Source organism: Indicator indicator, chromosome 23, assembly GCF_027791375.1.
Source record: "Indicator indicator isolate 239-I01 chromosome 23, UM_Iind_1.1, whole genome shotgun sequence".
Taxonomy (NCBI): Eukaryota; Metazoa; Chordata; class Aves; order Piciformes; family Indicatoridae; genus Indicator; species Indicator indicator.
The window spans coordinates 14,768,000-14,831,284 of record NC_072032.1 but is presented as its reverse complement, the minus strand read 5'-3'; the positions used below and the strand labels follow the sequence as shown (position 1 = coordinate 14,831,284).

At 44.1% G+C, this 63,285-nt stretch overlaps 2 protein-coding genes across 2 annotated transcripts in view; both read right to left on the bottom strand.

Annotated features, from left to right (window-relative positions):
- Positions 1 to 22,733: 22,733 nt before the first annotated feature.
- LGI2 (leucine rich repeat LGI family member 2) lies at positions 22,734 to 38,148 on the bottom strand. Its single transcript, XM_054391554.1, has 8 exons — positions 37,955 to 38,148; positions 37,776 to 37,847; positions 34,966 to 35,037; positions 31,702 to 31,773; positions 31,077 to 31,148; positions 29,823 to 29,992; positions 24,169 to 24,333; positions 22,734 to 23,551 (listed from the first exon to the last, which is right to left on the bottom strand). The coding sequence occupies exons 1-8, from the start codon at positions 38,146 to 38,148 to the stop codon at positions 22,734 to 22,736; spliced, it is 1,635 nt and encodes a 544-aa protein (XP_054247529.1).
- A 23,162-nt stretch (positions 38,149 to 61,310) lies between these two features.
- The window catches only part of SEPSECS (Sep (O-phosphoserine) tRNA:Sec (selenocysteine) tRNA synthase), a 23,310-nt gene continuing 21,335 nt past the window's right edge, over positions 61,311 to 63,285 (bottom strand). The window contains exon 11 of the mRNA XM_054391638.1: positions 61,311 to 61,560. Within this exon, the coding sequence (XP_054247613.1) occupies positions 61,311 to 61,560 (250 nt within the window). The remainder of the gene's footprint in view (positions 61,561 to 63,285) is intronic.

Sequence of the window (63,285 nt, the reverse complement as noted above, 5' to 3'; positions counted from 1 at the left end):
ACACATCCCATGACAAGGCATCCAGAACTGCTCAAGCCAACCTATTCCACCATCTCACCAACTTCACAGTGAAGAACTTCATCCCTAAATCCAGCCTAAATCTACCTTCTTCAAGTTTAAAATTGCTGCCCCTTGTCCTGTCACTACAGGCCTTGGTAAAAAGTCTTACCTAGTTCTTCTAAGCCTCCTTTCTATATTGAAAGGCTACAATAAGGTCTCCTTTGGAATAACCCCAACTTTGTCAGCCTTTCTTCATAGCAGAGATGCTCCAGCCCTCTGATCATTTTCACAGCCCTCCTCTGGACTCACTCAAGCAGGTCCATGGCTTTCTTACACTGGGGGCCCCCAGAGCTGAACACAGTACTCCTGGTGGGGTCTTTTGAGAGTGGAGGGACAGAATCCCCTCCCCTCAACCTTTTGGCCATGCTTCTTTTGATGTAGCCCAGGATACAGTTTTCTTTCTGGGCTACAAGCACACCTTGCCCATTCATGTCTAATTTATTTTTATCCACTATAGACATTATCTATATGTAAGGAAATGACTTGCATTGTATGTGTAAAGTAAGACACAGAACAAAAGGGTAGAAAACCATCTTCCCAAAACATGATACTTACACTGCCACTTTGAGCACAGATCTCTGTTGTCTGTCAGGTCTACCTTAAGGCACATCATGTGCAATCTTTGTTGTGCTCCTAACAGAGTGAGTGCTCCCAGGACCCATGTTTTCCAAAGAGTCTAAGTGTAACTGCATGGAGCATTCAAGCAGTTTTACCCACAATTACTCTTTGTTTTAAGTAACACAACAAACAGCACAAGACAACACAATAAAATATGTATGCCTCCTTCCTTACCACAATTTCCCCACTGTTAGGATTTGTTTGTGGTTTGGCATCTAAACACAGTGTCCTTCTGTTCTCTAAAATGGCTGAGAGATCCTCCTTTGACAACTTTACATCCCTTCAAGAAGGTGATGCCTCAGCCTTGCCCCTGACAACATTTCTGTTCCAGCTGCCTAATTAACAGCTTACATGGGGATAAACATAGGCCACATTCAAACCCAGCAGGAGCTCCCTTTGAATGTAAGATTATCAAGTTTAAGAAATCTCTTGTTATCTCCCTGTTAAAAAAAGTCCAGGAGAGCAGCTAGAATTAGTATGGAACTTTAGTTTGATAAATACAGAGTTCATACCTTTTAGCTGCAAATTATAAATCACACTTACACATTTTCTCCAAATGATAATCCATTTTCTCTTAAATTAGCTGTTCCTCATCTCTAAGCATTCTGCAGCTTTAGTGCTCTGGAGGGTACATTTTTCTTTCCTCTTTGTTCATATTTTTTCCATGCTTTACACTGTCATGTGTGTGATATATCAAAATCCTGCATGTCCTCGCAGGCTTCTCAGCAAAGCATTGCTGAAAACAGCATCTTGTTTGCACAGGCAAATAGCAAATAATGAAAATTAAATGAACAAGAACTGTAATTGAAACCCACTGATTAAAAGAATCCTTAATGATATTAGAAACTCCATCATTTTCACAGAATTGTTAATAGTTAACGCTATACAACTGCTAGTGTCAATGAACCAAACAATCTTTTCCCCTGTGCAGAATTTCTTTCCTCCATTTTCTTGGCCTTGTAGTACTCCAGCCTCAGAATGCTCTTGCAGAAAGAGTTCCACTTGTACAAAAGATAACCCTCTAATAGCCCTCAATTTTGAGGGATGTCACTCATTTTAATCCCAAAGCTGCTTGCACTCTCCACAAATATGAGGTTTTAATCTTTATAGATGATAATTATTCAAATGAGACGTAAATATTCATGGGATAGAGGTTATTAAAACAAAAGGAACTCTCAATATTTCCAGCTCTTACAATTTTATCAAAAGTCTGATGAGAGCTGGTGTTTTTCAGAAAGCCCAAGCTCTTGGATGAGAATAACCACTTTCTTTTGAAGTGTAAGAAAGATTCGAGGGAATAAATAACAAATAAGCTGAAATGTGCCTTGGGTATACTTGATAGGATCAGAAAGGAAATAAAAGAGCCCAAATATGTATTTTTAGCCTTTTGGCAGCTTTCCTGATTCTCTCTGCCTGCCTTACCAGTGGTTGCTGTAATGCTCCTATGCAACAGTCCCTGATGGGACCAGGTCACTCTACTGGCCTCTAGGCAAACACGTATGGAGATATGGTTCCTGTCTTAGTCAAACAAATCAAGCAGTTGATAGTAAAGAAGTACTACCACCCTAGTTTATAAATAGGGAACTTTCTTGCCCAAGAAAACAGAAGTTTCAGGCATAACCAGGGAACAAAACTGCAGGTTGCAGAAGTACCATCTACTGTTTTAATTGCAAAACTAAGGAAGTGTCTTGATTCTTCTCCTACCTGCTGCAGTAACAGGCTTTGCACTGTCACGTTGCCAGCATGAGAATATGGTGTGGTCATTGAATGAATGAGAGAAAAAAAAAATATCTCAGCTTTCCTCTTCAGCTACCATCCCATTGTCTTTGTCTCTGGATCTGTTATCTGCTTTACTTTCTTCCTCTATACATTCACTAGATAAACGTATCTGGTTTCATCTACCTTCTCTGAAATTCTGCTTTGTGATCAATCTTTCCCTTGGTATCTTGAGTTCATCTATCTTTTCACCAGATTACCCTCCACTTCTCTAAGCATTTTCTACATTTCATTAAGGCTCCAGACTTTGAAAAAAAAAAGCTTTTTTTTTTTTTTTTTTTTTTTTAACCTGGACAAATGACACATGCAGAATCGGATCCAAGCTACTCTAGCTCTTTGATGCAACTACTCAGGGTAAACATATGTAAGAGATTTAAGCAACAGTTTTCACTTGTAGGAGATGTAATCAACAGTTCTAAAACACAGCTTTCAGAAATCATTGTCTTTGTCAGGCATAAAGCAAGCAAACAACCCATATTTTTTATCTGTGGGTAAGCCGATGAATGGATTGCTTTAAATTTTGCTCCTTAGTTTTGTCAATGTTTGTCTCCTGCTCTAACACCGTCATTATGTCCATGTCCAACTCTAAAGAAATATATGATTAAAACCCCAGTGTAAATCCTTAAGAACTGGACAGGCTACATAATTGAAATGTAATGAAAACATGTAGTGTTTGTCTCCTGAAGGATGAGTCGATCTGACTCTCCACAGATGTTTCAGGGTTCCATTTAATCAGCATTTAAATACCTCTGAATGAGGATATAACCTATCATAGAGAAAACATCCATTCCAGTACTTTTGGTAATTTATATCAGTATTATTCTATTTCATGTCCTTGCTAATCTGATGATAAATACATACTCAAACCCTTGTGCATACATTTTGGAGGAAGCACCCTATGTTTGTTGGAGGTACTATTACTGTCAGCATTTATCTCTTCCCCTGTTTGCTTTCTTCCCTTTCCTTTTGCCATTTCTTTTCAGAAGCTGTCAATTTGTATTCCAGCTGCACCTTCTCAATTTTCTCAGGTTCATTGCTGGTTTCACTATCCTGTATCAGCTTTTCTACTTCACATGCATGATCTGTCAGCAGGACAGTATGATCTGTAGATCAGAAGCAGTTTAGCAGTTATTCATTTATGTTGAATCCTTTTGTGCCCAGTCAAGTCTGTGAAGGACACATCTTAGGTGAACAACAAAGTTCTTTAAAGCCATGGTGTTTCTTTTTTTCCTCTTCAACAGTTTTGGACCTTCAATGTCTCGTATTCCTTTGTGTATTAGATGCTGCCTGTAACACTAAAATTGGAGACAGTCTGTTTTCTTTTTGTAATTTTTAAGCTATTGTAAGACTCTTAGCTACTGCAACTGGATATTGAAGTTCAGGGTAGAGCAGCTCTTTCCCCTAGAGAGAGAGAGTGGAAAAAGAGAATTTGGGGGAGGAGATGAGAACAGATTGATCTCTGGGAAAGAGCTAGGTGGTGAGGTCTGGCCAAAGGAGGGAAGAACAATGCAAAGCCAGGAGTGTGGGTAGGATGCTCATGGAGAGAATCTAGGAGAAAGCTGTTAAGGCAGTGGGGCAGAGGAGAAACCGCAAGTTTGAAAACAAATTGGTTTTGAAGGGAAACACTTGTAAGCATCCCAGCAGTTACTCTAGCATCTGATGACCCCTCCCCATCAGAGAAGGAGAACTGGGAAAAGGAGAGAGAATCCATAGGCTGAAATGAAAACTGATTCAGTGAAGCAGCCAGATTAATACCAATGCAAAGTATACAACATTATATTCAGCCCAAGTGTAAGGTGGTCACAGCAAACAGGAAGGCAGTCCTCAGAGTCAGAGGAGTCCAAGCAAAAGGCTCCCCTCAACAAACATCCCCCTTTATCCTGAGTATGATGCTCATGGTGTGAGCTACACCTGTAGCCAGCTCAAGTCCTGGCTGACTCACATCTGCTAATTGCCTGGGATTCTGTTGCAGCAAACCTAGGACTAAGCAAGAGAACTATCCCAGCTCTGAGTTTTTTCTGAGTGATTGAAATCCAGAGTCAAGAGTGTTCTGTTGTGTAGATTTTTGAGGCGTATAGCTTCATATGCAAGTGGTTTGCACAACTTTGTGTTAAAGGCTGGTTACTTCAAGGCCTTGTGATATTGCATCATCTAACTCTTAGGCACACTTCTGTCTTAGAGAAATCTTCAGCCTCAGGCAATACAGAAGGCTTCATTGAAAAACAGTTGGCTGGGTGCTTCCTGTGACTGGAACGCTCAAAAAATTAATAGGGTGTTGGGCACAGGCATTTGAGCAGGTCACCAGCCCTTAGATATTGCCAGGAAACACCCAATAGAGAGAACTGTTCAGTTCAGACATTCTCTTCTGTGGATAGTCTTAGGTTGACACTAACCATGGCCTTCAGTGAAGTTCCCCAGGAACAACAGTTTGTGAACAAGGCTCTGGAAGATGCTGGGGACAGTTTGAATTCAACTTGGACAAGAAGGCTCTAAGTTCTTTACAAGCATCTGTAAAATTTGTTGGGTTGATCTAGGCTGTACTGGAAGTTTGGCACTGTTATCTCTGCTCGTGAGAGTAGATAACTGTAGGGATTACAACTATGTTATGTTCACCAGCAGAATTTGTGGCTCTTCTTCCCCTCACCCTAAGAATAAGAACAGCTCAGCAGGAACTAGAAGATAGTAACAAAGAAAAAAAGATACAAAATCTCAGAGCCTGTTTTAAGGCCTTGTCATTACAATTGAATATAGAGTTTGTGTAAATGAATTCTGTTTTCCCAGAGGCATCAAACTCCTCCTGTCAAGCCAGTCTCTCAAGAGAGACTGGAAAGTCTCTCACTGCCCTTCTTCTGCATTATTATTTCCCTTAAAATTTCTTGCTATTGATGTAACTAAAAATGCAATATAAGATCAGAGAAAATATTTTGTCAAGTTACTCAGACAGGCACAACTGATGGGTACTAAGGAAACGTGTACTGCATTTAATGTTCTTCTGAGTGCACTAGGAAAATATAAGAAGTAGTTATTTTACTAAGAAATCCAGGTGGAGAATTCAGACTACTTTCTGCTATAATGAAATTGAAGAGTGGCCCAGTACTGTCATCAGATCTGACATATGAGTGGCTTTGCAGACTTTTAAGTTCATTTTTTCAACTGCTGGGGTATATCAAATCCCCAAAAGCTGTCTGACCATTGCAGAGATATTTATTGGTGTGACCACAACAGGCTCTTTAGCACAAAGACTTTATGTATGTGGTAGGTACTCAGCAGATTGTAAGCAAAGAATGAGGTAGAGAACATAAAAGACAGACAGCCTGATGCTGTGCTTTCTACTCAGTTTAGAGGGAACAAAGAAAAAAAAGCACACTGATGAAGAGCACAAAAGTTACAGAATTGAGACAGAATATCACAGAAAAAATCATTTTCCATTTGAAAATGTCTGTCTAGAAAAAAACCCCAAATATATCATTGTTGTAGCTAAATTTGACTGCATGCCTAAGAATGGGCAGTGGCACCATACAGAGGCACTGAGATGAAATTCACATATTTTGTGTAAAAGTTATGCAGATATTTTGGGCTTCAACTTTTAAGAGATGCTTGGTGAGCGTTCTTTTATCTCCTTCAAAGCTTGCCCTATTAGTAAAAGCAGTTGGAACAAGGAGCTAAAGTGTGGCCTCTTGTTTCTGTGTTAAGAGCGGGATGGCAGCCAGTTTGTGTATGCAAAGAAAGAGACTGGTGGAATACTGCAAGTTTTTAGCACCTCTGTGTCGGTGTGAGCTGAAATTCCCCCCCCCCCCCCCCCCCCCCAATAACCAGGCTAGCCCAGTCTGGAAGCAAATGAAGGCTGTATTTACAAGCAGAGTCTAAAATCTACGATGAAATGCAATGAATATGTACAAATATACAAAATTCACAACATTTACAAATATATATACAATCAACAGAAAAGCACAACCGATCTCCCTTTGCTTCCCCCCCAAGGGGACCCTCCCAAAGGGGCCTCTCTCTCCCAGGAGCTTCCCCCCCAGACCCCCCTGGACAGAGAAGCAGAGTTAGTTAAGCAGAAAGTTGTTAACTTAGCTGCCAAGGTCAGTGTGTGTTATCTTCAGCCACAAGAGAAGAAGAAACAGCAGCCAGACAGCCCAGCAACTGCCCCCACTGCCGAACGCAGAATGTGCAGAATGCCTACTTTGTTTTGGGTAATAGTTCTTAAACATTTCTATCTATCCAATGGAAGTGTTTAGAACAATCGTTATTTTGCTTTCTTACACCCAATAGTGACTTATTTACATTCTTTCACTTTCTCTGTTCTGAACTTTGCAAGGAAAAATTAAAAAGACAGTTTCAAACTATCACAACCTCCCTCCGTGCTTGCTGTGTGCAGTCGTAGTTGTGTTCAGTTCTAGACTGTTTCTTATTCTATTCCTAAAATAAAGGGGGAAATCCACACAGCAAGAGCAAAGAAGTCAAAGACTTGTTAAGGCACTTTCATGGATATTTTGCTGATGGAGAGTGCACTTAACGCTCTTTAGCTCTCCAATTCTGCTCTGTTCATGGGTTTCACTAACAGCACAAGGTAATTTTTCTTAACTTTAGTGGTTGAGCAGATCCTGACACACCAGGAAAATGTATCTGTTTCCATTTGGTATTTAACAAGGTGCACAGATGGTGTTAAAAAGCAGGTAGAAGTGGTTAATCACCTGTGAATTTCAGGCATTTTTCTGCTGTCCATAGAGGACTTTAGAAGTGCATTTACTGCATGGGTTTCTCCACCACGATTTGCATTTTCATGGTTGTTTTCAATCAATCACCCCAGAGAGGTTTCATTCCAAAGCAGTGAAGACCTGCTCATGTCCACATTCCTAGCGCAACAAATTATTTGGGACCTGAATCATGTGGTATTCAGGATTTGCATTCAGGCATATCCCTACCTCATCGCACCCTGAATTGTTTCATTTTACTGACACCATCTGTTTCTTGTGCCTAAACCTATTTGTATTCCATTTCAAGAGCTGTCCCCTACGCTGGGCTTTCTGACCTTGTAAATCGATCTCTCCTGTACAGTCTGTAACAAATACTTTCCCCAAATCTGGATGAATTATGTCAACAATTTCATCTTTATCAATTCAGCAATGCATTGAAATGACCCTAATACATTTGTCATACATGATCTTCTTTTAACAGAACCATGCAGCTTTTCCTTTACTAAATCACATCTCTAACTGAATTGTAATCTTCCTTATAAATGTTTCCATTATCTTGCTCACTCTCACAGTCAGCCTTACAAGTCTGTATTTCCTTGGGTTCTCCCAGCATCTCTTTTTGACAGCTGCTTGAAGCCACTCATCAGTGAAGTGCATTTCAGGTAAATATCTTCTTAAAAGAAGAAGAATGGGGGGGTGGGGAATTAAAACCTAGTAAAATATACTCCTGGTATTCAGTAGCAATTTCAGAAATTCACTGAGATGAATGGAGAATAAAGGAGGATTTCTTTATTGCTGGCAGTTAGTGGCATTGATGGATCGTGGTAGAGCCACTCTCAGTATGGCCAAATAATTTCACTGTATAGAACTTTATATAGCTACAGCTAAAATTCAATGAACTGATTCAGAAGGTTCAGGATAAACTATAACAATAAGTTAAGCCCTTAAATCGATTTGGTATTTTAAAAGGATAGGGAGCAGCAAGATGTCATCTTCCTTCACAGATGTAACTTTAACTGGAACTGTAAATCCAAAGCAGAGTATTGGGGGGATAAGGGTATATAATGTGTGATTTAAGACCCATCCTGGAAATCAGGGAGGATTTGAGTACACCAACTCTAAAACATAATCGGAGCGTTATAAAAGTCCATCCAGAAAGTTAGGAGGATATTTTTTTTAAGAAGAATAAAGATAAATTTCATATCTTAAAGAGGCTATTTTTGAAGAGTGCCAGGCAAGATGAGAAAAGAAAATGACTGTGAGAGAAGAAGCAGAACAGCAGAGGCGAAGATAACCACTCATCCTACTATCCTCTCAAGATACGAGCTGGGGATGATTTCTATCAACAACTTCCAAATATAACATTATTCAGCTTTCATTATGTTGTCAATCTAATTTGAATGTAAGTTATTCAGAGTACAGGGCTGTTTTGCCTTTGTGTTTGCCTGTAAAGCTCTTTGCACCCCAAGCCAGGAAAAAAAAGAGAGAGAGAGAATTCTTGGATTAGAGGAGATAACGTCCTCATTGAAAGTGCTCTGTGCAAATGCTTGTTTTCTAATCACCTGCCCCTGCTACACCACACAGAGCAATTCCTCATCAAAGGAAGAAGAATTGCAGCTTATTTTATACTAATCTTGGACAGACTCTCTCCACTTATGGGGAATGTGAGAACTCCTGACAACTTACATTAGTTTGGGGGGGAAAAAAACAACCCTGAACTCCCAAGATTTGGCTTTGGTGATGACCCTAAATTCACAGAGCTCTCAGTATTGAACAAACTCCATGTCTTAGATGAAATGCTGAATTCACACTGAAGTGAAATAGAGGTTTTTTCATTGATGTTAGAAAGGCCAAGGTTTCAATCCTTCATTTTGAGACAGGAGTTATAAAAGTTTTAGCATGCTGTGGCATGGTTACATTAGAAATGAGTGCTGTAGAGATAGCCCATAAGTAATACAGAAAATATTATCCCTAGGGCTGCAAGGTCTGAGATAGTCACTGTGACCTAAAATAGTAGCACTTCTTCTGCTTAGCTGTGACCCTAAACAATGTGTAAAGTTTGACCTATGAGAGGGAATACCTCCTGTAATCCCATTCCTGAATATGTGATTCTCCAAATACTGAAAAAAATACCAAAATTTAGGCTGGTAGAGAAGTCTGAAAAAAAAAACAATCAAAATTTCTATTATATAAAAAGTGATTGCAGCAAAGAAGAAATCACTCTTGATATCAACACCGTTGACAATCCAAATATCTGGAATTTACCTACTGCCTTGTCATCTGCTCATGAGTCATAAAACTGTGGATTCTCTTTGTCTCCTTCTCCAAATTTTCACTGGCTCACACTTTCAAACTGTTCAGAGGAGATACAAAAGCAAGGTGATGAAAAGAAGGAAGATTTTTGCTTGGTCACTTGAGCTTTGGATTTGGAGACCTAAATTATAATCATAGGATAGTCTAGGTTGGGAGGGACCCCCGAAGGTTATCTAGTCCAAGCCCCTCTGCAGTCCGCAGAGGCATCATTAACTATATCAGGCTGCCCAGAGCCCTGTTGAGCCTCACCTTGAATATATCCAAGGCTGGGGCCCCAACTGCTTCCCTGGGCAACCTGAATCACTTCTAATGAGAGTGAGTTTTGGTGTTTAGTCTGAATCCGAATGGCTTTCAGTCTGTGAGGGGCATGCCCTGCATCTCACAGGGGATGTACAGTTCCACAGCAGAGGGACTGGGATGCAGCCCCTATCTCCGCTAGCCATATCGGTACCCAGGTACCTCGCTTTGCTTATCTGTCTTTAGAGGCTTTGTTCGGCAAGAGAGCAGCACTTTAGTCTTTCAAACAGCTTGTTATTTTGTTTACAAACCTACCCAGGCTGATACTGAGAGTGCTTTTTTCCTTCCCTCAGTGTGAAGGTACAACATGCTGTTACTGTTTACAGCAAACAGGCTAGCAGGGCTCTGCAAACTAGGGAGGAGCACACAGGCACTGGGATACTTGCTGGAATATTTTCTCAGAAACTTGAAAATTATCAATTTTTTTAAATAGCTTTGGTATCAAAAGAGGGCCATGATTCTATGATTTTGTAAAGGAAAAGAAATAAAGCTGAAAAATGAATTTGTGAAAAGTATCACGAAAGAAATAACAAGAAAATGTGACCTGCTGTTGATGACTTCTTAAGAACTGATCTAATTTTAGTGAGCTATTAGAGGAACATCAAACTACCTAGGCTGTTTGGAAGGAGTGGATTATTGCCATGAAAAAAAAAGGAGGCTCCAGATTAGTGCAAGTAGAAAGCCTGACCATGACATTCTGGACAAATCCCTTCTAATTTCATTTTTACCTAAACAACTCTGTTTGTGAACCACTTTATAAATCTGTGACCTAACCTCTAAGGAACAGCCAAACCTGCAAGGCTTCAAAATCCATCACTGAGACTTGGAGCATCACAGGATCCCAGAGGGCAGTGTGTGCCTCTGCTGTGTGGGTCTAACACATAAGAACATGGCAGGTTCCTTGAGGGCTTGGGCTTGCCATCACCATCAGTGCTCTTAGCCCTGTGTTGCACTCCTTTGCTCAGGCTCTTGCCATGCTTCCCTTCCCTGTTTGAAGAGCCTTGTTTAATTTTGCTAACGACCCTGAATGAAGATAAGGCCCATGTGTGTAATAACAGACTAAAATTAAACTTCAAACAAATTATCTGTTAGGATTTAGGAAAATCTTATCTGGGGAGGAATTAATCCTTGCTGCTTGTTTTGGGGCTTTTAGCAGGCCACCAGGGATTTGGAAGAGAAGACTTTTTTTTTTCAGTCTAGTATATGCACAGCATCTGGAGCAGTGTGCATAATTCTGTGGCTATGCTAAAAAAGAAATTAAAAACAAAACCCCAAAAAGACACCTCAGCATCTGAAGTGTAGCCCGAACTGACTGCAAACCAAGTGCAGGTGCTGTACATCATCAGCTGTCACTGTCAAAGTCCTGGTCTCCTTGTGACTGATGTCCCTGCTCCCTTTGTCAGTGCTTATCAGGACAGTTCTGTAAGCTGGCTCTCAAGCCCTCATGCTCCACGCTGCGTGGGCTGGAAAGTAGCCATTGCACCCTCCCAGTGATGGGAGGCTGCCCCGGCAAGAAAAGGCTGCTCAATCCACAGAGAGGAGGCAAGAAGTGCCTGTGGGGGTTACTCTGCTGAAAAATGCTCATGTGGCTGTTGGGAATGGGACCAGTGGTGGGGATGGCAGAAACTGGGCAAAGTCAGCTGCCATTTGAATGCTACCACCCCATGCTGGTTTGAAGGATTTAGTCCCAGGAACGATTTCACACTAACACTTCTGTTCTGCTTCTCGGGTCTTCCTGTTCAGAAACCACCTCTCTCTCTCTAGAACACTCCCTGAGCTGCTTGTGACCCCATGTTGCTTATCATAAATCTCAGGAACTGGGGATAGGTGGACTACGCAAGAAAAGATATTTGAAATAACCTTTTCCCTTCCATCACAGAGTCAGAAGCACAAAGCCTTCTTCACCTCTGAAGCTTCTGGCAAGGACACCAAATTTACAGCTGCTGAAGCACAGTAAGAAGACCTCCAGCAGTGCACAGTGCAGTGATGCTCAGCCCAACGAACCCACGCACAGTGCAGGGACTTGAGGATCTACCGGACCAGAAGTGCTCTGCTGGTGCAGTACTTTGCCTCAGTAGTTCACTCCTGCTGGATGGGCAAACCTCCCTGCCCTCCTGTTCCTCCTGGTCCCCAGCAGTGCTGCAATCACACAGATTAAATGTGGTGCTCTTGCTATTTCTCTTACCTACCCAGCCATCTACTGAGAAGTAAACCAAACACAACTGGCACTGGCTGAATTCCTTCATGCTGTTTGTTGAAAGGCATCTAAGGACCTGCTGGTAATCACTACCTGCACTGCCTTTCTCAGTGTGCAGCCAAGCAGGACAAGGCAGACTTCCCTGGAGACATGCAGTCTTTCTTCAGGCTGGCCTTTAACTGGGCAGAGAGGAGGTCACTACTGAGCAATCTCCAGTCCATGCAAAAGGAGTATGTTATCTTGGCAGCACTTCAAATGCCTGCTGACCTGAAGAGTGAAGGACTGGAGACAAGAGGTTAAGTAGCTTGGTGTGCTGAACACACAGCCTAACAGCTCAGTTTTACCTTTCATGAGTTTCCATCTTTATCTCCCATGCAGCTCTTGACAATAAATGTCATATGTTTTATTGTAATAGATATCACTAGCAAAAGGCAAACACGTTTCCAGAGGATTTAATTTGTTGCCAAGGGAGGCAATGCAAATAATTGGAGGTTAAATACAAAGAGACAAAAGGAAAGCTTTCTTGTTCAAGTAAATACAATCTCATTGCTCTGCATTCCATTTTAGAGGGTTCATGAATATCTTTGTTTTCCATAACCTTGCAAGTTATTGAAAAAGATCTTTCATTTGCTTCTACTCTTTGTAATTTCCTTAGATATTCTATTTCCTTGCATCTGCAGAAACTGAGCTGTTTTCTGTGTGCTTGACAAACCATCAACATCTGCGTGTGAAAGATTTCAGAGAGACAAGAAGCAGTAAAAAACCCACAAAACCCAGAAGATAGAAACCTTCCCTAATCAATTTTCCTTTGATTTTCATACACTTGTGTAATAGGATGTAGATTTTTTTCCCCTGAAAATATGTTTAAACTGAGCAAATTCAGATTTGATTTCTTGACACTAGAGAACAAACTCACTGAAAGAAGTAGTCTGTCTTGCTCAGAAGCTGCCTCAGACTGAAGCTGTATGCTCCTCAAGGAGTATATTTGTAACTTCATAGAGGAACCAGTCAATGGCTGGTCTTGATTTGAGAACATGAAACAAAACCATGGAGTTATGCAGGTGTGATACCTACTGGAGGTAGTGCCTATCATAACTGGAGAGTCACCAACCAGCACACCAATGTGGCACATTTGAGTACCTGCTCAAGGTCTTGCTGCATCATCCAAGCACAGACTCATAGAATGGTCTGGGTTGAAAGGTGTGGTAGTTTAGTGGGGGAGGGAAATTTCAACCCACCACAAAAGGGACTTCCAAAGGTCATCCAGTCCAACCCCTTCTGCAGTCAGCAGGGACATCCCCAACTAGATCAGGTTGCCCAGAGCCCTGTCCAGCCTCACCTTGAATATCTTCAGGGATGGGACCCCAACCACCTCCTTTGGCAACCTCTTCCAGTGTTCCACCATCCTCATGGTACACAACTTGCTCCTAACATCCAATCTAAATCTGCTTTGTTCTAGTTTGAAGCCATTGCCCCTTGTCCTGTCACCACAGCCCTTTGCAAACAGTCTCTCTCCATCTTTCTTATAGCCCCCTTCAGGTACTGGAGGGACACTATCAGGTCTCTCTGGAGCCCTCTCTTTTCCAGGCTGAACAGTCACAGCTCCTTCAACCTGTCTTAGTAGCAGTGTTTACCTCAGTGTCAGTGTATTCATGGTTAACTACTGATAGCTGGTCTTTTTGGACTGAAAGGGGAAATCCTGAGCTAGCTGTCAGTGTAGACAATAAAGGTGAAGTACAACAGGGAAGAAATCCATGGATGAGCCTGAGATGGTTTTAGTGAAGACAAACTTAATGCCTTGGGCTGCAGTTGGGAGCAGTAGGAGTGATTCACTCTCTTCCCTAAATTATACCACTGCGTGGGGCATGCATCAGACATTATTAGCAAGCTCCCAGTTATTCCAGAAGTTAGTATGCTGTGCCAACTCATTACTTCCTAAATAGCTTCAGTGTCAGTGCTAAGTCAGTGCTAACTGACTGCTGACATTCACTACAAGGTCACTAAGCTAAGTCTATACTTAGGAGCACTTTGGTGCTGCAAATGACATGGAAGTGATTTCATCTTATACACATTTTGATGAGGATAAGAGGAACAGAGAATGAAATATTCTTAGAATGACTGGGAGATTTGTGCAAGTGGCCCTAGGCAGTATATCTCTTTTTTGCTCTCCTTCCACAGAGAAATTGAATATAAGAAGCACTGGCACAGGTTACCCAGGGGGATGTTGTGGAGTCTCCATCCTTGGACATCAAAAGTCTTCTGGAAGTGGTCCTGGGAAACTGACTCTAGGTGACCCTGCTTGAGCAGGGTGTTTGGACTAGATGTCCTCCAGAAGTCCTTTCTTACCTCAGCCATTCTGTGAGGTTTTCTGGCCTGGCTCAGGTCATTATCTGACAGCCTTCCTGATACCTGAATACCTTGTCTCTGCTGATCCTTCCTATCATAGGCCTCACCAACATAGACAAAGAAGGTAGAAAATATAATTAATATTCAGCTCACTAAATAAAACCTGGAGAAGGAGTCTCAGGAAAGCAAACACTGAAGACAACCCCAATAAGGTGTCAAATAACAGCTAAAAAATGAACATTTCTGCATTTTTCCCTAAGGAATCTAGCATGCCTCTGCTGGTGACTGCAGCAAGCATAACATTTCTCTCTGCAGAGAGATCTTCTTGACTTGCACAGCTCTCTTTACAGCCAACACATTGCAAATAGATTCTTTACTCCTAGTGCTCACTGAATAGGATCTCCCCAAAAGGCTCAGTGCCTATATTCAGATGACAAAGACATGGACAGCTCTACCTGGCAGCCAGGAGCTTTTAGCATCTCTCCTGAGCTCACAGATTCAAAGGGTAATTCTCACACTCCTACCCCTATAGCACCTCAGCAAGTAACCTGTTCCCAACTGCAACTGGCCCCTGCTACTAAATCTGTGCCTATCATAGAATCATGGATTCATTAGGGTTGGAAAAGACCATCATGTCCTAAAGCTCCAGGCATTTTAGAAATATTTCCTGCAACCTCTGTGTATCAAGCACCAACACAGAAGGCACCAGTGCCATGATCACTTGAGGTCCCTTCCAACCCCTAACATTCTGTGATCCTCTGTGATCCTGTGATGTTCAAAGTCCTGCTCACATTTGCCAAAGTAGCCCAGAGTAGAGCAGGACACTGAAGTCAATGCCTTTATAAAAGCTTTTTTTAGCTCACTACTTTCCTGGGTAGGTAGTTCAGGATTCCCCTCTGCATGTTCCATGAGGAAGCTGGTCTCTTTACCAGAAAAAGGGTCCCAGAGCTGCCAGACACCAAGCTGCAAAAACATCTTTATTCTCCTCTGCCTGCTACACCAAAGGGCCAGGATTTGTGCCAGTTTGTCCTCATTGATAGTCCATCAAAAGTATGAAAAAGGAAAATTATCCTCATCTGACCTGCAGATGTTGAAATGAGTCTCCCTGTAACAATGAAGATAAATACCTCAGCTGTCCCTTCACGGGGAGCAGTGTACAGTTTCTCACGTCTGATGGTTCAGACATGACAGACTCACAGTGATTAGGAAGACAGAGGCAAATAAATTGGGAGCAAAGGGGAAAGACAGAAAACTGAAAGAAGATAAACTCTATTAGCTTCCATCTTCCCCCCAAATCTGTCTTCAACCATATCTGAGAACAGCAAAGGAACCAATCACTATCTGTTACTAGCCTGGGGTGGGGGAGTGCATCTGTACACCTGTACACTCCATTTCAAGCCAAAGGTGGCAAGAAGGCACTCAAGTACCAGTTAGTTTGGCATTAAAGTTTATTCTCTTGGCTTAGGTCAGGTACCTCCTTAAGGCACACTGGGAGCCATGGACCTCCCACAGTGCTGGAGCAGGCTGGCTCAGGCACATCAGCTGCCTGCACCTCTGCTGTCATATGGGGACTGGGATTCAACATGGAAATGGGCACAGCCCTCACCATGCAGTTGTCACCCAGGATTTCCTGATCATTTTCCAGCTCCCAAAGCAGTGAATGTCTGGGAGTTTTCTCCTACCTGCACCCATTTTCAACCAGCAGCACAGTCCAAGCTCATCCAGCCTGTGTGGTGATGGGGAAGGAGAGGCTCTCCCAGTCCCAGCTGTGGGGGGTTTTGTAAGACAAACTCCAAATAAGAGGTTTCACTTAAAAAAAGAATAAAAATCAAGTAGTCACTAGTCCTCTGATAGAGGCAGATGCAATAAGTTGGTGGGAAGTAACTGCAGGACTCTGTGGTTACTCACTTCATTAAGTCTTAATTGTAACGATTTCAAGGTGCAACCCCAGCACCATAATCAGATCCTGAGGTGACAGAGGCACAGATAATTGTAATGAGCCTTCCTCTGAAATGAAAGGCCTGCAGTTTTCTCCCCAGACACTAATGGTACAAAGCAGAGTCAGAAAATGCTGTCAGCAGGAACCAGGAGTAGCTGGGGGTCCAAGGAGACCTCTGGGCTACAGAGTTTACAAACAAATAGTAAGCAGATGCCATTAACCAGAGCAGCTAATTTAACTTCTGTTTCCCTTTTCTATTTTGAGTTTGCTCTCAGAAGCATCTCAAGTAAATCTGCACCATCCTGGCCTCATCACTACTCTGCTGTCTGTAAAACTCTGGCAAACCCATTTACCATATTGACAAGACCAGAAGAGAAAGAAATGGAAGAGAGAGATTGAACAAGGTAAGAGTAGAGCCAGCCCAGGCTCCTCCATCCATGTAGACCCCACCTGCAGTGGGTGGTGAATGCTTTCTTGACCCCCTGGCATTTAATTCATGGGACTAAAATGGAGAATTAATTGTCAGGGCACACCTGCAGCTGGAGGATGAGTCAGCCCCAGGGGGCTGCTGAGTCAGAAGAACTGCAATAGCCACTGAAGTTGGAAAATGAGCATTCTTGTACAATCCACTGCTAATGTCCAAGCAGGAAATAGAAATGAACTTTGGAATAGAAGTCAACAATTGCAAATGAATAAAAATGGGAGCAATGCTACCAGAAGCCCTTCATTCTGGTGATGTCATGGTTCCCAAATGCCCTTCAGAAATGCAAATTGCCTACAATGTAATAAAAAGGGCATTTTCTAGAGTGTGCAGAGCTTGCATAGTTTAATTAAGCATAAACTAGGGTGACTCTGGAAAGGAAAATGATGTGGATTGCATTCTCTGAGTGACCTTGGAAAGGCACTTAGATACTTTCACTACACAGCAATTAAGTACACTCACACTTCATATGCTGTCACTCCTATTTCTTTCCTTTATTTAGAAGCATGGGTTTTGTTCTCCCTGATTCCCTGATCTCACATTGATTTATCTCTATGCTTAGAAAATGCAATTTGTTTCCTTTAAGGTAACTAAACATTTGTCTACAGCCTCACCATGTCTAGTTTTCTAATCTCTACTTCAATATTACTTATATTAAACTTCTGCCACCTGCTTCCCACCAAACTCCAGCTAGGCTGCCCCACTGATGTGGCAAAAACATGGAATAAGGCCATGCCTGTGGAAATTTCTCATCCAGTCTTCCCCAGACCAGTCTAGTGGAATGACTACATCAGTGGACAAGAGGTCTACAGATGTCATCTATCTGGATTCAATGGTGGATTGTGCAGTGGATAAGGAATTGGGTGGATGGTTGGATCCAGAGGTTAGTGGTCAACAGCTCAGTGTCCAAAACTCTGCAGGGGTCTGTACTGGGACCAGTGCTATTTAACATCTTCATCGATGACATAGTTGGATCTAGTGCACCCTCAGCAAGGTTGCAGAGGACACCAAGCTGCAAGCAGTGGTTGAAACACCTAAGGGATAGGATCCATCCAGAGGCAGTTGGGTAAGCTCAGGAAGTGGGCCTGTGTGAACCTCCAAAACGTTCAACAAGGATGAGTGTGAGGTTCTGCATCTGAGTCAGGACAGCCCTCACCATCAATCCAGGCTGGGGGGTGATGGCATTGAGAGCAGCCCTGAGGAGAAGGACCTTGGTGTATGAAAAGCTGTGGTGGATGAAAAGCTGGACATGAGCTGGCACCATGCACTCGCAGCCCAGAACCAAGCGTGTCCTGGGCTGCATACAAAGAACTCAGTGTTAGCAGCCTGGCTCTATTTCTTCTAGGCTAGGGTGTGGAAAAAAGCCTCAGTAATTCCTGGTTGTGAGCATTGTCGCCAAGAGGAAATGGTGGCAGCAGCTCAGGTCTGTAAGCCAGGAGTGAATGGGACTTAGAAGGGGTGAGAGCGACTCTTGCAGCTCTTTCTTACATATGTGCCTTGCCCTTGGACTTTCAAACAGCCCCTGCTCAGGCTTCTCCTTGAAATTCATGGAGAAGTGACCATCCCCACTTTGCTCTTTGGGAATGCTTTCTCCTTGGAAGGAAGGAGGAATGGAAATTTTTCAAGGAAGATTTGAAGAAAGTGGTAATGAGTGGAAACAAAAAAGTTCACCTAGCAAGGGCAAAGAAGCTGTGGGAGGTCAGTGGGGAAATGGTGCTGATTTGAAGCTGATGTTTGAGCTATGATGGAGTTTCAGTGAACCACACCGCAAGGGCTGCTGACTCATAAAAAGGTGGAATACCCAGAAGGAAAGCAATGATCCCGGAGCAATTGCGTCCCATTACGGCATGTCAGACATGGCTTTGATTGCACAAGCCTGTAATTAGTTACAGAGAATTGCCCTTTCTGAAGAAAGAAGAGGAAACAAAAGGAATTGTTCCCTGTGTTAGTGCGTAGCAAGATCAGTGGATCCTGCTCGAGGACTGATTTAAAGTATTCACTGTGGATAGTTTTATATTAATGTTTGCAATTTCAGAGTGAATGCCAACGATTCAGTAAAATGTGAGAAATCTTAAGAGACCCCACAGCAAAGATCTGAAAGTCTGGGGCATCACTTTAGGGCTTGGTTCCTATCTACTCTGCATGTAGGAAAGCAGCTTAAGTATCACAGGATGTCAGGGACTGGAAGGGACCTCTGGAGATCACTGAGTCCACCACTCCTGCCAGAGCAGGACCATAGAATCCAGCACAGGTTGCACAGGAACACATCCAGTCAGGGCTTCAAAGTCTCCAGAGAAGAGACTCCACAACCTCTCTGGGGAGCCTGTTCCAGTGCTCTGTGACCCTTACAGGGAAGAAGTTCCTCCTCATGTTGAAGTGGAACTTCCTGTGCTGTAGTTTATATCCATTGCCCCTTGTCCTAAAGGATCTTGCATATCTTTTGAAAAGCCACATCTCTTGGGTTTGTGATAAGGAACGAAGGGACCGAGTCCGGTAGGAAGCGGAGCTCGCAGTCCCAGCTGCATTACCACTTGCGAACACTAGATGGGGTGTAAGGAAAGAGTGAAGGGAACACAGCCTGGGCGCTCCTAGCACCTCGGGCACAGACATTGAGCTTAACTAAGCTGAGCACGCCTCGCTCCGTGGTTTCAAACGCCAAAACTAATCATGACTGGACGAAGACCCGTTTGCCCACCTTGCTCATCCCTCTGGCAGCGTGGCTCTTCCCAGCGTGGATATTTTCACACAGACATCACACCGTTATTAGTCTCGTTAGCTACATTTTATTCATTGACAGGCTACATACACGTGTCAGCAGCATAGATCGCATCAGCTCCTCCTTGCTAAAAAAGCTCAGTGTATATACAGCCTTAAAATGCTCTCCCTGCAGCTAGCACATTGTATTCAATCTATGCTTATAGAAACTATTGCTCTTTCCATAGTGGTGTGTGTTTCAGAATGCATTAAAAATTACCAGGTGGCATGTTCTGTTATCCTTTCTCACTGTCCTGTTGGCCTTACAGTTGCGATAAGTGAGGGATATGCATAGTTTATTTACTGTTCCAAACAATTCTGTCACAGAACACGGGCCCTGGAGACAATACTGTTACTGCTTTTGGAAAGGCAGAAAGCGTACCTTGGTGATTTCTGTTTCAGCTGCAGCCTGCTGCTTTTCCTTCAGAGCAGGAACAGCAGAACAAGGCTCTTTGGAAGATTCTGTGTTTGTTTAACCCTGTGAAACCATAGCCTCTTTTTCATCAGCTTGTGGTTTTGCCCTCCCTCTTAGCTGCTTTGACCTCCTGTCCACTAACTCAGCAGGACAGGTGAATTGGTGTCTGACTCCAGGCTGCTCCTGAAGTTGGGAGGGATGCTGAGCTAGACATCCTGCTCAACCAGTTCAGTTACTTAGCAGAAGTGGCAGCCTGCCTGCTGAATTCATATCCCTCACTGTCTTCTTCTTATGGTCCCATCGGAACGAGCTAGACTCCTGTGGATCACTTTATCCTCTTTATTAAGCCTGTCTCTGCAGAGACCATTTTAATTTAATTCAACTTGATAGCCAAGACTCAAAATCCCCTTGGCTCTTGAAACATACAATCTCCTGCTATTCGATACACAAGCCCTTCTCCACCAGCCTCTTGCTTCCCATCCAGTAAAAAAAAAAAAAAATCCAAGATCCAATTTCTCTAAACTAGCTTTTAGCTCTGCCTGATGCCCCTTCCTGAGTGAACAGTACTCACAGTGAGCCCTAAAAGAAAGTGCTGGCACATGCAGAAATGCCCCTCCTCATCAGAATATCTGACTCTGTTTAAACATGCACTCTCCACAGAAAAGCAATAAAAATGCCTTCCCACAACACAAGTTAAGGAAACATCACTTACCAGCCATAGCCACTTGAAAAAGTAAACTGGGAACATGGAAAGAAGTTGCATTCACTGGCAGACACAAATAATTTCTTTGATTCTTTGGATTTGTTGGCTGACTCCTAGGAGAGGTGTTGCTAAAACCTACTGCAGAGAGTCATTTTGCATCTACTGGTCTGACTGAACCACCAGGACTGACACCACACTGGGATTCAGAGGGCAGCATAGAATCACTGGACCATCTAGTTTGGAAAACACCTTCAAGATCATCGAGTCCAACCATTAAGCCTACACTACCCAGTCCACCACTAAGCCATATAAGCAATGCAGTACTTCAGACAGATGGATGGGATAAGTTGACAAAGGAATTAAAAATGAAACCAGAGAAAAAAAATAACATGTAACTTAAAAACAGAATAAAATTCTTTCTGAAAGGCTAGTAAGTAAGAATTTTATTTCATAGCAGTGAGGTAAACATTGGGGAAGGCTGTGATATGCCAGGTCACTGATTGGTTATGACTCCTCATGGGAGTCCTTGTGGATAATCCTTATCTGCAGCACTCTTCACATCTTGGATGTTGGAAAGCCTATGAGACCCTCTCTATTTATGATAACAGGCCATGCTTCACATGTCCAGGGCAAAAATAGAAGGCTCACTCAGCACAGAGACAGTGATCTAGCCCTGAGGATGAAGGAGTAAGCCTTAGCTTAGCTCTGCCTGCTTTATGCACAGCCTGCCATTAGCTAAGGCAGCAGGGCAGCAGCAAGACATGATAAAGCCACCTGGAGTGCTTCGCGGTATGAAAACCTGAGGAAACAACATGTAAGTGAACAAACATGGGCTCTCAGATAGTTTTGTTGGGGAAGCCTGTCCAGGAGAACAGTCCCTTGCTGTGATCCTGCTAAAGGCTGTGTGCCATGACTGTCCTATTTAGGATGACCAAATGCCTTAGTCTGTAGCCACTCAAAACACCAACGCGGCATGGTCTGTTCACATCCTCCTGTTTAACCTGCAGTGGATTGGCAACCTGGCAAAAGCCTGGAGCCACCAAGAAGAAACCCTTCTTGGTGTCAGGGTTAGGTCTAGCCTGAAACAGCTCCAGCTGCCTTGGTTTCCAAAGACTCAGTGATACCAAAGTCATAGTTGTGAGCTGTGCTGGGGGGAAAATAAATCATCTCATTGCATACAGATGAGCTACAGCACAGAGTATATCACTGTAGATGTGTGTTTCAGGCTAAGCTTAAGCTGTGCCTTCTGGAATGAGAGATCCCAGAATCAAACACATTTTCTTGTTAAAACACCCCAGAATCTACTGGGATCATCAGGAAAGGAAAGAATTATAGCAAAATGAGATTAATTTCTGGAACACCTATTGAAACAGAAAGTGGAGGGATTTTGGAGTTGATTCATTCATGGCAGAAGCAGACCTCTGTTATTTTCTGTTAGTGCTAACCTGTTAAGATCCAACATTCCAAAAGTGCCATATTCTTCCTTTCCTGGATACCCAGTTACTAGGGGTTGGGCTACAAATTGCTATGCACAATTTGCTGCTGAAATAATGAATAATGGAAGAAAAAGGGCAATAGATTTTTTAACTTTCCCTTTAATCTACAATGAATTAAAATGATTCCTCAGACTCACTATAAACCAAAAAGATTTTGAAGACAGACCTCAAGGAACCAAACTAAAGTGTTCTCCTGGAGCATTACTGTTTGCTTTTGCAGTTCATCAGCAACCATGAAGAACTGGCTTTAGTCTAAAATTCATTGCTTAACACATTAAAGAGTCAGGAGCATTTCTGTGCTTTCTATGGCTTACTCTTTCTTGATGAGATGTTCAACTTGAGGTGGTTTTCTGGGTAAAACTGAGATCACTCTCTTGGATGTCAACATTAACCCTATTGCACTGCACTCTCCTCTGAAGCACTGTGGGCTGCAAAGCGCCTTTGAAAAAAAAGGATAAAAGGGACATGGTCATGCAGCAACCAAAGAAATGCAATCCCTGATTAATATGCAAGTTTGAGAAGTTCAGAAAATGTCAGCATACTCCATAGGTGCAACTCTGTCTTTGGAAAGGTCTCTTTTGTTGTTCTGTTTCTGTATAAATGTCATTCTGCATGAATTTCACCCCGGCAGCTGTTCATAAACTCAAGTCGATGATGATGTGTTCAAAGATCTGAGTGTTCCCTTTAAAACTAGAGGCAAAGAAAAAATCTCGCCGGTCGGTTGACACGGCTGTGAAAGATCGTGGGGCTTGGACGTAGATCTCTTTAAATAACCTGAAGATCTTCTTTTCATCATCCCACTGGTAAATCTGGGAGAAGGTATAGTCACTTCCCAAGGCTAGGTAGTAATTGTTCTTGAAGGAGAAAGGCTGCAGGGTCATGGCTCCTCGGGAGGGCAGAGCCTGTATCTCCACAAACTGTTTGCTGTTCCATTGCATCACTCTGGAGTCTCCAATGAACCTCGTGAGTGTGAGGTAGAGGTTATCTTCCATCCTGAAACTCTTCACAGCCAAGACATCTTCCATGTTGGGGATTTCACTGTGGGGGACAAACTTTTTGGAAGCTTTGTTCCACTGGAGTATGATGGGAACTTGGGAACGGCTAGAGAGAATTAAATGTGATTTCCCATCTATATTGAGAAACTCAGCATCTGTGTCCCTGAACCACTCGTGAAGGGACTGGTAGGAGTAAAATCCTTTGTTATTCCACTTGTACACTGTTGACAAGCCTGCTTTCGAGCTATCTGCTATGACAAAGAACATCTCACTGTCTATCTCAAAGAGCTCTATATCATTTGGCTTAGAGATGCGAGACACTTCGATATCCTGGAATTTGACAAACTTGGTCCAGCTTTCATCGTACTTGTAAATGTGTGAGCCACCAAAGAGCTGTGCCACCACCACAAAGATTTGCTCACCAACAAGAATGGCTTTACATCCCACTATGGACTGACCTATTGCCCAAAGATAAAAAAAACCAAAAAACAAAAAACAACAAACACATCTATTAGCAGAGCACAAAGCACTCCTTAAACCACAGAGATCACCAAAGCACTCCTCCCTGTTTTTAAATCTGCACCATCCCATCATTTTGTTTTCTGCTACACACCATCAGACCTTTTTCTGCTTTTTTTCTCCCCAATAACTGGAAAGATCACAGAATCACAGAACATTAGGGGTTGGAAGGGACCTTGAAAGATCATCCAGTCCAACCCCCTGCAGAGCAGGATCACCTATACAGATCACATAGGAACGCATCTAGGAGGGTCTTGAATATCTCCAGAGAGGGAGACTTCAAATGATGGAAATATCACATCCCTCAAAGTGTGCAAAGAAACTGCTCATTCATTTTTATCCAGCAGACTTTTTCTGTGTGTTCAACCAGAGTGAGGGTAGCTGTGCAGGTATTCACAAGATGCACTGCCCCATGGAGTCACCCATGGCCAAACATTACACATTCAGAGTTGCCAGATTCAGCAGAGATTCAGGACGAAACCCATCAGCTGCTTCCACCTATGAATCTCACCCAATCAACAATTCATCAAGGACTGCAACCCCAGTGTTCACATACCTGTGATATTGTCATAACTCCTGAAATTCATTTCAATGTGATCCCACTCCAGCACCATGCAGTTCTCCATGCTGGGCTGTGCGATGGCTACGAACACATCATTCTTTGAGTGGAAGGTATCCACAGAAACCGACTGGTAGGGCAAGATCTGGTGAACAACAAAATCTAGAAACACACATTTACAACAGTTAGGATGCATCCTTGCTGGAAACACACAGTAAATGGTGGCTGATTATAACAATTTGCACTGGAAAATGAGTGAAACAGTCTGGGGGTTTTCATAAGACTAGCGTGGAAGTGTCAGTGCTCACGTCAGGCATGCAGCAACAGGGGAAAGCATCTCCCACTTTAGGCATCTGGAAACACAGTTGCCAAAGAGATCAAATAGGTAAATAGTGTCAGAAATTAGATTTTCCAGCTAGGCTGGCTGGTATCAACGAGCCCAGGGTATCAAAAGAGAAGTCTCTTTCCCCACAGCTGGAAGTTGCTTTCCCATCAAGTGAAACAGCCTTTTACCAGAATCACTTTCAAGCTGAGAGACAGCAACTTCCAGCTGAAGTCCAATAACTTCTTAAGTCATGCAAATTTAATCACTAGCAATTTGTGTTATGCTAAACCAGGCAGAAAGTGAAATGATATGAGGTTTGCCTGGGGATAACCCCGTTTTGGCTAGGCCATAGACAAAATGGTGTAATCAAAGCCTGAGTTAACACAACGCTTTATGGGGCATTGTAAAGTCATTTAGGCATAAAATACAACCAACCTGCAAATTACTATCCAGTGGAAAAATTATTCTAGACACTAAGACTGAGGAGTGGAAGCAACCTGTAGAGACTAGGAGTGTAAATCCGAAATTCAAGATGTTTTTCTCAAAATCTAAGTGCCTTTGTAGATTTTACTCTAAAATTCACCCTGGGCCATGTCAGCAGTCAACACAGGGCCAATACTGAGCAGAGGGAGGGAACATTAGGGAAAATATTTTCACTGAAAGGGTTGTCAGGCTTTGGAATAGGCTGCTCAGGGAGGTGGTTGAGTCACCATCCCTGGAGGTGTTTAAAAGCTGTGTAGATGAGGTCCTCAGGGATATGGCTTAGTGGTGGACTTGGTAGAGTAGGGTTAGTGGTTGGACTAGGTGATCTTGGAAGGTCTTTCCAACCTAAATGATTCTATTGTTTTATGATTCTGTGACTTGGGTCTGAGTTTGATCTTTGGCCTGACAGCTGGACAAGGCCATTATTATCAGAGAAAGAATCCAGTATAGCAGAGCTGACAAAGAAAAGCCAGCACCTGGGTCTAGATGGCAGCAGAAGGGCTGTGCTGAAGTGCTGTGTGGCTATAGATCTACAGGAAAGGAAATGCATCTCCTGCTAGGATGCTGCTCCTCTGCCGAGCCACGCACCGCTCTGTTCCAAGCTCCGCTTGCTACTTGCCTTCCCCATGCACTCCTGCACTGGAAGGGCCCTGAGCATCCAGGGATTGTGGTGAAATGGTAATTAAGTCTTCACTCAAGTCCCTCATTTTGGTGCATTATGAAATAATTGTTTTTGAATGAAGAACTCTCTGCCTCTCCATGCTTGAAAGCCTTTGCCCTTGAGAAGTTACACTGCTGGAGAATAAAGATAGATGACTACCATTAAACAAACAGAGCAGATTCTATAGCTGCAAAAGGAACGACAGTCTCCATTCTCTGAGGGACTATTATAAATAGAGTTTGGGCCTGATTCATAAATGCTGGTAGGAAAACAAGGAAGTTATCTTCGTTGTCACTGGGAAAATAAAAGGACTGGAGGAAACTGACACCAAATAATGCAGAAAGTAAGAGTAAGCAATAAATCATGAAAGGTAGCTAAGGATGGAACAAAAGCAGATACAGTCAGAAAAAAACAAAAATATTTTTAAAACTTGACAGTCCCCCTCCCCCAAAAAAACCCCAAACAAATTAATGCTGAAAAAGACATCTCTTGAAATCTGAACAGCTGTGAAACACTTTAAGAGAATCTGAACCAAAACAAACGAGTCTGGGTGTTAAACCCCACTGCCCATTCAGAGTTAACACAGCCATTTTCACAGCCACTTCTCCCTGTGTTGGGGCTCTTTATGTCACTGGATGAGTGAAAATGGGCAAAAAACTCAGTTCCAATCAGTGAACAGCAGTAAGTGCTGGGTTTAGCACTAGCTGGAAACACCAGAGTATCTGCTGCCACATCAGGTGTGCCAAAAATTTAGGTCTTGAGGGCCTGATTCAGTTTTCCAGGCAGATCCACATGCTTGGCACAGGAATACCAATGCTGGCAGAGCGGAAGGGAGCACAAGGGGAAGGCTGGAGGACTCTAAAAAGAAAGGACTGCAATGGTCTGTTTGTGCAGCAGCTCCTGAACTGCATCCTAGGATTCAGTCCCCCTCTCACAGAATCATAGAATCAACCAGGTTGGGAGAGACCTCCAAGATCACACAGTCCAACCAATCACCCAGCCCTAAGCAATCAACCAGACCATGGCACTAAGTGCCTCATCCAGTCTCCTCTTGAATGTCTCCAGTGATGGTGACTCCACCAGCTCCCTGGGCAGCCCATTCCAATGGCCAACCACTCTCTCTGTGAAGAACTTCCTCCTCACCTCCAGCCTAAACCTCCCCTGGCACAGCTTGAGACTGTGTCCTCTTGTTCTGGTGCTGGTTGTCTGGGAGAAGAGACCAACCCCCTCCTGGCTACAACCTCCCTTCAGGTAGTTGTAGACAGCAAGGAGGTCTCCCCTGAGCCTCCTCTTCTCCAGGCTAAACACCCCCAGCTCCCTCAGCCTCTCCTCATAGGGCTTGTGCTCAAGGCCTCTCCCCAGCCTCGTTGCCCTTCTCTGGACGCTCTGGACACGTCTCCTCACATCCCTTCTTCCACACAGTGGAGACTTCTGCACCAGGTGAGGCTACCCAGGAGCTGGGGGTGCTCTCAGGGTGTGTTTGCCAGCCCTTCCTGTCTCCCACCATGGCAGCACAGCTGATCTCCAGCACAAGAGTGAGTATGGAGCAGTTAACTGAACTTATAAACTACCTTCCTTCCAGCCAGTGGGGACAGAGAGGAGCACCTCCAGAAGACAAACCCAGCTAGGTAAAGAAAGGGGAAAACCAAGCCTCTGGAGCTCAGTGAGATGATTACTGTCTGCAGGTCTGGGCAAAGCAAGTTCCATGCACACACACCACCTGCCTCCAGTGACTGGGAGCACAAGGCTCATTTTCCAGTCTCCTGTAGATAAGTTACATATCCCCATGCCATGGCTACAGCCACAGCACAGCCCCTCACATACCGTTGTGGGAGAAAAACAAGAAAAAAAAAATGAAATGGCTTAGCCCGCTTCCATGATGCAAGCCATGAGAATGGAAAAGAGAGATGCTATCACACACACACACAAAAAAAAAAAAGTTAAAAGTGCAGATCACTGACACTGTGAATCACTCTCTCTGTGAAAAAGCAATAGGAGCACTTTGTTCTTTGGCTTTTGTTTTGGGTTTAATTTAGCAGCACCTCTCTCCCTGTCTGCTCCTGTTATCATTGTAGCAGTTCAGTGGATGCAGTGAATTGATGGAGATGCCCAGATGCACATCTGACAAGCAAACTGCTTTGCTACCACATCCTACATCCAGTTGTGCTCAACACAGACTATCAGAGACCAGAAATGATAGAAAGTCTGAGTGGAAAGGAGTCTGAAAGGAGGGAAATACAATAGTAAAGACTAACACAAATGAAAGGCTTGCAGAGCACTGCCTGTCAACGAGTGGGAAAGGAGAATCCACCCAAAGGTTATGCTGCTTTACTTCAGAGTGTGGTACAGGCCTGAGTCTGCCACTAATCAATCCTCAGAGAATGCACATGGGAATATTTGCACTCCTTAGGATCTGGGGGAGGCAATGGCAGAGAAGGAAAAAGCAGCTGTGGCCTCACACTGCAGATTCCCAAGGCCAAGGGAGGGTTACAGCTCAAGTAAGGCAGCTGCAGCTCCACACAGGGCTCATGATGCTGCCTCAAGGGTGATACGTTTCTGAACTCCTTTGTATTTCTGCTCTGCTCATCTCTGGTTTGTCTCATGAGTCATTTCTGCACGCAGACAGACTGTCCCTCTTGGACACTTTGTAAAGATGCCAGAGCTCCACATCTTCTGCACCCTGCACTTCACTGTGCACCAGAGCTCTGGGCAGCCTGCTGCTGCCTACCCCCATGCCAGGGAGGTCAAGCACACAGCCTTCCCTCACAGCAGCCCCAGAACAACTGCTTTGAAAATGTCCTTCCCTGGCTAAAGAATACATTACAGCTAAATGCTGTGCTGCAAGAGCACTTCTCTGATGGCATTTCAGCAAAGGTTCAGCTGGGCATCCGCTGGGCACCACACACCACCTCAGCTCCCCAGCAAACTCTGCAGCACGGGAAATTAGATTTATGCTTGGTGTGATTCCACTTACAGCAGACAAAGGCACTGACATGAAGGGTGAATTGTGCCTGTAGCAACTCTTAGAGTTAGGTTTCTAGGTACAAAGAGACAACACAGGACAGGTCTGAGGACCAGGTACTCTGTTCTGACAGAGTGTTGGTTAAACCAGACTGAAATGAAATAAAGTCTGATTTTACTTTGTACTTCTGCATCTCACTGATTTGGCAGACACAGGAATGCAGCTTTGGTACCATTCTAAGCTACGCTGCTCTCCTGGTTTTGTCACCCTTTTATGGGGCAGACAATTGTGCTTTACCTCTGCTGTTCTTCTGACATGTTCTGGAATTCTGAGTTCATTCTCTGTTCCTTTACACACTGCCCTTTGATTACCTTTGATACCTCGTTCTGAAAGTTTGTTCTGTGTTATTAGTAAACATCTTTTCTACTGTCTCTTAATGATGATGATTGCCTTGATGACAGGTGAGAGCTCAGAAGCCTCTGATATTACTGGATGGAAAAAAAAGGCAGAGCGCTGACATCATACAGACGAAAGATGAAAAACAAAACCCTCACAGCTGATATTCTCAGTTATATGATGTGACTACATTTGAAGATAGGTAACTGCAGCTGTTGGGTCATAAAATAAAAGCATAACCACATGCAAGTTTCTCCTTCAGCATGCTTTACATTACCTAAAATAAAAAATTCAAGATCCTAAACAAGACAGTAGTCAGAATATTACTGGACATTTCTCTCCAGCTTAACGGAGTTTCATGAAGAACTGCTGGCAGTATTGCTGCAACATTTGATGCTATTAAATTGTGGCCTACTGAATGAAGATAACAGATAAAGCCACATCATTTGAACTTCTTTTCATTGCTCTCTGTGAAATACAGAGATTTGGGGAAGCTCATCTGCCATAACTATGTGGGCTTATTCCAGATAATAGAAAGCATTCTGCGATGAGAATTAAGTCACAAAGTGAGTCATAATCAAGTCTTTTGGGATATGAACAGTCAGAGCTCTTCTCCCATTATCACTTAATCCAAATAAAAGTATGTACTTTGGCTTCCAAATGTAGTTTTCCCACTTTATATTTGTTCTAGTACTTGGAAGTGCTTTGTATGTAACCCTTTCCTCCCCCCAGGTCATGCTCACCGAAGCAAAAGGCTATAGTCTAAACCTCTTGATAGTTAGTTAACCATTTGTAGTGTGCTAAGAAATATACATTCTGAATACCTGTAGTGGTGCATTCATAATCAAAACTTGTCACATCATTTAACTTCTTATCCTGATATTCTGCTGGACCAATACACAGGACATCAGAAACAGTGGAATTTGTCATCTTTAACCACAAAAACAACCACTTGGCTTTGCAGTCACACTCAAATTTATTTCCCCTTAAATCTCTAAAAAACACACAGAAATAAACATATTTGAAAAGGTTGATAGCAATAGGAATACTACAGAACTGTTATCACCTTGACATGCTGAATTTAAAAACACCTGAGCAGCCTTGAATTGGTTTTGAACCGAGAAAGGGAAGTTTCCTAAGTTTTATTTGGACTCTCTTATTATGGACTATACTCTTCTCTGACTGCTGCCCTTGGAAAAAAACAGTTTCAGCTCAGAAAAGGTGCTCACATGTAGTAACAGAGCACTGGGGGCCACGTGTGAAGTCCTCATGGTTTTAAGTTTTCATTGGATTAGGACTGTAATTAACGATTTATTAAAATCCTGAAAGCCTCCTTCCCACCATCTACACTGACAGATAAATCCAATTTCTCCACTAAACTACTCCAGTACCACTGCTTGACAGAATGGCCTTGCTGGTACCATTTCTGTCTTACATAAAGGACAGATGTAAGTCTTGCATTTCAGAGTTGCTGCTGAAGTGGAGTCAATTTAACCTCCTCCTACTAATGTATGTGCAATTTCCACACTGATCCCTTGGCTAATTTTGTGGCTTACAATTATACTCTGCTGTTTGGGAGAACCAGTATCAAAACCAGGGGAAGCTGACTAGCAGCTCAGTTATACAAGAGAACACTAAGTCAGCAGTGTGCTATAACTGCACAAAACCAAGAAAGAAAAAGGAAAAAAAAGAGGATATTTTTAAAAATGAATGCTTTTTACTAAAATAATCTCAGAGCATACATGCAACAATAGCAAGAAAAAACGTTCAGAGAAACTGTAGTTTTAAAATTATTTGTCTCTCTTTCCCTAACAAAATAAATGTATTTGCTACAGAAGAAAGAAGTACATGGATGCAAACTATGTACAGCATCAGGAGAAGCAACAGTGAGTTGAGAAATAGCAGATCTTTATCAGGAGTCTACCAAATAAACACCTTTAAAATGAGGAAAGCTAGGACAACAAAATGCCAAGTTTCTTTTCTGTGCTGGTGTCAGACACAGCACCACATAAAGCCAGAATATAACACTCAGGGAGTGACAGAAGCAGGCAGTCAATACAAAGATTCTCATTACTTACAGTTCAATTAAAGAATCTAAATCACTGAAGACATCCCTTGGCAGAGCTTTGAGCTGGTTATTGGCCAAAGAACTAGAAAAGAAAGTTAGAGCTTAGTATTATTGCTGTCTTTTTCTGGCTCTCTCTTACTAAGGCTGGGCTCAGGTTGGTAATTATCAAGTACTGTACAGCCACTGGCACTGGGAACAGCTAGGAAGAATAGGCACACATTAATTATTCTCCTTCAAGAAGGGAGATTACTCAGAGCTTAGACAAAAGTAAAACACATAAAGCTTTTTTATTGCCCAGGTGCAAATGCAACACACAGAGCAATCACTGAGCAAGCTGAAACCAAACAGGGATGTCCATGCAGTGTGATGGTGGTACTGCTGCAGCATCCATGGGTCTCAGCTGCAGCCCAGTAGGAGCTGCAAGTGTGCATGGGCAGCCCAACATGCCACGGTGCTGCCCAAGGAGGAAGCTTCTAAGGCCATTTTTCAGTCTGTGGAAGGCAGGTTACTGACAGTAGGAGGGAATGGATGCACAGGAGGGGAGGGAGGCTTTCTGTGTGGCAGGAAAATCAGCAGCCCCCCAAAAGTGTTTTGTTCAAGTACAAATTACTCCACCAAATGTTACAATAACTTACAGGTGAGTGAGGTCTCGAAGGCCACGAAATGCATTTCTTGAAATGGTTTCAATTTTATTTCCTTCAATGAATCTAGGCAGAAAATAAAAATTAAACACATGAAAGACTTTAATTAGCATTAACAGCATCACCAGTGCTTTGACCTATATTCTCCAAGTTCAGCAGGTTCCTGGCCACCCTTTCAGACTTAAAGGCAGGGAAGTCTCAGTGGAGCTGTTCAGGTTCCCTTTTCCCCTTTCCTCAGGTGGATCACAAGGAATGATGCAGGAACTGGGCAGCACAAGGGGAAGTGCACAACACAAATCTTCAGAAGAGGAAGAAAATGAACAAAGCAAAACTCGTTATTCCTCTGTTGGTTAATCCTCTCAGAGTGTGTTATGTGAGGCAAGAGACCTGTGTAGGAGGGGCCTCTAATATGGACTTTAGAAGCTGAAGTGCCACCTTCCCCTCACAAATCACCTACATTTTAAAGCCACAGGGCAGCACAGCAGTGCCAAGGCTGCCCAGGCTGCAGATGAACATTGCAACCAGAAGCTCCTGTGCCTGCAGGTACAGTGCCTCCCCTGCACCTACAGAGCCCTGATGTGAACTGCAGGTGCAAACTGGTAGGTTTCTGAAGTCTGCACAAGTGGCAAGACCACTGCCTTGTTTCTCCTTTTGCTGCTGCAGCTCTGCTCTCTGCAGCCAGGACCCCACCTCTGCAGGCTGTCCAGCTGCACAGAAGTCAAGGCCCTGTGCACAGGGAAATCAATGACAGGCACATATCGATTCCAGGAGCATGCTGCTGCTCCTGACTGATGTCAGCATATAGAGAAAGAGCTGATACTTGAGCATCTTGACCCTTGAGTGCTGGAGGACACATCCCTAAATACACCATCAGCCCTGCAAAGTGACTGCAGCCAGGTGGCCACCAAGGTTTGCGTGGTGCAGCTGCATCTGCAAGAAGACAACTGCATGCTGACCTTATAAAAGGTTTTATGAGATAAAAGTGTCTCACTTCCTCCTACACATCCTTGCTTGCCTTCCAGGGAAACAGAGGAAAAATGCTGAGCCAAGGTTTCTTCTCGAGAGAGTCAAAACACGGATGTAGGAGATGACAAGTTCTCTCGGTTTTACAGCTTAGCCATAGCCAAAATCCTCTGTGAAGTGACCATGACCCTGACTGCAGGCAAAGGCTGCAAACAAGGAACTGCTGTGTGTGTGTGTGTGCCCTGCTGTTACAAGGCTGCCTGGGGACACGAATTCAACCTGCAGAGCAGAGAGCCACTGCCTCCTGACACCCTCACCTGGCACCAACTCACAGCCCAGCTCACAGCCATGCAGACATAGTCTCACTGAGCACACTGCAGAGAGATGATGGACATCTGGGCTGGGACTCAGCAACCGGCCAGATTCCCGAGTCACCTAACCCAGCCTCGAAGGGATGGTGCCCTGGGAACACCACTGATCACCAGCAAAGCTCTCAACTTTATCAGCCCTGTCTGACTCAGACTGTACATGGAGACAATTAAAGGGTACCCTGAATGCCACTACCAGTGCTGGAAGTGCAGCACGACACAGCCAGATACACAGCCAGAGAGGCAGAGGTATCTGCTGGTGGTGCTCTCCAGCTGCTCCTCATCTGGAGATTCTGAACACAAACCAATTTGCCATTTTTGTCAGTGTAGGTTTTTTTATTCTCCATAAGGTCTGATCTCTGGCAACTGAGTCATGAGCTATTGAGCTGTAATGGTATTACAGCTGCATGCCCAAAAACAACCCCAGAGAAAGGCCACTGGGACCCAGTTCCCAAACAGCAGAGGTGTGATTTGCTGGGAAGAGGAAGAGCTCTGTGGATTTGGCACACAGGGAGACCACAGCCATTAACAGAGACCACTTGTTCAGCTGCTGGAGGAAATTGAAAGCATAAGGCTTTACCAGCCTTCCCTCTGCTCCCTGGTTTGCAGCTAGCACCCAGGGAAAGAGATTTTTCCTCCCACCAGCTAAAGAGGTGCAGGTTTTTCTCTTTCAGACAGAGAGACTGGCTCCGTTTACCAATGCAACCACTGTGACTGGGCACACTTCTGGGACAAGCTTCACTTTGGACCCACCAGCACTTGAAAGCAAGCCATTCATGAAACAACAGACAAAGCTTGCTTCCTTTTTGCAAACACTCTGCAAATGACATTTTTTCCTGTAGATACACAGAGAAAAGACAGCTGCCTACTGCTGGAAAATCCAGATGCAGCCCAGGCAAGGATTTCAGCAGGTACCATTTGCCATTCTGCTCTATTTCTTGGTCTGCAAATTCCATTGTTGGCTGCTCTGCACATAGCAGACCATTAGTCCTGAGTAGAGGCCACCTCGGTACCTGCTGCCAGCAAGGCTTTAGCAGGCATCAGTTTTGTGAGCACTGGTCTTCCTTTAGAGAAAAACAGAAATGTTTTCCACAGCTACCAAACATTTTCTACAGCATGGCAAGGTGGGTGGAAAGATGAATTATTTTTTTCAGATCACACTTAGAGTTGCAAACATAGCAGCTCATGTCCAGTAACACAGAGAAAGGGCAGTCCTTTGGAGTATGAAGTGAGGACAACATGCTACTAGGACTAATATTTTTTTTAAAACAACAACAAAAAAGATGACCTAGAAAAAAAAAAAGTTTGTGAAATGAAAGTAATGTAAAAATCAATAAGGAAGTTAACTAAGTAAAGAAAAGGAAAGTCAAATAAATTTAAATAATAATATAGATAATGACCTTAGTTTATATTACATGAAATATGTTGATATATTCATATAAATTCCACTGGCATTAAGTGGGATATCAGAGCAAAGATGAAGCTGGAGAGGAAAGTTTAAGGGAAGAGAAGCAGTTTGGTTATCAAGGTTGTCCTGGGCAGCAAACAGATACTCTGCACCTGCTCTTCAGGCTGCCAGCAGGCCAGGAGAGCCTTCCCCAAGTCTCTGCTGAGGTTCAAAACCCTTCAGGGATGGCACTGTTCTGGAAAGGCAGGATAAGCTCTTGCTCAGCAGTGCTTTTTTGGTGCACTGTAATTGCACACAGCCACCCTGCATTCACAGCAGATTTTAAAAATCTACTGCAACCTCTGAAAAACAGTGAGCCATCATAAAGGGCACTTGCACGGGAGGGGAACAGAAAGCCTTCATCTCCCCTGCTCCTAGGAATCGCAGTAAAGACTAAGACTCCACAGCAGGAGTCTTGGCAACTGATCAAAACACCTTGCTTGAGAAAGGACAGGGGAAGACATGAAATACCAAACTTACAGGTATTCTAGATGGAACAGACCAGCAAAGGCATCATCTCGTATAACAGTGAAGGAGTTGGAGTTCAGCAAGCTGAAAACGAAGAGCAGGCATTAGGAAAGCACATTAAAACCTGACACTCCGGATCATGCCCCGTGTGTTTATTGCCCGTGACCAAACTGATCTTACTGACTCAAGCCCATACTGCCCCACCAGTGCAGCACACATAAAATATTGTGGAATGGTCTATAAAAAAAGGCATAATGTGATACTAGTTAACATTCACTGCTCACCAGGAAAAATGTCCACTGCACCATTCACCTTGGTCACATCCAACCTGGCCCTCTACTCCCCGGTCCCTGAGCAAGGACAAGGTTAGGTCTGCTGACGGTGGACCCCAGTTTTCCACCACCCCTCCAGCCACACAAAAAACCCATCTCAGCAGCACTGCTGAGCAACCAGAAAGGAGTGAGCCCTTTTGTACAAGCATCAGCTCACATCTGAGCAGTCTGGGTGGATCAGTGCTCACTCATGCTGTGCTCCCAGGGGGGTGCTCCAAGCCTGACCTGCAAACAAGCTACAGGCTGTGGTGTGGGAGAAGGGCTCACAGCTCATCAGCTGGAAACGTAGATGTGCCCCAACCACCAGAGACAGTCCTGCTGCGCTTCCTAAGCAAAACGTGTCCACAGGCAGTGAGGAAGAGCAGTGGTGCTGCCTGCTCCAGGCACTGCCTTGCCCTCCCACGTCAACTTCAGGGACAAAGTGCTTTAGAGCTGTACTGGAGCAGCTGTCACCTGAGCCAGGACAAGGCAAGCGGGGAGAAGGATGCAAGGGAAAGGCTTTGCCAGCAAAATTCTCTCCTTGCTGTATCAAAGCACAACAATCCCCAGGGCTGATGTTCAAAGGCACAGAGAGAAATCTCCTTTTACAAAAACAGCAAAACTTCTTATTCAGTACAAAAACACTACTCAGAAGAAAGAATTTGGGGGAAATCTCAGAATTTTCTGCTACAAGTGAAGATATCTGCACTAATTACTTTATTAGAGTAACTTATTAATCCTTTTTGCACGGTTTTAGGCATTTTACTGAATTAATTTAGAAGACTAATGAAAGTGAAATGCAAACTTAGCCTGTGATCCTCAGTTATTATGCTAATATCAGACAAGTGCTCCTTAAATTATCCCAAACACATCTGACAAAGGTGCAGACAACCATCAAAAATAAATCCTTGTGTTACTGCTTTGCCATGGCCACTGCCACAGCAGATACAGTCCCAAGGTAGCCAAGTGCTCAATTATGCATGGATCTCTTCTGTCATTTAATCATGCCTTTTTCTCATGTCTGAAGGGCAGACTCACAAATGACAGTAACCAACAGAATTTACCAGGGCCCAAGGTGGTGGTAATGGCAAACCACTCTTGCTCCTACATCTGATCTGCTGCATAAAGTGCCATGGGCAACTTCTGACTTTGTCAACAACTGACCTTTGCCCCACCACCCCAGTGTGTGGATTGCCTCCTGGGAATCTACTACAGCTAAGAAAAAGGGGTAACCTTCATTTGCTCTTCATCCCTCTTCCCAGTAGCACCATCCAAAACCAGCTAGATTTCCCTCATCTCCAACTCCTCACCCACAGTTTCTCTCAATCTACCCAGGGACTCATGACTTCCCTTCCCAGCTGACATGAGTCTGCTGTTTGCTCCTATTCACAGGTGGGGAAAAATCCCACTGCCCTCTACCCAAGCCTCTGTGCTGGCCCCTAAGTCCCACAAAACCTTGGGTTTGGGACTGGTGCCACACTAAGGAATATGAAAGCCACCTCGCCCCCCCTTGCTTTGTCCACCTTTACCCCAGCGTTTTCCATGGGATGCTGCCACCCCCAGTGGTGAGTCAGGCTTCTGAGAATGAGGAGGGGATGCCTGAGGAGAGGAGGATGGCCATCATGCTACCAGATGCCTTTAGGGATTTCTTGCTAAGAGCAGTTGTGCTGCCTAGCTCTGTGGTAAGCACTTGGCCTGGGTTTCTGACACACCTTGCATCTTTCTGCCCAGTTTTCCTTTGCAGAGTGCCTTTGCTCTGGGGTAACCCCATCCTCACTGGGGAGATGTGGAGGGGCACCACAGGGCAGCAGCATGGCTTCTCTGCTGGCCGCCCAAGAGCTGTACCACACCCTGTATCTTTGTGCCTTCCCCACTCCTGCCCCCCAGGACAACTCAGTTAATTCAAGTTCGGGTAAGCGACCAGAGCTGCAGCCACACACCTGACTGCCAGACAGGCACAGCCAACTGACCCGTGCCAGGTCAGGCTGGCAGCAGGGCTGTAGAGTCCCTCGGCACAGAGGACCATCCCATCTAGAGGTCCACCAGGTCAAAAGGCAGCCGAGGGGCCACCCTCCAAGCCGGATGCTTTAGCACAGCATCATGCTGCAGACAGCAGCAGCACTTCACACACAGAGGCTTTTCTCCCAGGTGCGTCCCAGCAGCCTCCACTCGCCCGCAACATCCCAAAGCCAACGTGAGACTCCGGGGCATAAAGTGAGCACCGGTGGGACTCCAGAGGGAAAAACTTATTACAGCTGGAATTAACCAAAGAAAAGGAACTTGGGGCATCGGGAAACATTCTGTTCTCCTTCAGCAGCTACCTGCTCGTTTTATGAAGTAGTTTACGAGTGGTGAAGGCATCCCTCGTTATGAAACAGCAGCTGCAGCGAGGGGGCTGCACAGTCTGGGGTCACTCGTGACCTCCCTTTCTTCAGGGGCACCCCGAACCCTTTTTAGGAGAAAGCGGCAAAGTGCTGTCGCTGGCCGTCCGTTTTCCAGTGCCATACTCACAGCAGCTGCAGGGAGGGCAGGTGGGAGAACATCCTGTCCTTCACTTCGGAGAACGTCCCGTTCACCAGGCTCCTGCAAAAAGAGCAGCAGGCGGTCAGGCGGGTCCGCCCCGCATCCCCCCACCCCGTCACCCCCGACCCTCCCAGCCCCGCGTTGCCCCCGGTTGCCCCCGCACTCACAAGGAGCCCAGGCCGGCGGGCAGGCTGCGCGGGGCCCCCGCCGCCCCCACGCACAGCGCCGACTCTCGCCAGCAGCTGCAGGGCGGACCGCAGCGCGGCGGCCTCCGCGCGGCGGCGGGCGGCGGGAACGGCAGCAGCAGCAGCAGCAGCGCGGCGGCGGTGCGGAGAGCCCCTAGCCGCAGCGGCACCGCCATACCGGCACCGTTCCCCGCCACCGCTCCCGCGCCCTGACATCACCGCGGCACCGCCCCGGGGTGGGTCCCGCCGCCGCCGCCGGAGGGGCGGTGCGAGACGGCGAGGTCTATCTCGGCGCTCCGCGACCCTTGGGGACTCCGCTGCCGGTCCCGAGCGATGCTGGCACGCGAATTATCTAATTTCTTGGGGGTTCGTGAGGAGTCGTCAAAAAAAAAAAAAAAAAAAAAAAGAGAGAAATTTGTGGTCAGAAGAATTGCCCAGCTCCGGGGTGCCGAATTCTCCACCCGGCCTGGGGTGATGCTGATCATGTTCAGAAACTGGGGGATGAGAGGCTGGAAAGTAGCCCCGCAGAAAGAGATTCAGGGGTTCGGGTTAACGACAAGTTGAAAATGAGTCACCAGTGTGCCCCGACTCCCCAAAAGGCCAACCATGTCCTGGAGTGCTTGTGAGAAAAGTGATTGTCCCTCTCTGCCCTATACTGTCCAGCCCCACCTGGAGTACTGTGTGCAGTCATGGACTCCTGTCCTGGTTTAATCTAGACCAGAACTAATCCTGTTCAGAGATTTGACTTCTCAGCTGTGTCTCTGCTCAGGGGTGGCTCTTTCTGAATTTCAGGGCAGGCTGGCACAACCAGGGGCTGCTTCCAGCAGAGATAAGGATTGGTGTGCAGAAAGGTTTTTGCTTAGCCTTGCTCCTATGGAGACCAAGGTCACTGATAAATCTTATGGGCCATGCTGGGGTGCAGTAAATTAGAAGGTCACACCTGCAGGGAGGAGCAGACAGGACAGGTGACCCTAAACTGACCAACAAGGGATTCCATCCCATATATATCTTATTCAGTATAAAGCTGAAGGATCACAAGGGTTAAGCCCTTTTCTTCAGTGGCTGACATCAGAGGACTATGTATGTCCGTTCTTCTGCTCTCCCATCCAGTCTGTATGTTCCTGAACCCAGTTCTCAAATCCAGCTTCTGAATCTGGTTCCCATTTTGCTGCTGACTCTAGCTGCTATTGGGAGGTTGATTTGGATACTGGTTTTGTATGTATTTGTTTGTAATCCACTCTTATTGTTATTATTTTCATTAAAGCTGTTTCAGTTTTCCATCCATAGTTCTCTCTCTTTCTTATTCCCTTTCTCTCCCCTTGCAACTTTGGGAAGCCTTTGATGCATCTGTTGTTTCCAACTGGTACTCAACACTCAACAGGAAACACATTTTCAGGGTTTGGTGTTGCTGGAAGGTTTGAACTGTCTACAACTGCCATGTTGGTATGCAAAGCATCTTCTCTACAAGATACTCCCTTATTTCACCCCAAGGAACTTAGGACCCAAATTCTGCAACTTTCACTTGTGCTAAGCTGCTTCATGCAGACCTCTAAAAATCCCAGGACACTTCAAAAGGGAAACCTATCTGCCTGCTATCACTGCCCACAAGTCAGTTTGAAGACAAAGTGCTTTCTATTTTAACCTATTTTAAATGCAATTTATTTGGTGAGCATCTCCCCTTGGGGGAGGAAGGAGGATTTTCTCCTGCTCTCCCCATCTGGGATGCTTTGTGCAGCTTATCCTGCAGCAGCCCTGCTCTACCTAGTGAGGGGCTGCCAGGCAGGGACCACCCTCTCTGGGGGTCTGGGTGGTGTCAAGGAAACTTCCTCACAAGTCAGAGGAGGATGAGGTGGAAGCAGAGGCAGGTGCAGCAGGGCTGGGGCACTGCACAGAAGGGAGAGCAAGGGCTTTGTGGGAGGCTGAGGAGAGCCTGGAGCAGCAGCAGGACACAGCAGACGGCCCTGTCTTGCTGAAATTAACAATGAATAATTGTTTTGGAACATTTCTATGACAGAAACCAGGTGCGTGGGGGGGGGTTAGAAACATAAATGTGCATTTACAACACACATAAATTTCCTTCAAAGAATGTTTAAATATGACTTCTTTTAAAAAGTGATGTCAGTTGTATCCATGCAGCAGCCCTGCATAAATCACAGAATGGCTCAGGCTGGGAGGGACCTCAGAGATCATCTGCTCCAACCTCACTGCCATGGACAGGGACACCTCCTAACTAGGCTCAGCTGCTCAAAGCCTCATCCAACCTGGCCTTGAACACTTCCAGGGTGGAGGGATCCACAGCCTCCCTGGGCAACCTGCTTACCACCCTCCTACTGAAGAATTTCTTCCTCAGATGCAGTCTAACCCTGCCTTCCCTCAGCTTCAACCCATTCCCCCTTGTCGGCCTGTAGACATGCCCATGAAAAGTCTGTCTGCAGCCAGACCCTCTCTCTTCTTTGAAAGAAAAAAGGTGCTGAAATAGAGCACCAAAGAACAAGAAATAACCCAGAAATGTGCATCCTGTTGCTTGCCTCCAAATTCCAGTTCACAGGCTCAGGTGATTTTTTATGTAGGCTTGCAGGTACATCCATTTCAGTCATGCCACAAATAAATGCAGTCAGCTGCATATGAGTGATTGTGCTATCAGATACCCCCAGATAAAATGGCATTTTAGCTGGGTAATACCAGCACAGCAGCACTCAGACAGCATGCCAACGGGCACACACAAACAACTGAGCAGATACTTGAGGTGCAAGGGATTTGCTTTAAACAGGCACCACACACTGAGCGTGGAGGGGAACACACAGTTCCCCTGGGGACACCACCTGCACCCAGCACAGAGCCGTAGAGCACTGAGTGTGATCCTCCCTGTGGACATGAAATGGAAAAGGTCCTGATTCTCAGCTGAGTATCACTCAGGCTTGATGTATTGTCACTTTGATGCATTACGTTATCACTGTCAGTTCTGCTAACGCCACGACTCTTTCTCTTTTCCAAACCTGGGATATTTATCTTGAACTGCAAAGAGAAATAGACTCAGAGCAACGTTTACAGCACACAAATATTTAAAATAAATACCCTGATGTGGAAGTTGTCAGTTCTGTTCCTTCAAGATCAGGAAGAGTATTTCTTGCACGTTCTCGATTTTGCTTCCCAGTCTCTTTTCCATAAACTTCTGCTTTATTGAGCAAATATTAACATAAATGCTTCCATTGTGTTTTCTCCTGGGGCTCGACAGGAGTGGACAGTAGTGGACAGAAAGATGCTGAGCAGCTCACCTCATACAAAATTAGAAGTATAGAACAGAACACTTCAACTTTTTTTTTTTTTCCTGAGAAGATTTAATTTCTAGGTTATTTTGCAAAGAAAAATGAGCTGTGTTGGATCATAACCAACCACCTGCCCCAAGTAAGAAATCTGAGCAAAACTGTGGGTGAGAGGAAAGTATGTCAGTGGGAGTGTTCCCACTATGAGGACTCTTAATTGCTTGTGACACTGCTGTGGAGAAGGTATAGGAAAAATTAAAGCTCTGAGCAATATTCATCTTGCTGAGTGTTTTCCTTTCTTTCTTCACTCATGGTTGATGTGACCTCTTTGGCCTCCAACTGCTAAGGGAAGATGTACTGCAACATGCAGACTACGTTATTATGACCTTGAACATTCTCCAGCTTTCATAGCAAATGTTTAGTCTGCTTGGTCAGGACTAAATGTCCTCTGCTTTTGACTTCTGAAGATTCCAGGTCCAGACTGCACACCTGGTATGCTACTGCAGTTTTCCTTTAAAGAAGTGCAAAAGCAGTGTTTGCTGAAATGCAGCACTGCAAGACAGGCTTTTATGAAAACCACTTTTAAAAAATATTCTCAGACAGCAAACAAATTTACAGCTTTACAAATCCTACTTTGGGAGGGCTGGAGAGTCCTCTGCGGGACACACTGCTCACCAGCCCTGCTCTCCTACACCAGAGGTGTGCTGCCTGCCATGTGTGATAGAGGTGGCGACTCACCTTACACCAGAAGAAGAGAACATGCTCACAACTGCTATCCTTGCTTTCATGTTTGCCAAAAGGCCTCTGAACAGGGACTCACAGTGGCTCCAAACCCCCAGATCTGGAAAGGACTCACTATGGAAAGAGGAACATGCAGAATAAGTTTGGGTTCCCCAGAGGTTTTCACACATAGCTTCACCTGTGGTCCTACCCTGCAATAAATCTGCTTGAGAAAAGGTATCAGTGTTGCATGAGCAGCAGTGGAAACTGAGCAGCCATAACAATCCACATGCCTTTCTCTTTCTTCACTTAAGAATGTCCAAGGCACCAAAGGAGCTGCAAGTTTTTCCTTGAGGAGCAAGATGAATGGAGCCTGACCTCCTCCCTGCAGCATCCCACCCACCCAGGATCTATGCATCCCTGCTCCCTCAGTTTCAGTGACCTCATGCAACGGTCACCCCCCTCTTCTAACAGCCCCCTGCCCCATCAGTGTGCCTGGCAGGTGGGCAAGGAATTGGAATTATCTCCAGCTGGTGTGGTAAACTCAGGATCTCTGCATCCTTTGTCCTTTAACCAAATGAGCTCAAAGTTATCAAAGGGTTCTGGGAAACAGATCTAAATGCAAACAGATAATGCAGCAACCAAAGTCTCCTTCTTTAGGACAGGCCAAAGAAAAACCCCATAGATAGGATGACAATTCCATGAGAAAAAGAGATTTTCATATGTGCTGGATGACTGCATTTCATAGAATCATAGAACTGTTTGGGTTGGAAAAGACCTCCCAGATCAAGTCCAACCACCAACCCAAGCACACCATGGCAGTTAAACTATGTCCTGGAGTGCCACATCTACAGGTTTCTTGAGCACCTCCAGGGATGGTGATTCCACCATCTCCTTGGCCAACTTATTCCAATGCCTCACCTGGAATTTTGCTCTGTGAAGTTTGACCACCTAACCTCAAAACCCAACCAACCAACCAAATCAAGATGGAATTTTAGTTGTTCTCTTTCTACCTTAAACTCAGGGGGAAATCAAGTTTGATTTGTTAATGAAAACTAAATTAATTTTAAATATTCTTAAGGACAGAATCTCTCTAGCTTTTGCTACAGAAAAAGTGGTCCTGTTGGGGGAGGGGTGATAATCTTTGAGATCAATGAAACAGAATTACTGTTTTATTATACATGTATGGCCAAAGCTTAGATAACCTGCAGTCCCTCAAGAGCACAGCAACTTGAAAATAAATCCTTAGATAGCCCACAAGAGCCAGGGATGCAGTGGGAGAAGGAAGGCAGGCTTTGTGGGAAGCACAGCAGGGGACTATTAAGATACAGAAGGGCAGATTTTGCCATGTGTGTACCTTGTGTCCTGACAAACTGTACAACCAGCTAACACATTTTACTGCCATTTGATCAACTGCACTCCCCTGACCATTTCAGCCCAGTTCTACTCATTGATTCCATGTGCACTGAACTGCTTCTGACCTTGCCCTTCAAACCAGGACTACTGGGCACAGCACCCTTATGTAACGAACATTTTTGGAGAGGACCAATTCTCTGCAGTCCCATTTTCCTTGAAAATGACCCTAAAGTTGCTCTTGCACGCTTAAGATGAAGCTAATGTCCATCAGATAATAGACATTGCTCAGCTTGGAGGTTGCAAACAGCAGTCTGAGATAGCTTTGTTTATGCTAGAAAGGGCTATCACATTGTCTGAGTTTCAGGAAAGTGAGCCCCCATTTTCCCAGCAAAGGAAGAACAGGCAGAACAGTCCAAAATTGCCCAGACTGATGCAGAGCAGCTCAGGTGCAATGGCAGCACAGCAACTGGTGCCATCTTTACTAGATCTTTCTCATCTTCCTCCTCCTCCTCTCTGTGTGCTCTCAGTCCCTCGTGCAGCCTGGGCATGTTAAATGCTGCTGGAAGTGTGGAGGGGCAGTGCTGTCTGAAGGGTAAGGAGCCCTGGCAGGCTCTGCCTCCTCCTTTCTCTGTCCTGCTCTGTTCCCACTACAGTATTAACACACTGAAATACTTGTAGATGTTTCTGCTCACTTGCCAGCTCCTTCTTCTTAAAGCATGATCTGAAGGTGAGTTGCTCATTGCTGGATGCCCTCCCACTTGTCTTGCCCACGTGAAAACCATCAGGTTGGAGGAGGCTCCTTCATTGCTCTTCTTCCATGCAAGAGTTTCTCCCTTCATTTCCCCTAATCCCAGACCCATTCAAATCATGTGTGGTAACCACTGTGTAAGTAGTACCTTCAGGAGGTATGTTCTGTGTTTAATGATGTTACATTACACTGAAATGTGGTTTATGTTTGCAAAATATACAATATTTGGATAACATGTTTAAATATTTATAACATTATCAAATATTTTACTACAACATAGAACCCAATCCAGTGGTGAATCTTTTTCAGAATACCCAGTCTGAAATGCTCTCATTTTGTTGTCTCTTGTCTCTCAGTCTCCTACCTTGCATCCCTGGGAGTGAAAAGCCTGGTCCTGCCTCCTTGGTGACCTCCCTGGAGATGTAGGACAGACGCTCTGGGAAGCTGTGCAGGCTTCACCCTTAGGGCTTTCAAAGAACAACTGCATCAAGCCCTGAGCAGCCAGGCTTCTGCTGTGAGCACAGGTTGGACTAATGACCTCCTGAGGTTTCTTCCAGCCTGAATCACCCTGCACAACCCCTGCAGTACTGGAGCCTTGTTTACAGGCTCCATAAACAAGGAGCCTGCTTGTAGGCAGTACCACTGAAAACAAGAAATGGAACTTGGAATTTTTTTTTTGCCTTCCCTATATTTAAATTCTCAATAAAAATGAAGGATTATTTCAGGGTGGGATAGTTTGGCTTGTTGGTTTTTTGTTTTTTTTTTTTTCCATCCTCCAGATATATTCCTACACACACAGGTCCTTATATATAGAAGCAGAGCTCGTCTGTGCATTTTCCCCTGTGTATTTATCCACCAAATGCATGTTTTTATAATCCTCAGTGTTTTGCAAGGCTACAGGGTAATCTGCCTCATTCAGTAGTTACTCTTGCTCAGGAAATGCACAACACTCACAAATGCTCCACAGTTTGGTTGCTGGGTAAACTGTAGCTCATTTGTATTCAGCACCCTGCTTAAAAGTGATAAGAAGCCAAAATACTCCTAGGAAACAGCACAAATGAAATACAGCACGCAGGAGGCAAAGTATTTATAGAAACAAAATATCAGCATTTTCCACACATTTACACAAAGCAATTTCAGTCTTTTCATAGGAAAAAAAAAAGAAGAAGAAGAAGAAGAAGATCTCTGGCACTCATTTACTCATTTCCCTGCAGTCATATTTTTTGGCCAAAAAGCACTGACTACATACAAAACCTTCAGGTCACAGCAAATTAAAGATCAATGACAACCTAAAATAGACACTGTCATATTTTCACTTCTAACATGTCTTTGTAATAAGAGCATTGTTTGAGTAAGTAAATAACATGACATTTCTGCTTGAATGGGGGTTTAGCCTCTTGGCTGAACTCTGCCCACAGATCCCCAGCCTGCTATGAAAGAAAGAATTATATCTGCATTTAACTCCTTGGGACCTCTGGATTGATTAGCTGAGTGCAAGACAGAGGCTTGCTGATGAGAAAAGCAGCTGACCACATTTTCCTTTGTGTGCGTGCATCATCTCCAGGCTGTGTTCAGGAAGTGAAGCCTTGCTTGCAATGCACACCTGCACCCCTGAGGACAAGTGCCCTGCCTCACAGCAGGTGCCAGACCTGCCCTGGCTAAGGGTGCTTCTGGCAGTGTGGCCAAAATGCTTCAACATTCCTCAAGGGAAGCCAGGAGAAGGCTGTGCCAACCTTTCAAAGGAGGCTGTCATGTTTGCATCCCACTCTTGCCAACCTGGCTACCTCAGAGAATCACAGAAACATTCAGGCTGGAAAAGAGCCTCAGGATCACCAAGTCCAACCCAGAACCCTACCCTGCGAGGGTCACCCCTAAACCATATCCCCAAGCACCACAGCCAAACCACCTTTAAACATATCCAGGCTTGGGGACTCCACCACCTCCCTGGGCAGCCTGTTCCAACGCCTGACCACTCTTGCCCTGAAAAAATGTTTCCTTTCCTAATGTCCAGTCTAACATTGGCAGAGGGGAAGCAGGTCTGTGTCTGGTGTTGCTTTGGCACCTGCCCACCCATCCCCTCCCCAAGCCACAGAGCTCAAGATCCATGCTGCTGCCTGTGTCACCCAGCTGAGAGAGCAGCCTGCCCTCTCTCTTGGAATGAACATGCAGTAATAGAGAACTATTTTTAAAAAGCAGCTGGCTGATTCTTAAGTCTAATGGTGACATTTTAAGACTCTGAATTTGTAACTCAGTCCTCATGTGTGAGGCTCACATAGTCTTATGAGTAGCATTAAGCCTGAGCAATAGCAGTTATGGACTGGAGCAAAAATATGGTTGCTTAGTGATTCCACAGTAAAGTAATCAAGAACAGCTTTTGCAGGGAGCTTAGAAAATAAGCACCTCTGCAGCTAATTCCAAGCATTATTCCCAGCGGGCTAATGATGGGACTGAAGATTGGGAGATTCCATCAGCTGTACCTTCTGCTCTGATCTCTTGGCTTAAGTACTGATTTCCTGTTTCTGCATTTTGGGGGTGAAGATCTGGGAATGCATGAAAAATATATGATAAAATCCCAGCTGAAATGTGAATTTACCTTTCACTGCTGGAGTTTTTATTAGGAATATTGAGAAATGGGAAAAACAAGAGAAAGTGGTGGAACCATCTAATACAAAGTAAGGAAATAAAACTGAATGAGAGCAAGTGTCTGAGCTGGGAAAGAGCAGAAAGACATAAAAATAAAACTGGGTAAAAGAGAGCATCTGACCTGGGAAACAGCAGAAAGATAAAAAATATCCTTTTGCTGCTGTAGCCTACAACTAAGTCAAACGTATTTTAGACAGAAATTGTCTTTTGTTATTGCCTTACTACTAGTAAAGACATTAAATTGAATGGCACTGAGTAATATTTTGCATATCTCTATTTCACCTTTTGTTCTCTTCAGTCTCTACCAAGGTTCAAAAAGCAACTGAACATGTGGTGGTCAGTGCATGCCAGTAGCAAGCACAGCAAAAGAAAGGCTTGGACACAGCAAAAGAAAGGCCTGGACACAGCAAAAGAAAGGCTTGGACAGCACTGGGGGCTGTGCAGCAGGAGCCACGAGATGCTGCTGGTTGTATGTTTTCTGTCTGTATCTACACACAGTGTCTGCAGGTAAAGCAAAGACATTTAAAATCTATGTCTGCACCACAAGGTTTCTTGCTCTGCAGGACAGCAACCTGCAAAGCTTCGAACCTGTTCCTATCTGGCACAGGACAGGGGTTAGGTACCAGCCCTAGACAAGCCTGACAAAATGGAATAAACTGGGGGAAAAAGGGCTGCAGTTATAAAATGTTTAAAACCGGATCCCGAAACAGCTGCAAAACAGCAAATCCAAGACTCTTTCTGGCCAAAAATGTGGAGGCTTTGCAAATCACTCTGTTTAGGGGAAATTGATACAATGCTGGTTCTTACAAAAGTTTCTGAGCCTAATTCCTTCAGGCATTGGAGGGATTAAGAAACAAAGACAGTTTCTGTGCCTCTACCAAGTCTCTTCCAGGCAGCGTATTTCCAGCCCTGCCCCTTGGGTTTTTTTCTCAGGATCACACTTATTTAGGGTAAGGTTGGCTTCCTGCTCACTTCTATGTTTTGTTCTTCCCTTGCATCTCTAGTCAAGGATCAGAGAAGTTCCTCTTCCCAGGTGATTCAGTTTTCTCAGTAAATTTACATTTACAGCCTTACACTGTGGCTGGTGCTGAGCCCAAGTGAACGATGGCTGCTGCACCCACTGCTGTAACACAGCCAGGCCAGCACAAAACCTGCTGGAGACAAGATGAACATTCAAGCTCAGGATGTTTGTTTCACCCTTCAAGACTCTTACTGATTTACTGAGGTCTATTTACTGTGTCTGCTTACTGACACTCTATTATGTTTTGGATCATATGGTTAACCTGCTCTGGTTTCTTCAGAGCTGTAAGGAGGACATCAATGTTTCCAATTTGTATATCCAAACATCATCTCTTTTCCTCATATCAGAATTCTGTTTCCCTTGCTGGGATCCTTGTCTACATTTCAATACTCATAAATCACACTGATGCAACCAAATAATTTCTTCTATTGTTAAGCTTCTTACACAGTCAGCAAGATCTTATCTAGAGCAACACACACACATCAGAAGTTGCAGTTTAGAAGTTGTATCTTTCAGGTAAAGAAAAAAAGACAGGCTGGGAAAGTAAACCAGTAGCTCTATGTACAGAGTCTAGGTGCAGAACACTGAAACCTCAGCAAAGTATCAGATGGACCTTAAAGAGCACAGGAGGGAAAGCACAAGACTTAATTCCCACAGGCAGGAGCATGGATCAGTAGCAACAGCTAACTCAGGGTAGGCTGGAAGGGAAAACAGGAAAACCAGGTGTAGAGGTTCTAGGTTAAAGAACTGAGGCATCAGTTGTGCTTTGCCTTTAAAAGAAGAATGACTGCATCTGAAGTAAAGCAGGCTGCACAGCCTGGGAATTTGAGCATCACCTACAGAACATGGTTTTCAGTAGTAAGTGGCCACCTCTGGCAGGTCCTAAATTCAAAATGTCATGATTTGCTTGGGGAGAATTAGTGCTGTGCTAGCTGCAGTAATGGGATACTGCTCTGAAGCACTCACTGAAGACAGGAACCCCCTCTCAGTTTGAATTCTGAATCAATGAGCTAAAAGGTAATCCTTGCTTAAAAGACTGAAGTCACCAGAGTTATTCCACACCATTCAACTGACTGTGTGCTGTGTGATTTGTCCCTTCCTTTACATTTTCCCTTTTGCCTTCAAAAAGCAGAAGTTAAGTTTGAGAGAAAATGAGTTATTTGTTTGGGAGCAATGTTAAGACCTATTTCCAGAAAGAATGGAAAAATAGAGTGGAGATGAAAGAACTCTGAACACAGGAGAAAGGTTCAGGAGTGCAGCCAAAGCTCTGGGCACACAAGTTCTTGTTGGACAGTTGGCTGCAACCCACTGGATCATGGGGAAAACCCAAAGACTAGCATGCAAGAGTGACTAAAGGTCATAGCAGCAGAGAAGAAATGTGAAAAGCTGAGCTGAATCTGTTGGGAGTTGCATGGTTATTACAAATAGGCTTTGAGGAACATCTGCCAGGAAGATGAGGCAGGCAGGAGAATTTGCTTGAGGAACCCTGAGCATTGAATGTGGAAACAGTTAGCACCACCAGCTGGTGACTATTTGAGGTGGGAAGCTACAAGTACACTTTGCAGATAAAAGAGAAAAGCCATTGCTACTCTGATGGTTGTTTTTATAATGGACACCTGAAATGTCTATAAAGATGTGATTCATAGGTGCACTTCTTGGAGCAGCTGAGGCAACTAGGGTTGTTCAGCCTGGAGAAGAGGAGGCTGAGGGGAGCCCTCAGCCAGGTGGGGTCAGTCTCTTCTCCCTAGTATCAAGTGACAGAATGAGAGGAAATGGCCTCAAGTTGTGGCAGGGAAGGTTTGCATTGGGTATTAGGAAAAGTTTCTTCAGTGAGAGAGTTGTCAGGCTTTGGAACAGGCTGCCCAGGGAGGTGGTGGTGGTGGTGGAGTCACCATCCCTGGAGGTGTTAAAAAAAGTGTAGACATGGCACACTGAGACATGGTTTAATGGTCATGGCTTGATGGTTGGACTCCAAGATCTTGGAAGTCTTTTCCAGCCAAAACAATTTCCTGATTCTACAGCTTAGGTTGATTTTAATTATGCCCTAAGCACTTGGAAAACACATAGGCTTGAGCTTAACCAGACATGATTAGGTCAGCATTATATCTGACCTCATTTCAATTAAAATAAGAGAAAGTCTACTGAAAAGCCTTTCCCACATCTCTCACACTTCCCAGTGCTTTAAAATACATGCAAAAAGCTCCACATGCACTAACAAGCAGCAGAGTGGAAAAGACTGGAAGATAAATATCTGTAATAAAGAACTTGGTGCCTTCTCTCCAAAGCCCATCTAATCAATCAAAATGCATTTTGCTCTGCATATTTGCCTATTATATTTGCTGACCTGTGTGAGTAAAGCCTACAAATATTGGCAGTCTTGTGCTTTTTGGGAAAGGAGCTTTCAAATAAGGCTCCATCCATCACAGCCCCTGCACTCCTACAAGCAGTTTAGAAATGAGCTAGGATTTCTTGGGTTGCTCTGTGGGCTTTTATTTAGCCCTTGTCACTGTCACAGGAATGGTTACTGAGTGGTTACCAACAAGTAAGGGGTTCTTATAATGGCAGCTGTCACCTGGACATAGAATCATTGAATGAACTGGGCTGGAAGGGACCCTCAAAGATCATCTTGTGCAACTCCCCTGCGAGGAGAAGGGACATCTCCCAACTAGTTGCTTAGGGCCCCATCAAGCCTGACCTTGAACATCTCAAGAGATGGGGCTTCAACCACATCTCCGAGCAAATTGCTCCAGTATTTCACCACCCTCATTGGGAAGCACTTTCCCCTTATGTCTGCCCTGCTCTAGTTTGAAACCATTGCTCCAAACATGTAAAAAGTAAAATCATAAGGGAAATTTGGGGTAGGTATGGATTAAGTGTGGCCGAGGTGATCAGGATTTATAGGGCACTATTTTATACTAAGAGAATATAGCCTAAGTTAAATTATTACTGTTTTTGTTTTGTTTAATATGTCTTAGAAGTAACCTTTTTAAAATTTTCTTTCCTTTGATTCTAGGTAATTTTGTGTGCCTTCTGTTTATTTCCTTGTGGAGACTTTGCACTAAAATTGAAAGCAGCAACACCCTGAGTCTGGACCAAAATTAGAACCTCATTGAAACAGAAGCCAGATCTCTGTGTACAGATGCAGCACATGCTGCTGCTGTTCTACACTCTCTATCCATTAGAACTCAAAGAAAAAGATCTGCTCTGAGACAGAACCAGAGGCAGAATTCATGTTTCCAACTACCTGATAGTGCTGCAGTTTTTGCTGTCAAAAATCTCATTTTAAACACACTGTTTTCTGAAGAGCTACAACTAGCAGCTTTCAAACTGTTTGTGTTTTAGAATATGAGGAGCCTGTGGTTGCAGGTGGATAAGCTCTTTGCTTAACTTTAAGCAAGATGCATTAAACTTCACTAAAACCATGGACTTCAAAGGCAGGATTGGCAGTGTATACAGGGCTCTGTGACCATCAGTCCTGAGGTACTTCAAATACTTAAGAAAAATATCTGTTGACAGGCCTGAAACCTGGCATTTGCTGGCAGTGCATCTGCAGCCAGCTAAAGAAACACTGATGGCTCAGTGTCACTTCCCTGCTCCTCCACTGTACCTGTAGAAGGAAAGCAGAGGTCTTTTGTATTTTTCTAAGCTCCTTTTATCTTAGGTCCTTTGAAATTATCAAAGGAGCTAGGCTAGTCAAAATCACCAGCCTGCAAAGTGGCAGCTGCTGATTTTACCCCAGTATGTGCCATAAACTGGTATTTGGTCTGGTGAATCCTATAGCAAATCTCATTCAGGCAACAATGTATTCATCCTTGTTTAAATAAAAAACAGTTCAGAATAAAAGAGCTGCACCTTAAAGAGACAGATGCAAGGACAGGGACAGCATGTGTCCTGAGCTACCTGTCTCAGGCATCAGACTCTGGGCTTTCTGAAACAGAACCAAAGGGCATAACCAGCGCCAATCAGCACAGCTGCACAAAAGGCAATTGGCACTTGGAGGTGACCCTCCTGTCTTTACTTTCTTACCTATACCCTGGGAAGGACACTTACTTAGCTCCATCTCACAGAACCAGAGAGAAATCCATGCTTTCCATTTCAGCTTTGCAGACCTCAGGCAAACCTAAAAATTACATGCAAATGTCCCACCAAGATCATAAAATAGAGACTGAGTTTGATTTTTTAAATGAAAATATTTAGGTTAGGGTTTTTTTGTTTTGGGTTGTGGTGGTGGTCTGATTTTGTTTGGGTGGGGATTTTTTTGTTTGGTTTGGTTTTGTGTAAAGGTTTCTCTGAAATCAGCTTTTCCCTTTTCTATGCCAGCTGCTATTTTCCTAGAGGTCTTTTTGGAAGTCCTTGAAGCAAGATCCTCATGACATATGTCTGGACCAGTGACAGAGTCAGTCTTCTGCAGCACCATCATCCCCTGCACTTTCATGACACAATGCTTACACTGATGTATTTTACTGAGGAAATGAGGTCACCCAAGACTCACAGACTCTTACATACAAATGCCTGTTACTGAACAGCAAGGCAGAAAACCAAGAGCAACCTCAACCCCAGCATGACTGGGGAGCAAAGCAGCCTGAACAGCCTTGGCATGCAGGACACATGACCAGGATAGAGTTGGGCATGTAGAAAAACACACAGCACAGGATTTCTGCTGAGGAAATCTACATCCAGCACAGGGGCGAGGAAAACAGACAAGAGCTACCTGAACTTCTGCCCTGTACGTGCAAATAACATCAGAACTGCTGTGGAAGAAAAAATCAGAGCAAACAGTGGGGAAAGTTGAAGCCATCTTATTTAATCAACTCATGGCTGATCAATAAAGAAGCAAAAGCAAATCCAAATCTCCTGGCATCCTGCCTGCACAAAGCACTTTAAGTAGGGCTAGCCCCTTCAGGAGCTCTGAAATTCTCCACACCAAGTTTCAGCCCCATTTAGACCTTCTCCAAGCAATTGCAATCAGCACTTCATGGACACCAGGGGCATCATTGGTTACATTGGTCCAGACAGCACCACCTGCATCTCCTCTCCAAAGGTGGGATGTGGAAGGTAGAGTGTAGCCCCAGAAAACCAAACCCTTAAGGTCAAAGGCAGAAGAACTCACATTCACTACAAGAAAAAAGGGCAGGGGGTGACAGCATCCTGGTAAACTAACAGAGGAGGAAGGAAGAAGAACTGTTAGAAGGGCAAGAAGATAGATCATTTAGAAAAGACCCCACTCTTCCCAACGTGTCTATTTTGGGAACACGCTCACTGTGCCTGTGCAGCTTATCTCTTTAGCTCAGAGAAGAGTATAGATCAGCTCTCCAGTGTCACCTCGGCTGACAGACAGCTGCTGCTGCAGCAGAGTGACAGCTGAAAGGCTGCACCATTGATTCCAGCCCCGGGTTGCTCCACTGCAGCTAACCAGAGGTCCTGTTCATTCTGCTTTTATCCAAGTGATTTCTTCTAATTGCCTCCTTAACACCTTAAAAAAACCTGCCAGGAGTTACAGGTCAGTGCTGCGGTAAGCTGATGTTTGGGGCAAGGTTTTCCAGGTACAAATGAAGATTTGCTTATGCTCAACATACAGGCTGCAGAGAAAGAAAAAAAAAAAAGAAAGAGAAAAAAAGCCCTTAGTGATCTTATCAGGTAAAGCAGGTGTTGTGGTCACACCACCAAGGTCACCAGCATCAACAAAACACTCTGAAAACAGAACTGTGGCATGCTCCCAGCAAGGTGCTGGAGTGTTGTAGAGATAATGTGCTTAGCCTCGGGGCAGGTGGGGGGGGGGGAAATATGATGCACTAAACACTGACTAACAGCTGTTAATGGCAGAGCATTGTGGACAGGAGAAGGACGTTTGACCTACCAGCCCTTTGGAGGAAGATGTAAACAACTGCCTGGATTCCCCACTGCCTTGCCCCTGCTATGGCCTTCCATGCTTGTGCCAAGTAAACGCAGCATATATGCTGAATGCTCTCATGTCAAAAGAGCTGAGTCTGACCACCACTTGCATGGATAGAAAAAACACACAGGAAGTGCAAGGCAGGGGAAAATTAGGCCTTGGAAATGCAAGGAGAGTGGCTTGTGCAGGAATAAACTGAACAGGGAGGCTCAGAAATGCAATTCTAGAGCAACTAAATGAAAACAGCGTCTTCGCACTCCGCCAAGCGGTGCCCCAGGAGCCTTATGAGTCACAGTTACTTGCTTCCACGACAAAAAATACATTGCTATTGCTGCTGCTTCCTGAGCCTGCAGCAGAGCCACCACATCTAGAAAAAACACAACTGCCTTCTGGATCAGCAGTCCCAAGGCCAGCTGCAGAGTCCACACCCCCCCGGCTTCCACCCGCCAAAGGGCCGTTGCAGCCCCTGCCTCCCTTGGCAGTGCAATGGTCTCATTTTTGGTGCACACACACAGCATCACTGGAGCTGAAATGCCCTGAGCCCTGCTCCACTCCATCAGCAAACCCACACAAGCTGTAACAGCACTGCTGAAGGCAGCAGTCGTGTTTCACTTGCTGCAACTTTTAATACTGCTAAAGGTGTAGGAGCAATAAAGAAGGATTTGTCCTGCCCATCTCAGTGCCCAGAGATCAAAACCAACCTACCTGTAAACGAGCACATGGATCCACAAGCCATTGCATAAAGTCTCCACAAGGTACTGTGAAGAGTGTATGTAGCCTACAAGGACCACCAGCAGCCACAACAGATTCCTTCTGAAGACAGTCACTGAGAGATGAATCACTTCAAAAGGCCTTGGAGCCAATGTGGCTGAAATTCTTCAGCATGCCTCCAGTGAGGGAAGAGGAACTGTGTGGGGCCTGGCAAGACCATCTACTGCTAGAAGATCAACGTGGTGAGCAGATCTTCTGAAACCCAGCGTGCTGCCCTGACACAGATTTTAACATTCAGCTGACATTTTTAGCAACAAACCCAAATAGAAAAAAGGCAGAGCGTGACAGTTGGTGCCATCTGCATGGAATATGAGCTTGAGTTGTGACAGCATTGGTTCCATCATTATTTAAAAATATTTTTACATTGAGATCCATTTACTGATTGCAAACCCTTCAACATGAAGAGCCAGCGGCATGTGCGCTTGCACCTGCTGCCTTTGTGTGCTCCAGTTGACTTCTTGCATAGGAAGTTCTGCATCAGTGCCCATGGCAATAGATGGCAGGGCAGCCTTCCTCCCCTCCCCAGTCCTTTTCCTGATGCACAGGCTCACAGGATGTTAGGGGTTGGAAGGGACCTCCAGAGATCAAGTCAAACTGCCCTGCCAGAGCAGGACCATGGAACCTAGCACAGGTCACTCAGGAATGCATCCAGATAGGGCTTGAAAGCCTCCAGAGAAGGAGACTCCACAACCTCTCTGGGGAGCCTGGTCCAGTGCTCTGTGACCCTGTACATCAGTACAGCACACTCTGTAAAGCAAACCACCCACAAATACTCAGTGGGGTGAGGGGAAACCAGAGTATCACAAATGAATAGCATTAGAGGGCAGGTTGCTACTGTGATGAAATAAGAGCTGTGCTGTGGCAGTGGCCTTGCATTGTGCAGCTGGGCAAGACTTCACTGTGTATGCTTAGATCTTGCTGCCTCCTCAACTGCTCAGCAAGTACTTCAGGCCAGTTCTGGTTTTATAAACTTCCTAGATACTCTCCTCCTCCTCCACATAAAAAACTGTGGGTTTAACTGTATCCCAAGCCCCTCCAACTGCTAAGCCATTTGCAGTTCCTCTGCCTCTACTGAAACAGATGCTGTATAGAATCTGCATTATAGATTCATTACAGAGAGAGCCAGGAGAAAACAATGACAGTAGTAAGGTAACTTGTCTTTAATCCAGAGTTTATACAATATGCTGCAGGTTTGTTCTCTTGACTTACATTGGACCAGTTCTTTCCCCCTCAGTAGCTACATTCCTCACTTGAGACACTCCATTCTAAACTGAGCATACTTTCTGTTGACACTTCCTCAGGCTCCAGAAAGACTAGTTACGAGATGAACTACCTGCTCAATAGTATTTGGGCCTGCAGATCAGTTCTACTTGTCACATCTGCTTGGCAGCCCAGTACCAAAGCAAGGTGGGAACACTTTTTCCTGCTTGGGCACCATGCTCCCCCCTGCCCAGGGAGCAATCCATCAGCTGTGGTGTCAGAGATGCACCCTGCACAGCACCTACAGAGGAGCCTCTGCACTGACCTCTGTTCACAGACTCATCCTTAGATGGCTGCAAAAATTGTTTCAACAGTTGAGACTACAACATGAGCTTTATACATAGCAAAAGCCAAACTCATATAACCAATCTAGAAACCTTTCAAAACGTTGCAGTCCTTGTTCTTTTTCTTTGTGTTTTCACCACATGCTCCTCTGGTACTCTCCCACCTCAAGGAACACAGCCAAGAAATGGCTTTTGGAGAAGACCAGTAGGAACACTACCTGTTCATCTTGAATTCCCAAGGGTGTGTTCCTGCTTGGGACAGCTATAGAATTAATGCACACAGCTCTGTTGCTGTCATGTTATTTGTACAAGACCAACTCCTCCTCCCTCCAAAAAGCAATGAAGCCTAATGTTTGCAGCTCTTTGAGAACAAGCAATAGGAAAGGTAGCACGCAGCTGAAACCACTGCATTCTTGATATTCAGATTAGGTTAATAACAAAAAAAAAGGCAGCAGTTACAATTTTGCTCTAGCCAAGTCAGCCTGGATTTGAATCCAGGATCTAAAGGCAAATTAAATTTCACCATCCACTTTATGAAAGCAATTCGGCTTCTGAACTGGATCAGCTTTGATGCCACACTAAAGAATTTACTTGAAAAGTGGTATGATGAAAGACTCCTGTTCAGTAGCAGATATAATTATCACACTGATCTTAATTAGAGCATGAACTTGAGTTTAGGATCCCCAGAGGAGTACTGAGAGCTTGGTCCAGTTACACTGAACTTGGTCCAGAACACTGAAGCTTATCCATCACAATAAATATATTCTTAGCTCTTTCATATGACAGATGCTAGATGAGTGACAGAGCAAATGCCTTTTAAGTTAGCATTAAAAAAAAAAGGGTTTTTTAAACTGCACTAAAGTGTATGCTGTTATCTTTGCAGGGAAAAAAAATTGTAATACATGAAAAACAATTATTACAGAGCACACAGAGCACAATTTTTCAAGCCCTGGTTTCAGAATTTAAAAGGGTTGAACAAAGGTTTTCTCTGTGGAGAGTCACTTTGTAACCAATTCAAGCCTTCAAATAGCTATTGTTTAAAAAAAAATAAATGAATAAATTTGTCACATCCAGAAACTGTTTTTTTTTCCCCCTTTAGATTCCAAATCCTGTCAAGTCAGGTTGATTAAAATGTTGCATTAAAAAAAACAAAACCAAAACAATAAAAAGGCAATCTAATCACCCTTTATAAAAGTGAAACCAGCAACTCCATTTTTAATGCAGCATGGACAAAAGGCTACAGCCCATCTATCATTCACATATGGATTCATGTAATGATTCTTCAATTAGAATTATTATCTGTACAGCAGCTGAAGACTGAGAACTGCTGATACACTGCAGATGAGAACATTTGCTGGTCTCTGGGCTCCAGCCTTGCTTTAAAAATGATGATCACACAATATAGATTGCTGGGTTTATACGTGGATTAAGCTGCAATGCCAGCATTTACATTTGCAACATTACAATTTTGCTTTCTTAGGCTCCAGAGAATTTGCTGCATCTGGTAGATTTTATTTGCTTTGTATCTTAGGCAATCATTAGGAAGAAAGTGTGAGCAGGCAGTGTTACTGCTCAGACAGTCCTTTGCCTCAGATACTACGAAAGAAGTAAACCAAGAGTGGGCCTGTGAGATGGGTCATTCAGTGTCAGCTTGCTTGCACTGTATTATCCCACTGCTACTTTTATAAGGCAAATCCATCTGTTCCTTCATTTCTTGCACCTATATAGAACTAGACAGCATAAGATGTGCATCAGAGGGAAAGGAAAGTATATCTCACAGAAGAGTTACAGGCACCATAAGGAAGGAAAGGCACTTTGGTGATTCAAATTGCATCAATCTGAGGGGTACCTGCCTAAACACATACCCTCCCCTGCTGCCAAAGGCTCCCATCTTCAGAAGCAGGTGTTCACAGGGTATGTCCTGCAGAAGCAGAATGGGAACTGTGCCAGCTCCACAGCCACTGCTTTTCATACCTGCAATGCTGAACCGCACCTCAGCCTCAGCGCTTGTTAACAGTGTGTGAGCTGTGCAAGCTTCCCAACAGACAGGTCACTGTCACCTCTGCTACAGGCCTGTACCTTTTGGCAGGGCAGCACACTAGGTAGCAAGAATGGTAGCCTCCTACAATGCTCTTTTTGGAATATTTCAAATGCTTGCCCATTTCTGTCTCACAGCTGACAACCACACGCTGTGACCCAGAAGATGGCAGAGAGAGGAGCTGTGAGGCAGCTGTACTAAACAGGCATCTGTTCTGGGTGCTTCTTCAAGGGATTCCTGCTGGATGAACCCCAACTATGTTCTGAAGTCCAGGCAGCTGTCTCACCAGTAATGTGGATGCTAGAGACAGCAAGTTGGCTCATGCAGCTTTTTGAGCCATGTAAAAGCCCTTAGTGACGTGTGCCTATGTAAAGATCAGGGAAAGAGCTGCGGTTAATTAAGTTACAAAGCCTCTTTCTTCACTGTACAATCTTGGAAAGATCTTGATAGAAGGCAAACATTGTTAATATATTTGATTTGCTAAATAGAGTCTGACAAACCTAGATTCTTCCCAGTACTCATTTCAGTGGGTGAGACTGGCCTATCCTCCTACCTGTTCTGCAAAGGAAATGAAGACTCTGATCATGGGTGGGTGTTCCAGTATTATTTCACTGCTTTATTACATCTATTAGTGAATAAGTGATTTATACCTGTCTTTGAAAAATGCTATCTACTGAATCTTCTAAATAACCATTTACTTGAAAGTATATATTGCCATTCGAATCACTTAGCACTTCATTATGTTTATAATGACATTATAAAATGCTTTTGTCTCTAGAAAGTTAATATTAACTGAAAACATTTAAGGGGACAAGGCAAGCAAACAGGACTTGAAAACTGGTACACCAGCTCAGCAAAGCAACAGAGCACAACTATTGAGTTCAAGAGTTTACAGACATGATGGATGCTTTAAAATTTCATGACTTCAGGTGACATCACTAAGATTCGTGAAGAGATGTAATGACACCAACTAAAAATGTGTTTTGTTTTCAGTTAAAAGCATCATCTTAGTTATTTGTTTTACATTATTTTATTTTACATTAAAACAAAGGTTTAAAAGGCCAAAATCAGAACAAAGCACTTCATTCTGTCCCTGGATACTTGATTAGAGAGACTGGTTGAAACGTTCAGCTTTGATTTCAAACAGAGAAACATTTGAAGAGAGGAAAAAACACTACCTGAGAAAAGGAGCTCAGTCTAGAGTAAAAGTGGGTGAATTATCTGCAGCAGACAATTTATTATGAGAACATAAAAGGTAGAGGATCCTTCCTCTCAGAGGAGGCAACTGCTGTTTCCTTTATTCAGTTTCAGGACATTATTTATCAAATGCTTATTTTAGCTGCTACTATCCACCTCCCTCAACTCTCATAACAATAGTTCTAACGTTCACATTATGTGACTAGCCAGCTAAATCAATAATTTACACTCATTCAGGCACAGAACAACAACAACAATACTGAAAACCGGGGCGGGGGTGGTGAATCTCACTAAGGCCTTGTGGTTTTCACTGCCTGCTCCAATATACTGAGGAAGTGAGCTGTGGAGTTTTGGCTCCCAAGCTTGTAGAAGAGCTTTCCTTATTGGAAAAAAATGAGGTAAAGCATGATATCAGTTTACAAAAAAAATAAAAATTGGGGGGGAGGCAGGGTAAGGGGGAGAGAGAAAGGAAAGAAATTTACATCTCCTTCTAGCCACAAGGACTCAGTAGCCAAGTTACATTACATTCCTCTTAGGATATGTTTGCACAGCAGTAACAACTGTGAGTGCAGTCCTGGAAGCCATCCCTTCACAAGCTCTAATCAATCTAACCTGTAACTGTAGCAGTAACAATGCAAGAGCAGCAGTTCAATTTAAGCTTAAGATACAAGGGCCCTCCCCAGGTGAGAGCACCTTCATGATGATTAGAACACCATTAACTTCCACAGAGTAACTCACCTCTAGCATCAATTAACTCTACAGGCTGGACAGAATCCTTTTAACAGCACCATCACTTTGATGAAGCAATTTACAGAGGGCTCTGAAGGATACCTGTCTCAGACCCCCCCAAAGTCACTAGAATATTTCCTGATGTTCAGCACTCAGCAGCTGTGGTGTCCCAAGCACTGCTGCGTTACAGACAGACAAAGAAAATGCCTTTGAACACTCAGCCCATGTTGAACAAGAAATGACACAAAACCTGCATGCAATGTAGTAATTGCATACAAGAATAATTAACTAAAAGTTTTGCAAACTACAGCACTGTCCCCCTGCTGATGTGGAACCTTTGTTTCAGGAACAGACTCAATCTATTGTTTGCTTAATGAATTCAAATGAGCAACTGCACACCATCCACAGAAACAACAGTGCCAATGGCAAAAGACACTTCAGACCTGGAAGTCTATACACTTTAACAACAAGGGACTACAAAAATGCAAAATACCCTCACAGGTCTCACTGGCTTTCGAATCCTCCTTTTCAGTGGGTCTCTGACCTGACTGCCCTATTAAAGAAACAATGGAAACGGAAACGGAAACAGAAACGGAAACAGAAACGGAAACAGAAACGGAAACAGAAACGGAAACAGAAACGGAAACAGAAACGGAAACAGAAACGGAAACAGAAACGGAAACAGAAACGGAAACAGAAACGGAAACAGAAACGGAAACATGAAGACAGCTGTGCTGCTCCATCCCACAACCCCTTTTTTAACTGGTGAAATTCCTTTGCATTGCTTGGCTATGCAAATGTTTCCAAGACCTGAGTACCAACAGGCTATGAGGTATTCTAGGGGGGGTTGTCACCAAGGGCTGCTTTGACAATTCATGAGAGTTGAGAACACCTGAAAACCACTACAATTCCAACTCCAGCATTTCCTCAGCTGCTTTTAACATCACATTTCCCCAATACATATAGATCTTTGAAAAGAAAGGAAAAGTGGCAAGTATGGTGATGAGAAACGAGAGATTTTGAGAACAGGGAAACGTTTCTTGCTGAATGATCTAAACCTGGGATGGAATTCAATTCCTGTCACAGAAAACCTTGTTAATGAAAAACATGTGAACAATCATTCTGTGTCCCAACAGTCACCCACAGACTGAAAGGCCAGCTTCAGATATTTATGAATGTAAAGCTTTACTTTGGCAGATACTAAGCACATTTATATGCTGTGAAAAGATTGCAGCTGGCCCTCTGTCTCAGAGAGACTATCACCTACCTTCTTTAAAGCTGAATTTCACCCAACTTTTTATTGTTGTTTGGAGATCAGGAATAAATTTTCTGCATGGCAGATTCCCCATGCTAGCCCCATACAAACCTGACATGCTTCAAACAAAAGCATATCTGTGCTACTAAATCTGTGTCTTCTAGTCTTGGAGTTCTTCTGTGACTGTATTAGAGCTACTTATTTCATTTACAGTTTCTTCTTTCTTTGCTTCTTTTCTAGAAGTCTTCAAACACTTGTCAAGTCTTTTGAGGAACACATCTACATCTTGCTTTTTAATTCCAATTGCTGAGGCAGCATTGAGGTAGGCACAGGGATAGTCGTTTGCATGTGACATAAAGCCTTTAAAAGTGTAGTTATTCACTGTTTGGACAGACCCACAGGGAACAACTCTGAAACAAACAAAACTGTCATTCAGTTAAAGAGGCTTTGAGTATTTTATGGGATATCCTGTGATGAACATAGCAACAAATTCCTACCCAGTGTAGTATCTGCTAACTCTTACATTAATGTATGCAGGCTTAGACTGGGAATTCCCCACGTCAGGGATCCAGTATCAGCACAAGGGGCAGCAGCAGCAGCAGATCCTGACTCGGCTCAAATCTGTCTGCATATGCCTGTGTCTCTTCCCTTCTTGAGCTGAACTGTTCAGGTCTTTACTACTGGTATTTACAAACACCCTACTGCTGGAGGAAAAGACACCTGCAGCAAACTTTTCTATTCCATAACAAGTCCTAACTATCTGCCCTGCTCCGCCTCTGACCTTGGTCACCTCACCCCTCCTTAGGCAACCACTGACTTCCCCCAGTCACCATATCTACAGCAGCCTTAGTGCAGACATCTGCCTGGCATAGAGTGTGCTGCAGACCCAAACTGTCTGGGTTCAAGTGATTCAGGGGGCTCAAGATCCCAGCTTCCTCCCATCCCCTTCCTCTCTACTGCATCTCCCTTTTCCCACATCCTATGGCATTAACCTTGTAGTGGATACTTTATGCCACTGCTTCTACCTCTTCCTCACTCTAAGAGCCTGTATTGTTTGTACTGCATTTCTTAGCACTTTCACTGCACAGCCACTCCCAGATAAATCAAGACCCTAATCCACATCTTTATTTGTTAAAGGAACAACCTGCCCCGTGTCTACAGTTAAAGCCTACAGAAGCAGTTAACACCAATCAATTGTTAAGAATTTATGACCCCTATAGAAACATTCCCTGCAGTCCATAAAGGAAACTGCACTTAGACAAACACCACTAGGATTAGCAGATCATTCCACTGGCCAACTGCTCTGACCACAAGTTATGCAAAAGCCTGTAAACTGAAGTAGTAAATTGCTACACCTACCACTGTCATTCAGCACAAGCTAACATTTAACACCTGCTGAAAGGCATACTACAAAAGAATTAAAGGCATACTACAACAGAATTACACACACAGAGAAAAAAAAAGGAAAATCCTGAAAGCTTTGTGACAGGCAAAGAACTGAAAAGTTTTAACTTCAAAATTTGAACCTCTGGAAACTTTTCAGCCAAAGATGGCTGAAATTGCAGGACAAGTCAAGGTTAGGAGAGGGAAATTAAAAAGAGCATCTAACTACAGTACATATAGATTAAACATCATTCATCTGTGCAGGAAGTGCAATAATCCAAGCTAATGAAGCATGCCTTCTGATGTAGAAAGGTTCAGCTCTGCTACAACAAAAAAATGATTATTAAGTCTATGGCAGAAGTTAGCATGGCAGCAGGGAGATTCAGATGAAGGAATTCTGCCAAAAAAAGATTTTAAATCATTCTCTTCTTCTAAAAGGTTTAAGCCAAAATCATTAAAAACTACTTTGATTGTATTTCCAGGTACCAGTGTCTCTTAAGAATAAATTCAGCTCAGACTGGCTCTGGTTGTAGATTACAAAAAAAAAAACAAAACACACAAACAACAAAATCTAATTTTTGTGTTAACACAATTAGTTGCAGAAAGCAGGATTTTCTGCCATATGACAAAAGCTGTGTAGGGTATTAAAAGCTTATTCCCCTGATATCCAGCACAACCATATTTGTGCTGCAATAAACAAAACAAAGCTCTTCCCTAAGCAGCTTACAACTTAACTGTAAGATCAGACAACA

Excerpts from the sequence above, each read along its gene's own strand:
- LGI2 (XM_054391554.1), bottom strand. The coding sequence starts at position 38,148 with ATGGCGGTGCCGCTGCGGCTAGGGGCTCTCCGCACCGCCGCCGCGCTG. Across the intron at positions 37,848-37,954 it reads CCCGCCGGCCTGGGCTCCTT|GAGCCTGGTGAACGGGACGT; the intron begins GTGAGTGCGGGG and ends CTCTTTTTGCAG. Across the intron at positions 23,552-24,168 it reads GAGTTATGACAATATCACAG|GTCAGTCCATAGTGGGATGT; the intron begins GTATGTGAACAC and ends TTTGGGCAATAG.